Raw genomic sequence first — 72,089 nt, 5'->3', positions numbered from 1 at the left:
ACAATGGTGCACCATTTAAGAATGGTATATGTCCTCAAAAAATATGTATACAAAATATTTAGATGCAAAAAAGGAATACCGTCTAGGCAACAATGACATCTGGTTACAAAAGGGTTAAACCAGTATATAATATAATTGTACAGTGGCAAGCCTTATTGCTATAGAGATACCATGTCTTTGACTGATAACTCTGTTATAGGTGTACCTGAAGGAATCAGATGGAAATCAATCAATTTTATATATACCGAGGAGCTTTGAGAAGCAGTGGAGTCTAGTGAAAATGTACCTTCTGTGCAAGCAAAGCACCTGAGTGTACTTGCCCTTGGACTTTTGATATATCAGCTTAGCCCTAAATTGTTCCAGTTCCTCTTCTGGACTTTTTATTAAGATTGATCACTTGATCCCTTTTTACTGCCTGCTGCCTTTTCTCAGCACTTGTAATTATTTACTGACACATAAGACAAAGCAAAGTTTTGCTACGGTTTAAAACTAAGCAAATGGTACCATTTGTCTTCAGATGGTAAGATTTGTATTAGTCTAAATCTGTGGATTTATGGTGTGGATATGCCAACTCTCTACATATGCACAGTTACTTTATATAGTGAATTTCACTGCATTCATTTGAACTTGCTGTAAGCTTATTTTGGCACAGTAAAAAAAATTGTCAGCTATTTTTCCTTTAGTACTATATGCTTTATATTATTTTATAATATAACGTGAACTTGCAAATTGCCTTTGCCGAACAATGCAACAAGTTAATTTAAATGGCAGCACCACCATTATTCTTATATTTCTTTTGCTCCCCTACCATTCTGTTCTGCCACCAGGAAAAAAAAAAAAAAAAAACATTAAGCTACATGTTGAGGTTCAGCACTTTCACATTCTCACACTGCTCCCATGTAACAGTGCTGGGTACTTGAGAGGCTAATCACAAAGACCAAGCACTGTCACATGGGAGGAAGGGGACATAGGCATAGGTTCCCCATACCCAGAATTATCAGATATTTATTTTCACTCCAAAAAGAACTGTGGGGCAAGAAAGGGAAAGTGAGTAAAACTGCTGTTGGGGCTGTCATTTAAGTGATCCTGTCACCTTGCCCTTACATATTCAATTTATACAATCTGTAATCGTAATTTCCTGAAAATATTTTGTGATGCGATGATTAATTTTAATATATAATTTTAGGCATTTGTGCATGGATAGCTCTACGGTATATTGAGTAAAAGAGAAATTAGGATTTTGTTTAAACCTATTCATGGCATGCTGCAAACATTTTTCAGGACTTTGTATGACAGCTTGTAGAGAGGTAGGTTACTAAATACAGACATGCATTTGCTACAGGTGCTGAAATAAACGTTCTATTGCTCATGTCCTCTTCATAGATCATCTATACACATATAGGGATAATAAACTGCATAACAGGAATTGGGAAACTCAGCTTACATAAGATACCTGGCTTACAAAATACAAGGGATGGGGAAAATATCAGCAATTTATGTATGTACATATTTATTTATTTATTTATTTATTTATTTATTATTTCATTCTTCATGTATGTTCACAGGTAAAGATAAAATAAAATAAAATAAAACATACAACTATTGTATGTAGATTAGATGGTAGCATAATACTAAGCCAAACTGCAGGAAAAGCATTTCCAAATAAATATCAAAGTTGTTAAGCAATAGTAAATACTCCATTAGCTAATACTGTGGAAATTACATTTTCTAAGCCTGCAAACATTTATGCCAGCAAAAGAGCTAACATATACAGTGCCTTGTGAAAGTATTCGGCCCCCTTGAACTTTGCGACCTTTTGCCACATTTCAGGCTTCAAACATAAAGATATAAAACTGTAATTTTTTGTGAAGAATCAACAACAAGTGGGACACAATCATGAAGTGGAACGAAATTTATTGGATATTTCAAAATTTTTTAACAAATAAAAAACTGAAAAATTGGGCATGCAAAATTATTCAGCCCTCTTAAGTTAATACTTTGTAGCGCCACCTTTTGCTGCAATTACAGCTGTAAGTCGCTTGGGGTATGTCTCTATCCGTTTTGCACATCGAGAGACTGAAATGTTTACCCATTCCTCCTTGCAAAACAGCTCAAGCTCAGTGAGGTTGGATGGAGAGCGTTTGTGAACAGCAGTTTTCAGTTCTTTTCACAGATTCTCGATTGGATTCAGGTCTGGACTTTGAGTTGGCCATTCTAACACCTGGATATGTTTATTTGTGAACCATTCTATTGTAGATTTTGCTTTATGTTTTGGATCATTGTCTTGTTGGAAGACAAGACTCCGTCCCAGTCTCAGGTCTTTTGCAGACTCCATCAGGTTTTCTTCCAGAATGGTCCTGTATTTGGCTCCATCCATTTTCCCATCAATTTTAACCATCTTCCCCGTCCCTGCTCAAGAAAAGCAATTGTCTCTGTAACTAAACACGGCCATGAATTCTCAAATATCTCCTCATACAGTAAATGATGGATAGGAAATGTATACCTGTCCTGATGCAAACCATCAGAGCACTGGGATCTACCACAATATTTGCCAGATGATTACAGAGGCACCTTTGTTAAACTATTTTAGTAAAGCACTACTCATCTAATTATGAAAGATTGGGCCTATGCCTAGAGAGATTTTCTGACAAGTATGATAATCTTGCTGCGCAAGAAAGCACCGACAGTCTAACTGTCAAAGGCATTTGTTATCATCAGTTGGTGGTCATTGTTTATTTTTGGACATCAAAGAAGATCCCTTTATTAGCCAACCTGGCATTTCAAACTCTAGACAATTGAGACTTCCAATGAAATAATACCATTTTCTTTTTATGTACAGTGTTCTATCTTATGTTAAGGTCAGGAAATATAATGAGATTAATAGTTTCAGCAAGCTTTGCAGTACTATAATGAGGATAATGACCAATCTAACAACCCCCTCATTTGGCTCTGCTTCTGAACAATTACAGAGGCCCTTATGGAAAGTATGTTTGTGAAATCTCCTGAACAGAGGGAAAAAGGAATCTGCATCAACATTTGCTAAAAACCTAGCATTATACACTATATCAGATTCACAATTCTTTTTACAGTATTCACATATATAAAATAAATTAAGTCTAATGCATCATATAGTACAGCATAGTGATATACAGTGTTGGTCATGTCACTTAAAAAAGTAATTAGTTATAGTTACTAGTTACTTCTCACAAAAATAACTGAGTTAGTAACTTACTTACATCAGTAAAAAAAAAAATAACAAATTACCAGGGAAAGAAACTATTGAGTTACTTTAAAAAAAATAATCAAATATGTCAAATAACTTGTATGCCCCTTGTATGTGTGGTATTTACTGAGTGGTACCTGCGTGGTATTTGCTGAGTGGTACCTGTGTGATACACTGGTACGGTACCTGAGTGGTATTTGCTGAGTGGTGCCTGCTTGGTATTTGCTGAGTGGTACCGGCTGCATGGTACACTGGTACGGTACCTGCTTGGTATTTGCTGAGTGTTACCGGCTGCGTGGTACACTGGTGCGGTACCTGAGTTGTATTTTCTGAGTGGCACTGGTGGTACCTGAGTGGTATTTGCTGAGTGGTACTGACTGGCTGCGTGGTACTCTGGTACCTGAGTGGTATTTGCTGAGATGAGTGGTACCTGAGTGGTATTTGCTCAGTGTGGCACTGTGGTACCTGCGTGGTACACTGGCAGTGGGTACCTGAGTGGTATTTGCTGAGTGGTATACCTTAGTGGGTATTTGCTGAGGGGTACCAGCTGGCTGCTGGTGGTGGCTGGTGGTGGTGTGGCACACACACACTGGTGGTGGGGCTCTGAGTCCTGAGTCCTCCTGACTAGTCTGCACACACTGCTGTGATCATTAGGAACCACTTTTCAACTTTTCATAGACCCTGCCGCTTTAACATTTTCCTGGAGCCGAGATCATTAGGGACGCCACACATGCTGTTGAATGACGTGCGCCCGCAGGGAAGTCGCAGGGTTGGAGCCGAGATGATTTAATTTAGTGGCTGGGCATGCACAGTCGGACGCGCGGCAACAGCTGTTGAATGACGTGGTGTAACTTTAAAAAACATTACCCCGTGAAAATTCCCTACCCTCCGCAGCTGTGAGCATGCGCACTGGGAAGCGGCTCAGCTGATGAATGATGTACCCGCACCCGAAGTAACGAGGGTATGGAACTTTCACAGGGTAGGTTTTTTAACGTTACACCGGTGTTCTATCAGAAAACCCTACCCTGTCAGAAATACCTATCCTCTTCACTTCCGGGGCTATTTATATATAAAATCAGGAGAACAGCCCTCCATTTTTTAAATTATTCCATTTCTATTACATATATATATATATATATATATATATATATATATATATATATATATATATATATATATACATGGTTCGCCTGATCACATTTAAAATATAGTGGAAGTGACAAGGGTTGGGAATTTTTCTGAGAGGAGAGGAGGAATTACACTACTGCCATCTAGTGGCGGTAGATGTAATTGCGGTAACGCGGCCCAAGTAGTTGAGACGGCGTTACCAGGAGGGGAACAGTAATCAGTTGATTACTCGTTACCCTCTACCCTCTAAAGTAACTGCGTTAAGTAACGCCGTTTACTTTAACGCAGTTACTACCATCACTGGTGGTATATACCTCACAATAATAAAAAAAGTGATCCAAATAACAAAGTCTCAATGCAAACTTTATTAACCACTTCCAGCCCGCCCTATTACAAAATTACGGCGGGAATGTGGTTGAGTTATCCTGACCGGACGTCATATGACGTCGCAGGATAACACAGCTCTGGGCGCCCCCCGGGGGCGCAGAGCGGCGATCGGTGATGCGAGGTGTCAGTCTGACACCCTGCACCTCCGATCTCGGTAAAGAGACTACTGACGTAGCTCTTTACCATGTGATCAGCCGTGTCCAATCACGGCTGGTCACATCGTAAACAGGAACAGCCGTTGATCGGCTTCCCTTAGTTCGTAAGTAGTAAAGTAGTGTACAGCTTGTATAACAGTGTAAATTTGCTGTCCCCTCAAAAAAACTCAACACACAGCCATTAATGTCTAAACCACTGGCAACAAAAGTGAGTACACCCCTAAGTGGAAATGTCCAAGTTGGGTCCAAAGTGTCAACGTTTTGTGTGGCCACCATTATTTTCCAGCACTGTCTTTACCCTATTGGGCTTGGAGTTCACAAAGAGATTCAGAGACCTCTTCCACTCCTCCATGTGGTGGTGGTGATGGTGAGGATGATAAGGATGGGGATGACAGTGTTGGGAATGATAATAATGGATTTTGAGGACAGAGATGACAGAATCATGTATAATAATGGGGGAAGTGAGAAGATGGATGGTGAGGATGATAATGACAGTAAAGAAGATAATAATGATAAAGACAAGTGATAGAGATGATGATCATGGAAGGAGAATAAAAACCGTGATGGTACTGATAAGGATGATGGTGAGGATGGTGATGACAATTGAGAGGTTAATGAAGAGGATAATGGATATATATACAGTATCTCACAAAAGTGAGTACACCCCTCACATTTTTTGTAAATATTTTATGATATATTTTTATGTGACAACACTGAAGAAATGACACTTTGCTACAATGTAAAGTAGTGAGTGTACAGCTTGTACAACAGTGTAAATTTGCTGTCCCCTCAAAAAAACTCAACACACAGCCATTAATGTCTAAACCACTGGCAACAAATGTGAGTACACCCCTGAGTGGAAATGTCCAAGTTGGGCCCAAAGTGTCAACGTTTTGTGTGGCCACCATTATTTTACAGCACTGTCTTAACCCTCTTGGGCATGGAGTTCACCAGAGATTCAAAGGTTGCCACTGGAGACCTCTTCCACTCCTTCATGTGGTGGTGGTGATGGTGAGGATGATAAGGATGGGGATGACAGTGTTGGGGATGATAATAATAGATTTTGAGGACAGAGATGACAGGATCATGTATAGTAATGGGGGAAGTGAGAAGAGTGATGGTGAGGATGATAATGACAGTAAAAAAGATAATAATGATAAAGACAAGTGATGGAGATGATGATCATGGAAGGAGAATAAAAACCGTGATGGTACTGATAAGGATGATGGTGAGGATGGTGATGACAATTCAGAGGTTAATGAAGAGGATAATGATGAAAGGATGATGAGGACAAGATAATGATAATGTAAAGTAATGGTGATAGTGAAGGTGAGGATGATAATACAGAAAATGATAGGTTGTTAGTGTTGAGTAATTCTGATTATGTTCGTCCCTTGGATGACCAGTGAGGCCCTCTAGCGGTACCGGGAACACACAATGATGAAATCATTGGACACAGACAGACACGTAGGTTCAAAGTGTGTTCAATCTTTATAGTAGAGTTTGGGGGTTATATGCAAAAGGAAACATAGGGAATATGAGGATCCTCGACCAATCAGAATATTGCATACAATACCACCTTCCATAATAACCAATCAAAGCATGACAGATAACATCACCTCCCGTCATTACATACAGCATAAAATATCCAAAATTTGTGATAATCAAGGTTCAGCATGAATAGTCTGATCAGCATTAGAAATGTTAATTATTATCTTATCAATAAACAATTATCAGGAACCAGGGAGCAAGTTATCATGACTAGGGATGATAGAACGGTTCGGGTCGACCATCGTTTCGACCCGAACATTGACTGTTCGAGGTTCGGCCGAATTTAGAACTTTTTGCTGAAAAAGTTCAGAATTCGGCAACCAGAACCTACCAAAATGCAATGGGACAGGAAATGGGCTTTAAAAGCCCATGATTGGACCAGAACCATTAGCAAAAGCCAATTGAGGGGGCAGGAGAATGCTAGGAATGTGATTGGAGTGACTAGGGGGTCCATAGGCCAATCATTAGTGAATACGCCCCCCAGTATATAAGAGAGCCCCCGCCAAATTCCTAGCATTGTTATACAGGGACATGGAAGAGAGTGGAAGCAGTTCTGTGACTTCAGCTACAAAGTGTCATTTAGCATTTATTAGTGTGAGGAAAGGGATATCTAGTGTAGTTAGGGTGCTCTTTTACATTTTAGTTAGATGCAAAAATTTAGTTTCTGTAGGGAAAGTGTTAAGTGCCAGGGTGACCGTAGTGTAGTGTTGGGTGAACTGACACTGACTGCTATGGCAGGGTGACCAAACCCTTCCATATCAGGGTGACCGCTATAGAGAAAAGATAGTTTCTCTTAAGTCACATTCGCTGCAGTAATATGGCTTCGCCCCTGTCAGCTTGCTTTTTGGCTGCAGGCGTCTATAGGGATTTTTTGAGCACATGTTTGGAGTCAGGCATGACATCTGAACATGTGTATAGGGGGTATATATACACACTCATGTATGTATATATACACCTGCACATATATAGGTGTGAAAGGAGCAGAAAACACTACTTGCGCTAATGAAATAATTAACACCAATATAGTTACGCTCCTATCACACCTACATATGTGTATGTGTAAAATACATATAAGTGTGTGTGTGTGTATATACCCCTATACAGAAGTTCAGATGTTTTGCCTGCCTCCAAAGAACCCAAGAAAATGCCCAAAAAAACGCTAGCGTAAAAAAAAAAAAAAAAAAAACGCCCAGGTGTGTTGTTGCAGGCATTTTTTGGGGGTTTTTGGAGGCAGGCAAATATCTGAACTTGTGTATAGTGGTATATATACACACATACTTATATGTATTTTACACTTACACATATATAGGTGTTATAGGAGCGGAGTCATATTAGTGTAAATGATTTCATTAGCGCAAGCATATATTTCTGCTACTATCACACCTATATATGTCTAGGTGTATATATACATATAAGTATGTGTGTATATATATACCCGTATACAGAAGTTCAGATGTTTTGCCTGCCTCCAAAGAACCCAAAAAATGCCCAAAAAAACGCTAGCGCCAAAAAAAAAAACGCCCAGGTGTGTTGTTGCAGGCATTTTTTTGGTGTTTTTTGGAGGCAGGCAAAACATCTGAACTTGTGTATACGGGTATATATACACACATACTTATATGTATATATACACCTAGACATATATAGGTGTGATAGTAGCAGAAATATATGCTTGCGCTAATGAAATAATTAACACTAATATGGCTCCGCTCCTATAACACCTATATATGTGTAAGTGTAAAATACATATAAGTATGTGTGTATATATACCACTATACACAAGTTCAGATGTTTTGCCTGCCTCCAAAAACCCCCAAAAAATGCCTGCAACAACACACCTGGGCGTTTTTTTTTTGGCGCTAGAGTTTTTTTGGGCATTTTTTGGGGTTTTTTGGAGGCAGGCAAAACATCTGAACTTGTGTATAGTGGTATATATACACACATACTTATATGTATTTTAAACTTAGACATATACAGGTGTTATAGGATCGGAGCCATGTTAGTGTAAATGATTTCATTAGCGCAAGCATATATTTCTGCTACTATCACACCTATATATGTCTAGGTGTATATATACATATAAGTATGTGTGTATATATACCCGTATACACAAGTTCAGATGTTTTGCCTGCCTCAAAAGACCCCAAAAAATGCCCAAAAAAACGCTTGCTACTAAACCGCAAGGTGTGAAAAGAGAGAAGCCACTATCCTGTTCTATAAGTGACCTAATACAAACAATCTTTTTTTATGGTTCTGGACATGCTACAGAGCTGAAACTTCACAGGTACACTTTTTAGACCCCCCAGATACTAAATCCAAATAAATTATTATTTTTTTTTTTTTTCAATAATTGGCTCTCTATCAAAAATGACAATTTTTAAGAACTTTTTTTGTGTGATTTATAGTCCCTGGGGTATGACCCAGAACCCTAGGCACTTTTTAGGGGCATTTATTGGGTTTTAGGGCTTCAAAATTGTGTTTTTTGATTACCAAAGTTCGGGTCCCATTGATTTCAATGGGGTTCTGAAATCCGGGCTGAACTTCGGGAAGTTCGGATGTTCTGGCCGAACCGAACTTTTGAAAAGTTCGATCATCCCTAATCATGACCTGCGGCTTAAAACAAACACTAGCCAGTGTTGACTTTACAAGCTGTAGACTTGATGGATATTTGATTTTGTCTAATATTACAGAAAATATATTTAGTGGAACATTAAATAGTTTAACTCCTTAACTCCCACAGTTAGTATATTGAAGGTGAGGATAATGATGACAGTATAGAGGATATGATAAGGATGATGTGCATGATGGTGATAGTGGTGATGACATAAAAGAGGACTACAATGTGGATGACTATAACGATGCTAAAGAAAGTGATGACAGTATAGAAGATAAAATTGAATATGATAAAGGGGGATGATAATGATGATGGTGAGATTAATGGTAATCATGATGATGGCAGTATAGAAAGTAAATAATGATAAGGATGATAATAATAATAAGGGCAGTGAGATTGGTGATGACAGCAAGGAGGATTACGATGGACAATTAAGGAAAGTGATGGGGATGATGATACAGAGATGACAATGATAATCTAAAGTAGTGGGCGAATCAAGAGAAGGGATGATGAGGATGATAAGGATGATGACAATATTGATGATAATGATAGGGGTGATAATGATGAGAATGAGTATAATGATGCTGAGGAAAATGATGACCATATAGAGGAAACTAATAGGGATGATAAAGGGGGATGAGGATGATAATGGTGATGGATAAAGATGAGGATGATAAATAATGGTGAGGATGGTGATGATAAAGATGAGATGGTGAGGAGAGTGATGACAGTATAGAGGATAATAATAAGAATGATAAAGGAAAGTGAATGGGATAATGATCTATGGATGACAAAGACAGAGATGACAGGGATAATGTAACATGATGGGGAAAGTGAATAAATGGTGAGGATGATAACGACAATGGGGGTTGCAATGTGGTGCGAAGCAGGGTGGTGGGAAGATGTGTGTGTTTGTGCAACAAAATGCACCTTAACCTGCGTGAATAAAATCCTGGACAGAAAGGACGGTGGGGGGCGGCATTCGCTAGAGCGGATGGGATGTATTTTCCTCCTACAATTATCCTGTCACTATTACTGTGACTGTGAAAAGACTAATTTATATTATTATTATTATTATTACCATCCTATAGCTTTTTTATTTATTTATTGAAATTCTCTATCTGGGAAGGTGGTTGGGGAGTGCAGATGGAGAACTTCTCTCTCGGGTGGAGGGCCAATCTAAGTCTTTGAATGTCTGAGAAAAGAATGTTTAGCTTTGCTACTGGGACCTGGTACTGGCACAAATTGTGGTTCCAAATCACATAATGACATCTAGAAGATAGGAAGAAATTGGAAGGATATGCTAGTTAGAATTGAGTTTCAGGTCTTGGATATGAGCTCTGATAATGCTGTGGATATGAGCTGTGGTAATCTAGGTAATTTACAATGAGCTGAGCAGCATGACATGCCTTCGGGCATCAGGATTGCACTACATTAGTTTGCTGAATAACACCAGTTTATCTTTGCATAAACCAAATGAGCTCTGTCAGACCCATTCATCAATGGTATGTCTCCAGACGGACGTAGGTCATAGAAATGCTAAATGGCCTATTGCTCATGTGCAAGTGAATTACAGTTTACATGAAACCCCTACCAGTCTTGTTCTTTTTGGATATACATATAATACTGTAGGAATTAATTCTTCAGCAAAAGTATTTTTTTTTTTCCCATAGGTGCACAAATGTTTTATTTCCAGTGAGTTGAGACTTGCTTTGAAGTGTATATCTACCTTTGTTGAGCAGTAATCTTTCCTATCCTATATATTGTGCTAGAAACTAAATAAATGTCCTGGCTGAGTTCTACCTGGTGCTGTTTCCATTAAAACTCTTACTTAACTTCCGGTTCCGGCGCCGCATGAGGAGGAGATAAGTAGCCACAGCTCCTGCTGTCCACCTCCCATAAAGCCACTAGAAAAGCCTGCCTAGCCCCTGGGGGATAATCAACCACCTCCCACAACAACCGAAGACCCTCATGGACCGATTTGTGGAGCAGTCTCACAATCCTGCCACACCACCCGATCTGCAGCCCTCAGGAGACGCCGTGGCTGGCACAGGCATAATGGCGCCTGCCCCTGATGAGAGGGATGGCTCCACGGTCCCTCCTCAGCTACACAAAGTGGCCCCAGGATCTGCTTATTCTCCTGCAGACATTGCACAGGCGGTGGTTGCCTTGCTGACACCCACCCTGTCAGCTACAATCGATATTGCTATCCAGAGGGGCCTAGAACAGCTCCACATGGATTTAAAGGGGCAGAGTCAGAGAATCACACATGCAGAGGAAAGGATCTCCTCATTGGAGGATGATCACACAGCCAACCTAGCCACCCTGGCGTGCTTATCTAACTCCCATAGGGAGATATGGGAAAAGCTTGATGACCTTGAAACAATCTCTGTTTCATTGGACTCCCAGAATCGCTGTCAGCTACACAGCTTGCTGAAATATGCGCTATGACCATTCCCACGCAGCTAGGCCAGCGCTCCTCATGTGTGATTGAACCAGCACACCGTATCAGCCGCATAAAAGACCAGCAGACTGTCATAGTCAGGTATCTCAACTATGCGGATAAGAATGCAATATTACAGAAGTTCCACTGTTTCCGCTCTCTAACTGTGGACAGATGTGCCATCTTACTCTTTGCTGACTATTCCATTGAGGTGATGAAATGGCATAAGGCTTTCTCTGCAATATGCTCCACTCTCCACCACAAGAAAGTCAAATTTAACGTGGCCTACCCAGCGGTTCTACATATCCATTTGCCTAACAGAGAATACCGCACCTTTGCTTCACCAGAGGAGGCTGAGCACTATATCAGTGATGCTTCTGCAATGGACACAAACCAGCATAACCCTGCAGAGGATTAATTTACTGAAGCCAATACAACCTGTCATTCACCTGCTTAATTTCAACGCAGTCCTAACAAGTCACCACCCAAACTAGGCCGCTTCACCAACCTACCTAAATGCTCTGAAGTCTGCTAATCTCCACTGGTTGCCTGGTTTGCCAGGCCATGGATCCATTATGGTAAATGTACTCTGGCCGCTTTCTACTGTTATTGTATGTGTTACTAGCAATGCTGTCTTTAATTTGTTTCTCCTTACTAGATGACTAGTCTGGCCCTGATCGGGTTATATAGGCCTTCATTCCGTTCCAGCTCCTCTCCTGCTGGCTGGCTACTTCCCTGGTGCACTGTGCCGCATAGTACTTCCTGTCCCCCTGCCTCCCCCATAAGAGTCTCTTTTTCTATGCACCCTATTTCCCCCCAAGATTTTTTTTTTTTTTTGTGGGCAGAGTGCTGAGGGGAGTGTTTAGCCTGCGGGAGCCCTGCACAGGAGTCAGTCTTCATGCGGAAAAAAGTTTGTGATGATTTTATGGTGCTTCCAGCATCTAATTCACTATTTTCCATTTTACTGTTTTTTGTTCTTGTTCCTGTTATCTCCATGGTTTACCTGTTCCACTCTTATACCTTTAGCAGACCACCAACGTCTTGGTGATCCCCAGCTGGAAGAATCGATGCCTGTCGGGAGCTCCTATGGTTCGTACCAATTTCACTACTCATACCTACAACAGACATGGCTTCTTACAGTAAAGGGAATCTAAAGATCGTTTCCTGGAAGGTCAAAGGTCTCCACTCACCAAGAAGGTGTATGCCAATTCTTAGACACTTGAAGCGTCTCTGGGCAGATGGGGTATTTTTACAGGAGACTCATCTGTCTGCAGATGATCTGAAACGACTACAAAAACTATGGCTTGGATCAGTCAATGGCTCTCCCCGGCTTTGGGCCGTAAGGCTGGCGTAGCTATCCTTCTCCATAAAAACCCGAATCACACTGTCTGACACGTTCGGGCTGATAAAGTCGGCCGCAAAGTAACCATACAATTATCCCTCGCTTCCTGTGACTTCACCCTCACCAATATTTACGCACCTAACTCACCTGATGCCCCCTTTTTCCAGGACATGATTTCCTGGATATTGCAAACCCCAGATACCCTACATCTAGTTGGGGGAGAATTCAACTCTGTCATGCATCCTCTTGAGGATCGTGCCAGAGGCCTGTCTCCCCTCCCTAATGGCCACTCACCTGCGACCTCAAAAACCACCCTGCTAGCCCAACACATCTCCTCCGTGCAGTTCGTGGATGTATGGCGGGCCGCTCACCCAATTGACCGAGAGTTTATGTTTTTCTTTCCCCCTCATAACTCTTTCTCCCGCATTGACTACTTTTTTGCCTCACCTGCTCTTGCTCCTTTTACTAATAGACCCGACAATTACTGACATGGTGATCTCTGATCATAGCCCTATTGTTGTTATGCTCCCTAATATTAAATCTCCTTCACACCTGCCAAGTTGGCGCTTCCCTTCCTATTTGAAGGACAATGAGGATTTTTAACACATGGTTTTTACAGCATCGGAAGAATATACCTCTACAAATAAGGCACTCCTTGTGTCTGATCCAAACCTCTTCTGGGAAGCGAGTAAAGCTTTTCTAAGAGGAAAAATCATCTTATATACAGTCCAGTTTAAAAAACATACCCGTCAACAGTTTCAACAAGCCAGCGTAACCAGAGTTGTATAAAGTACTCGAAACCCATACTTGAGTAAAAGTACAAGTGCTCGATCAAAAAAATGACTTGAGTAGAAGTGGAAGTGCTCGATCAAAAAGTGACTTGAGTAGAAGTACTAAAGTATTCAACATTTTTTGTACTTAAGTATTGCAAGTAGTTTTTTTTTTTAATTTTGCTACTCAAGTACTGAAAGTAAAAGTACCAGTAGTTTTGAAAAAAAAAATTGCTACTCAAGTACTGAAAGTAAAAGTACAAGTACTGTGTTATGTAGTTATTAAAGAAAGAAGTCAAAAGTTTGAACATCATATTGTTCTTTATTATTTCAAATGAAGCTTTTATTTATACATACAGTAGCATTTATTTTCGTATGCGCTGATAATACACATGTTTTGAGCTTCATGAAACCTGCCATCTACTGTTCTGGCAGTGGTAATTTTTATAATAGTAACGAGTAACTATGCAGCACAAAAAAAAAAATATCAGAGTAGAAGTATTGAAATCATCGAAAAAATGTAGTGAAGTAAAAGTGGAAGTTGGAGAAAAAAATTCTACTCTAGGAAAGTACAGATACCGCCTGTCAGGGACTCAGACGCCGCTGTTCAGCCTACGATCCATCTAGGCGAGTGCGAATGCGTGTGCGTCATGTCACACATCGTACCAACCCAGCCTCCTCTTAAGGATCGCTCACCCTCTCATCCAGTGCTGGATTATCGTCAGCTTCCTGTTTCCTGTTTCCTGCTTCCTGCTTCCTGTTTCCTGTTGTGACCCCGGCCTGCTCCACGGACTTGTCTCTGCCTGTTTGCTTGTGTACCGACCCCGGCTTTCTCCACGGACTTGTCTCTGCCTGATAACCTGTGTACCGACCCCGGCTTGCTCCACGGATCTGCTTCTGCCTGATAACTTGTGTACTGACCCCGGCTTGCTGTTACTTGGACTGACCACACGTGTATGACCCCCGGCCTGGCATTTACCACTGCACTGCTTGCTTTCACTGGAGCTTCTCAGAAGGGACCCGGATATCCCTCTCAGCCATCCACCTGCACCACCACAAGCATCCAGTGCTACTTGGGTCGCATCACCTCCTGTCTCACTTCCAGGGGTGATTCGCACCGAGCTGCAAGGGAAGCCCTCTCAGCACATCGGCCTCCACCCAGTGATCTGACACCGCCTTTTGGTACTTAGTGAAGTAGTTCTACTTAGTTACTATACATCTCTGAGCGTAGCTCTACGCTTAGCACACAAAGGATTAACCTTGAGTCGTACCCCATTAACGATAAAAACATGACAATCAGCCACGTCATCCTTTGATCTGTGGGCAGAACAGCAGGAGGCGGTCAAATCATCATACTATACCTTCGCTATCATAAATATGGTCACAAAGCTGGTAAACTATTAGCTAAACTCTGCACGGGCACTAATTGCCCCAGTTACATTTCAGGCCTAAAGACCACTATGGGTTCCCTTGTCACATCCCCAGTGGAAATAAGCAAAATGCTAGTGAATTATTACACCACACTCTACTCTGAAGACCCCATTGACCAAACAGTAACGCAGTCACTCTTTGACAAGATTCATCTACAACAACTCTCGCAAGCGAACTTAAAAGCTCTGAACGCCCCCATTACTGTAGCAGAGATCAAAAATATCATCCTATCCATGTCATCAGCCAAAGCCCCTGGCCCTAATGGTTACGCAGCCGAATTTTACAAACTCACCAAAGACTTCATCCCTGACACCTTGAAACATACCTTTACATTCATGTGGGAAGGTTGGCCTTACCTCCCGACAGGCACACAAGCTCACATTAAACTTTTTTCCAAATAGGGCAAAGATCCCCTATATCCAGGTTCATATCGATCAATATCTCTAAATATCTATAAACGTGGATGTCAAAATCCTCTCTAAAATAATAGCAGCGCGCTTAGTCTCTTTACTCCCCACCATTCTTCATCCAGCACAGTCAGGTTTTGTAGCTGGTCGCTCGGCGACTTTAAACATTTGCAGGGTTCTGGTTTTATTAGCACTCGAACATGCCAAAAGGCACCACCAACAGGATGTAACCATCATCTCCCTAGACGCTGAAAAGGCTTTTGACAACATCAGGTTTTCTTGGCTCTTCAGAGTGATGGAGGCATTTCTGTTCTTGGGCCTGATAATTAAATTCCTGCCACAAATGTACAAATCCCCGACTGCTCGTTTTGCTACTCCTGATTTCATTTCAGATACCATCCCTTTAACAAAGGGAACGAGACAGGGATGCCCTCTCTTCCCCCTCCTCTTTAATATTGCAATCGTACCCCTTTCCAGGATCCTCAACTCCTCAGCAGCGTAAGTGGTATTACAGTTGGGAACCAAGTCCTCCAATCTGCTCTTTTTGCGGACGATTTTTTGCTATTTTCCCCCAACCCTGCGTCTGACTTTCTCCACTTTTTCAGTTGTTTGCTAGCTTTGCAATCACACCTATCCAAAGCATGGCGCATATCACCTCCATTTGCTATAGCTGCACAATATATTACTTACTTGGGCATACGCATAGGCCGAGATCCTTCCTCACTATATTATCTCAATTACCCACTTATTGTCTCTAAAATCACTAAGGAGTTGCAGGGCTACGCGGCCCTCCCTCTCTTGCTCTTTGGGAGATGCCACTTTTTTTAAATGGTTTCATTTGCAAGCCAACATAGAGTCAGTTTGGGTTACGTTGCAGTTTGCTAATCATGCAGTAACTCGTGTAGGTGTGATATATAGACCACCTGGTCAAGTTAAAGAACTAGATGATCTACTAGTTGAAGAAATAGCTAAAATGACAATGAAAGGAGAAGTTATCATTATGGGAGATTTCAATCTTCCAGATATAAACTGGAAAACCAAAATAGCAAGTTCTACCAGGAGTACAGATATTCTAAATTCCCTACTGGGGTTGTCTCTGCAACAAGTGGTTGAGGAGCCAACCCGGAGGGAGGCCATTTTGGATTTGGTATTCCCAAATGGGGATTCGGTATATGATGTCATTGTAGGCGAAACCTTGGGATCTAGTGATCACCAGTCAGTGTGGTTTAATATAACTGTGAAAGAGTCACACCACACAAAAACAAAAGTTTTAGATTTTAGAAAAACAGACTTTTCAAAAATGAAATTAGTCATAAATGAGTCCTTATCAGACTGGAACGGATTACATGCAGTCCAGGAGAAATGGGACTACTTAAAAGGTGCATTATTGAAGGCAACAGAAAATTGCATTAGACTTGTCAGTAAAAGCAAAAAAAGGAAGAGACCACTGTGGTACTCAGCAGAAGTGGCCCAAATCATTAAAAATAAAAAGCTAGCATTTTGTAATTATAAAAAAACCCAGAGCAATGAAGATAAGGAAATCTGCAAGATTAGGCAGAAAGAGGCCAAGCAAGTTATAAGAACTTCTAAAGCGCAGGCAGAAGAAAAACTAGCTCAGTCTATGAAAAAGGGGGATAAGACATTCTTCAGATATATAAATGAAAAAAGGAAATTAAAACAAGGAATAACTAAATTAAAAACAACGGACGGAAGGTATGTAGAAGAGAATAAAGGGCTAGCCGACTGCCTTAATGAATACTTCTGTTCAGTTTTTACAGAAGAAAAAGAAGGACCTCCACTTGAAAGGATGACTAATGAATCATTTGATGCATGTGTCTTTACAGAGGAAGACATTCTAAGATTGCTGTCTAAAGTGAAGACAAATAAGTCACAGGGTCCTGATGAGATACACCCAAGATTATTAAAAGAGCTTAGTGGTGAGCTGGCAAAACCATTAACAGATCTATTTAACCAATCATTAGTAACAGGAGTCGTCCCGGAAGATTGGAAATTGGCAAATGTTGTGCCCATTCACAAGAAAGGTAGTAGGGAGGAATCGAGCAACTATAGACCAGTGAGTCTGACATCAATAGTAGGCAAATTAATGGAAACCCTATTAAAGGATAGGATTGTGGAACATCTTAAATCCCATGGATTGCAAGATGAAAAACAACATGGGTTTACTTCAGGGAGATCATGTCAAACAAATCTTATAGATTTTTTTGACTGGGTGACTAAAATAATAGACGGTGGAGGTGCAGTAGACATTGCATATCTAGATTTTAGTAAGGCTTTTGACACTGTCCCACATAGAAGACTTATTAATAAACTGCAGTCATTGAGCATGGACTCCCATATTGTTGAGTGGATTAGGCAGTGGCTGAGTGACAGACAACAGAGGGTTGTAGTCAATGGAGAACATTCAGAACAAGGTCATGTTACCAGTGGGGTACCTCAGGGATCTGTACTGGGACCAATTTTGTTTAATATCTTCATAAGTGATATTGCAAAAGGCCTCGATGGTAAGGTTTGTCTTTTTGCTGATGACACAAAGATATGTAACAGGGTTGATGTTCCTGGAGGGAAACGCCAAATGGAAAAGGATTTAGGAAAACTAGAAGAATGGTCAGAAATCTGGCAACTGAAATTTAATGTGGATAAGTGCTAGATAATGCACCTGGGGCGTAAAAACCCAAGGGCAGAATATAGAATATTTGACACAGTCCTGACCTCAGTATCTGAGGAAAGGGATTTAGGAGTAATTATTTCAGAAGACTTAAAGGTGGGAAGACAATGTAATAGAGCAGCACGAAATGCCAGTAGAATGCTTGGATGTATAGAGAGAGGTATAAGCAGTAGGGACGATCGAACGGTTCGGGTCGACCATCGGTTCGACCCGAACATTGGCTGTTCGAGGTTCGGCCGAATTTAGAACTTTTTGCCCAAAAAGTTCGGAATTCGGCAACCAGAACCGACCAAAATGCAATGGGACAGGAAATGGGCTTTAAAAGCCCATGATTGGACCAGAACCATTAGCAAAAGCCAATTGAGGGGGCAGGAGAATGCTAGGAATGTGATTGGAGTGACTAGGGGGTCCATAGGCCAATCATTAGTGAATACGCCCCCCAGTATATAAGATAGCCCCCGCCAAATTCCTATCATTGTTATACAGGGACATGGAAGAGAGTGGAAGCAGTTCTGTGACTTCTGCTACGAAGTGTCATTTAGCATTTATTAGTGTGAGGAAAGGGATATCTAGTGTAGTTAGGGTGCTCTTTTATACTTTAGTTAGATGCAAAAATTTAGTTTCTGTAGGGAAAGTGTTAAGTGCCAGGGTCACCGTAGTGTAGTGTAGGGTGAACTGACACTGACTGCTATGGCAGGGTGACCGCTATAGAGAAAAGCTAGTTTCTCTGAAGTCACATTCGCTGCAGGAATATGGCTTCTCACCGGTCAGCTTGCTTTTTGGCTGCAGGCGTCTATAGGGATTTTTTGAGCACATGTTTGGAGTCAGGCATGACATCTGAACATGTGTATAGGGGGTATATATACACACCCATGTATGTATATATACACCTGTGAAAGGAGCAGAAAACACTACTTGCGCTAATGAAATAATTAACACCAATATAGTTACGCTCCTATCACACCTATATATGTGTATGTGTAAAATACATATAAGTGTGTGTGTAGATATATACCCCTATACAGAAGTTCAGATGTTTTGCCTGCCTCCAAAGAACCCAAGAAAATGCCCAAAAAAACGCTAGCGTCAAAAAAAAAAAAAAACCTGCAACAACACACCTGGGCGTTTTTTGGGTTCTTTGGAGACAGGCAAAACATCTGAACTTGTGTATAGTGGTATATATACACACATACTTATATGTATTTTACACTTACACATATATAGGTGTTATAGGAGCGGAGCCATATTAGTGTAAATGATTTCATTAGCGCAAGCATATATTTCTGCTACTATCACACCTATATATGTCTAGGTGTATATATACATATAAGTATGTGTGTATATATACCCGTATACAGATGTTCAGAAAAAAAAAAAAAAAATGCCTGCAACAACACACCTGGGCGTTTTTTTTTTGGCGCTAGCGTTTTTTTTTGGGCATTTTTTTGGGTTCTTTGGAGGCAGGAAAAACATCTGAGCTTGTGTATAGTGGTATATATACACACATACTTATATGTATTTTACACTTAGACATATATAGGTGTTATAGGAGCGGAGCCATATTAGTGTAAATGATTTCATTAGCGCAAGCATATATTTCTGCAACTATCACACCTATATATGTCTAGGTGTATATATACATATAAGTATGTGTGTATATATATATCCATGTACACAAGTTCAGATGTTTTGCCTGCCTCAAAAGACCCCAAAAAATGGCCAAAAAAACGCTTGCTACTAAACCGGCAAGGTGTGAAAAGAGAGAAGCCACTATCCTGTTCTATAAGTGACCTAATACAAACAATCTTTTTTTTATGGTTCTGGACATGCTACAGAGCTGAAACTTCACAGGTACACTTTTTAGACCCACCAGATACTAAATCCAAAGACATTTTTTTTTTTTAATTTTTTTTTTTCAATAATTGGCTCTCTATCAAAAATGACAATTTTTAAGAGCTTTTTTTTGTGTGATTAATAGTCCCTGGGGTATGACCCAGAACCCTAGGCACCTTTTAGGGGCATTTATTGGGTTTTAGGGCTTCAAAATTGTGTTTTTTGATTACCGAAGTTCGGGTCCCATTGATTTCAATGGGGTTCTGAAATCCGGGCCGAACTTTCGGGAAGTTCGGATGTTCTGGCCGAACCGAACTTTTGAAAAGTTCGATCATCCCTAATAAGCAGTAGAAAGAGAGAAGTGCTTATGCCGCTGTACAGAACACTGGTGAGACCTCACTTGGAGTATTGTGCGCAGTACTGGAGGCCATATCTCCAGAAGGATATAGATACTCTAGAGAGAGTTCAGAGAAGAGCTACTAAACTAGTACATGGATTGCAGGAAAAAACTTACCAGGAAAGGTTAAAGGACCTTAACATGTATAGCTTGGAAGAAAGAAGAGACAGAGGGGATATGATAGAAACTTTTAAATACATAAAGGGAATCAACTCGGTAAAGGAGGAGAGCATATTTAAAAGAAGAAAAACTACCACAAGAGGACACAGTTTTAAATTAGAGGGGCAAAGGTTTAAAAGTAATATGAGGAAGTATTACTTTACTGAGAGAGTAGTGGATGCATGGAATAACCTTCCTGCAGAAGTGGTAGCTGCAAACACAGTGAAGGAGTTTAAGCATGCATGGGATAGGCATAAGGCTATCCTTCATATAAGATAGGGCCAGGGACTATTCATAGGATTCAGATATATTGGGCAGACTAGATGGGCCAAATGGTTCTTATCTGCCGACACATTCTATGTTTCTATGTTTCTATGTTACTATACCCTTTACAAATGCTCCCATTTTGATGAAACACTCTGACGTTCATAAAATTCATAGAGCACTGACTGCTTTTTTGTGGTCTTCCAAGAAACCACGCATTGCTCATCAAAAACTCCATCTTCCAAAGTCTGAGGGTGGAGCGGGCCTGCCCAATATCCATCTTTATAATCTAGCATGTTTGCTTAGGCAGGGTTTGAACTGGCTTTCTGGAGCATCATGGAACTCTAATTACCTACTTGAGGGCACTCTAGTGTCTCCGTACTCCCTGCCCGCTATCTTACACTCCTCAATAAGAGCCCTACCGCCTCAACTCAAATCCAACATCATCATCAGAGATACGGTGGTGGCGGAGATTACTGGGGCTACCCTCAAGCAAATCAAGTCACCATACTATTCAGGGCAACCCTATGTTTCTCCCATTGACCCTATATAAAGCCTATGAACTATGGCGAACCCGTGGACTTACCAACGTAACCTCTTTATACCAGGAAAATGTGATTAAACAAACCTCCATCGCATTTCTTCCACTATCATCAACTTACCACTTACGTACGGACTTGTCATGGCCCACAAAATGACCCCTTCCAGAAGTCTTTCATTGATTAGTGCTCCAACGTAAAGACTATTCCATTTCTAACCTATATCCACACCTCATTTCCCACTAATCAGACAAGCATTACTTAACTCCATTTAAAAAATGGGCACTCATTTTAAAGACACCACTCTTCCGGAGAAACTCGTCAAAAGCTACCAATGTGTCCACAACATCATCGTCTCAGAAACATGGCGAGAGACTCATTTCAAAATAATGCACCGGGCATACCTTCCTTTCTGTAATAATCTGGCTGATCCGACACAGGCTCAATGCCCCTGGTGCAAGACATCATGACCGTCCCTAGTACATCGTCTATGGGACTGTCATACTATCAGCACCTACTGGGACGCTATTCTTGCATACATTTGGGCAGTCACTAAAATCTGCTTACCCAAAGACCCTCTCACATGCCTTTTTGCATGCAAGCCCTCATCCTCACCTGCCACTCCAAAAACAGGCAATGCACTTTCCCAATGGATTTAAATACCGGATGGCTTGCACCCGAGGGTTCTTAAAGAGCTTAGCCAGGTCATTGCCAGACCATTATTCTTGATCTTCAAGGATAGTCTACAGACGGGTATGGTGCCAGCTGATTGGAAAAAAACCAACATGGTACCAATATTTAAAAAAGGGCCGAGATATATCCCGAGTAACTATAGGCCGGTCAGCCTAACATCAGTAGTCTGCAAGATTTTGGAGGGTATGTTAAGGGACCACATACAAGACTTTAGTAATGAAAATGGTATTATTAGTAGTAATCAGCATGGATTCATGAAAAATCGTTCTTGCCAAACCAATCTATTAACCTTCTACGATGAAGTGAGCTGCCACCTAGATAAAGGTAAGCCTGTGGATGTGGTGTATCTGGACTTTGCGAAGGCCTTTGACACCGTTCCCCACAAACGCTTACTGTAAAAACTAAGGAACATAGGTATGGACCATAGGGTGAGTACCTGGATAGAAAACTGGCTCCAGGGGAGAGTCCAGAGGGTGGTGATTAATGGGGAGTACTCGGATTGGGCAGGTGTGGAAAGTGGGGTCCTCCAAGTTTCTGTCCTGGGACCAATCCTGTTTAATTTATTCATAAATGATCTAGAGGAGGGGATATCTAGCACAATCTCGGTATTTGTGAATGATACTAAACTAAGCATGCCAATATCTTCTATGCAGGATGTGGAAATCTTACAAGCGGACCCAAGCAAAATAATGGGGTGGGCAACTACATGACAGATGAGGTTTAATGTTGAAAAATGTAAAGTAATGCACTTGGGCGTCAGAAACACGAAAGCAAGCTACTCACTAGGGGGGAAACCTCTGGGTGAATCTAAGATGGAAAAGGACCTGGGGTATTAGTGGACAACAAGCTTGGCAGTGGCATGCAATGCCAAGCTGCTGCAAGCAAAGCCAACAGAATACTGGCATGTATAAAAAAGGGGATTCACTCCAGAAATAAAGAGATTATTCTCCCACTCTACAAGACTCTGGTCCGGCCACATCTAGAGTATGCTGTCCAGTTCTGGGCACCGGTCCTCAGGAAGGATGTGCTGGAACTGGAGAGAGTCCAGAGAAGGGCAACAAAAATATTTAGGGGAATGGAGGGCATCGGCTATGAGGAAAGACTACAAGCACTGAACTTATTCTCTCTGGAGAAGAGACGATTGAGGGGGGATATGATATCAATGTACAAATACTGTACTGGCGACCCTAACATAAGAAACAAACTTTTCAGAGAAAGGGAATACAATAAGACACGTGGCCACTCAATAAAACTAGAGGAAAAAAGGTCTAACCTTAAAATACATAAGGGATTCTTCACTGTCAGAGCAGTAAGGATGTGGAATTCACTTCCACAAGCAGTCGTATCAGCAGGGAGCATCAATAGTTTCAAAAAATGATTAGATGGGCACCTTAAAGACCACAACATACAGGGGTATACAATGTACAGTTAACAGCAAACACACACACACACCATAGGTTGAACTGGATGGACTGGTGTCTTTTTTCAACCTCACAAACTATGTAACTAAGTAACTATGTAACTATATTTGTCTACTAACTGCCCGCAGGTGTAACGGATCTTTGTACCCCAGCTGGGCACATCCGCCGAAACTGTGTCTCCTGTCTTCCAAACGCACCCACAGCCTGCAGAGAAGCCATATCCAGCCCGTAACCCCTCAATCACGAGACAATCCACACAGGTGTTGAGGGTTAGCCATGCAGAGCTTAAACTGTTTATTACATTCCAAGACACAGTTTTACATACAGTTAGGGAAACTCCCCTTAGCCTTTCCACAGAAGGGGGGGAAGGGAACCAACCAATGAGAACTGAACATTTGTACATTTGAAACAAGCAGTCTTAATACACACCCCCTGCGGAGAGATGTCTCCAACTCAGACCATTGTCTGCCATGAATCCACACACTTAGACACAGAAACAGGAGGGGGGGGGGGATGGGTTGTAACATTACATTACATTAACTCAATGCCATGAGTCAGTTGTTCAGAGGATGAATAAAGGGAAAATAAAATGCAATGTCCCAAACTCATAAGAAAATGACACAAAGGGGTTTACAATCCAGGAACAGGGTGATCCGTCACCCATAGTGACGGCTAGTACCGTCACATCTCTTCCCCCCCAAAGGTAGACTAATCCAGGTACTAGACCTCCAACTGGTCTGTGCCTGAATTAGTCGGGTAACAAATCCCAAAAAGAGTCAATGTCTGTTTGCCTGGATAATTCGTCGGCGTTGCTTCCCAGGCCAGTAGTGGATGGTAAAGTCAAAAGGCTGCAGCGCCAAACTCCAGTAGCTTCTGGCCCATAGTCTGTCGGTAGGAGGCTTGCGCACAGTCCCCTCCAAAACACACAGTGACAGTGGGTTCTGTCACATTTCTCCCCTTTTAAAAACAGACTAACGAGGTTCCTGACCCTCAAATGGTCTGGACCTGCATTAGTCACAAACTTCCACCCCAGGCAACCAGGAAAAGTAAAAGAACGACTCTGGCGCTGGGGAGCAACACCGCACATAGGGTCTCCCATGAATAAAAACAGCCGCTGCAGAGTGGGAACAGCTGTCTGCACTCCTCTGATCCAGGGCAGGGTTGCAGATATTGGGGGGAGCTGAATAATTCTCTGCCCTGATGCCAGCGCTTCCGCTGGTAGGGAATGTACGCTGGTAGGGCTATGCATTTGGGGAGAAAAAGGTACTTGCTTTTCTCCTGGTGTAGTTACGAGCCGCTGAGAAGGTATCTTGCAGGGACTGTCTCCCGGATTCTTCATCTCTGGTTCTGATGCTGGGCAGAGACCATCAGCGCTCTGTCCTGTAGCCAGCGCTTCTGCTGGGGGGATGAACATTGGGGTAGTGTCCAATTGCTGGGGAGGGAGAATTGCTTCCTCTACTCCCGGTGGGGATATCTGCTGTTGGGAAAACAGCTCACGCAGATCCTCTCTCAGACTCTCCGGATCCAACTCTTTTTCTGATGCTGGGCAGATGCCAGGGGCACTCTGCCCTGTAGCCAGCACTTCTGCTGGGGCGATAAACACTGGGGTAGTGTCCAAGTGCTGGGGAAACGGCTCACTGAGGTCACCCCTCGGACTCCCTGGATCTACCTCTGAGGGTGGGCAGAGGCCAGCGGCACTCTGCCCCGTAGCCAGTGCTTCTGCTGGGGGGATAACCACTGGGGTAGTGTCCAAGTGCTGGGGAAACGGCTCACTGAGGTCACCCCTCGGACTCCCTGGATCTACCTCTGAGGGTGGGCAGAGGCCAGCGGCACTCTGCCCCGTAGCCAGCGCTTCTGCTGGGGGGATAAACACTGGGGTAGTGTCCAATTGTTGGGGAGGGAGAATTGCTTCCTTTACTCCCGGTGGGGGTATCTGCTGTTGGGAAAACAGCTCACGCAGATCCTCTCTCAGACTCTCCGGATCCAACTCTTTTTCTGATGCTGGGCAGATGCCAGGGGCACTCTGCCCTGTAGCCAGCGCTTCTGCTGGGGCACCAGATGAGATACTCTGGACTTGCTGCTGATCACCATTTCCCAGCCTTCCAGCGCCTGTCTCAACTCCCCCTTCTGAGACCTTCATGCTATCAGCTTGTCTCGCTGCCTGGTGGACCTCCGGTGCGTTCCGGCATTCTAGCGCTCGCAGTGCCCTCTGTATCATCGCTGCTTCTTCCATTGCAGTTAGTACGGGAAAACGCAGGGTCACTCCTGGCCCCATTTGCTTCTCATCTTCATGACTGTCTGCTATTTCTCTCGGACAGTCCCAGGCAACGGGAGCCATGCCAGGCTGCTGATCACCGTCAAACAGCCGCTTGTAGGCAATCTCGAGCTCCCATTCCTGCTCAACCAGGAACTCCAATTCCTCCAGGTCACACGCCTCGTCGGGGAGGTCCAGCACCTCATCTCGGAAATCCAGAATGTGTTCCAGCCGCCACTCCTCATCGCTCCCAAAGTCTGGGTCTCCGTATATTTTTTGATGGAGCAGCCCCACGCCGCCATAGCCAACGCCTTCTGTTGGGCTGCCATCTGCTGTACCTGGCCACAGTTGAGCCGCGAACCACCGGAGGGCTCTGTAGCTGGCGTCCAGCCTCATTTCCTCCTGGACCAATCTTCCGAGCTCCGTCTTCCCTTCATCTCGCGGTCGTTCCCTCAGGAACACCTCTCGCGCACGGTACTGCTTCCGGTACATCTCTGTGGAGGAGGGAAGGATCTTCCCCTGATGGTGCCGCTCGTGGCTTAGCGCCTCATGCCAGAGTTGCCGGCGGATCACATCCTCCCAGCCGAGCCTGGTGTGCTCTGTCGCTGGTCCCCGATGTTGCTTCCGCATGCCTTGCAGCCTCCTCCCGAACTCCGCTCTCATGCTGGCTGGTCCCCGTATCACTCCTCGGCAGCTGCCCAGATCTTGAATCCTGGTGGTGGTTTGGATGTCCTGGACTGCAGGAGACATCCCACCGCTGCCAACCAATGTAACAGATCTTTGTACCCCAGCTGGGCACATCCGCCGAAACTGTGTCTCCTGTCTTCCAAATGCACCCACAGCCTGCAGAGAAGCCATATCCAGCCCGTAACCCCTCAATCACGAGACAATCCACACAGGTGTTGAGGGTTAGCCATGCAGAGCTTAAACTGTTTATTACATTCCAAGACACAGTTTTACATACAGTTAGGGAAACTCCCCTTAGCCTTTCCACAGAAGGGGGGGAAGGGAACCAACCAATGAGAACTGAACATTTGTACATTTGAAACAAGCAGTCTTAATACACACCCCCTGCGGAGAGATGTCTCCAACTCAGACCATTGTCTGCCATGAATCCACACACTTAGACACAGAAACAGGAGGGGGGGGGGATGGGTTGTAACATTACATTACATTAACTCAATGCCATGAGTCAGTTGTTCAGAGGATGAATAAAGGGAAAATAAAATGCAATGTCCCAAACTCATAAGAAAATGACACAAAGGGGTTTACAATCCAGGAACAGGGTGATCCGTCACCCATAGTGACGGCTAGTACCGTCACATCTCTTCCCCCCCAAAGGTAGACTAATCCAGGTACTAGACCTCCAACTGGTCTGTGCCTGAATTAGTCGGGTAACAAATCCCAAAAAGAGTCAATGTCTGTTTGCCTGGATAATTCGTCAGCGTTGCTTCCCAGGCCAGTAGTGGATGGTAAAGTCAAAAGGCTGCAGCGCCAAACTCCAGTAGCTTCTGGCCCATAGTCTGTCGGCAGGAGGCTTGCGCACAGTCCCCTCCAAAACACACAGTGACAGTGGGTTCTGTCACATTTCTCCCCTTTTAAAAACAGACTAACGAGGTTCCTGACCCTCAAATGGTCTGGACCTGCGTTAGTCACAAACTTCCACCCCAGGCAACCAGGAAAAGTAAAAGAACGACTCTGGCGCTGGGGAGCAACACCGCACATAGGGTCTCCCATGAATAAAAACAGCCGCTGCAGAGTGGGAACAGCTGTCTGCACTCCTCTGATCCAGGGCAGGGTTGCAGATATTGGGGGGAGCTGAATAATTCTCTGCCCTGATGCCAGCGCTTCCGCTGGTAGGGAATGTACGCTGGTAGGGCTATGCATTTGGGGAGAAAAAGGTACTTGCTTTTCTCCTGGTGTAGTTACGAGCCGCTGAGAAGGTATCTTGCAGGGACTGTCTCCCGGATTCTTCATCTCTGGTTCTGATGCTGGGCAGAGACCATCAGCGCTCTGTCCTGTAGCCAGCGCTTCTGCTGGGGGGATGAACATTGGGGTAGTGTCCAATTGCTGGGGAGGGAGAATTGCTTCCTCTACTCCCGGTGGGGATATCTGCTGTTGGGAAAACAGCTCACGCAGATCCTCTCTCAGACTCTCCGGATCCAACTCTTTTTCTGATGCTGGGCAGATGCCAGGGGCACTCTGCCCTGTAGCCAGCACTTCTGCTGGGGCGATAAACACTGGGGTAGTGTCCAAGTGCTGGGGAAACGGCTCACTGAGGTCACCCCTCTGACTCCCTGGATCTACCTCTGAGGGTGGGCAGAGGCCAGCGGCACTCTGCCCCGTAGCCAGCGCTTCTGCTGGGGGGATAACCACTGGGGTAGTGTCCAAGTGCTGGGGAAACGGCTCACTGAGGTCACCCCTCGGACTCCCTGGATCTACCTCTGAGGGTGGGCAGAGGCCAGCGGCACTCTGCCCCGTAGCCAGCGCTTCTGCTGGGGGGATAAACACTGGGGTAGTGTCCAATTGTTGGGGAGGGAGAATTGCTTCCTCTACTCCCGGTGGGGGTATCTGCTGTTGGGAAAACAGCTCACGCAGATCCTCTCTCAGACTCTCCGGATCCAACTCTTTTTCTGATGCTGGGCAGATGCCAGGGGCACTCTGCCCTGTAGCCAGCGCTTCTGCTGGGGCACCAGATGAGATACTCTGGACTTGCTGCTGATCACCATTTCCCAGCCTTCCAGCGCCTGTCTCAACTCCCCCTTCTGAGACCTTCATGCTATCAGCTTGTCTCGCTGCCTGGTGGACCTCCGGTGCGTTCCGGCATTCTAGCGCTCGCAGTGCCCTCTGTATCATCGCTGCTTCTTCCATTGCAGTTAGTACGGGAAAACGCAGGGTCACTCCTGGCCCCATTTGCTTCTCATCTTCATGACTGTCTGCTATTTCTCTCGGACAGTCCCAGGCAACGGGAGCCATGCCAGGCTGCTGATCACCGTCAAACAGCCGCTTGTAGGCAATCTCGAGCTCCCATTCCTGCTCAACCAGGAACTCCAATTCCTCCAGGTCACACGCCTCGTCGGGGAGGTCCAGCACCTCATCTCGGAAATCCAGAATGTGTTCCAGCCGCCACTCCTCATCGCTCCCAAAGTCTGGGTCTCCGTACATTTTTTGATGGAGCAGCCCCACGCCGCCATAGCCAACGCCTTCTGTTGGGCTGCCATCTGCTGTACCTGGCCACAGTTGAGCCGCGAACCACCGGAGGGCTCTGTAGCTGGCGTCCAGCCTCATTTCCTCCTGGACCAATCTTCAGAGCTCCGTCTTCCCTTCATCTTGCGGTCGTTCCCTCAGGAACACCTCTCGCGCACGGTACTGCTTCCGGTACATCTCTGTGGAGGAGGGAAGGATCTTCCCCTGATGGTGCCGCTCGTGGCTTAGCGCCTCATGCCAGAGTTGCCGGCGGATCACATCCTCCCAGCCGAGCCTGGTGTGCTCTGTCGCTGGTCCCCGATGTTGCTTCCGCATGCCTTGCAGCCTCCTCCCGAACTCCGCTCTCATGCTGGCTGGTCCCCGTATCACTCCTCGGCAGCTGCCCAGATCTTGAATCCTGGTGGTGGTTTGGATGTCCTGGACTGCAGGAGACATCCCACCGCTGCCAACCAATGTAACGGATCTTTGTACCCCAGCTGGGCACATCCGCCGAAACTGTGTCTCCTGTCTTCCAAACGCACCCACAGCCTGCAGAGAAGCCATATCCAGCCCGTAACCCCTCAATCACGAGACAATCCACACAGGTGTTGAGGGTTAGCCATGCAGAGCTTAAACTGTTTATTACATTCCAAGACACAGTTTTACATACAGTTAGGGAAACTCCCCTTAGCCTTTCCACAGAAGGGGGGGAAGGGAACCAACCAATGAGAACTGAACATTTGTACATTTGAAACAAGCAGTCTTAATACACACCCCCTGCGGAGAGATGTCTCCAACTCAGACCATTGTCTGCCATGAATCCACACACTTAGACACAGAAACAGGAGGGGGGGGGGGATGGGTTGTAACATTACATTACATTAACTCAATGCCATGAGTCAGTTGTTCAGAGGATGAATAAAGGGAAAATAAAATGCAATGTCCCAAACTCATAAGAAAATGACACAAAGGGGTTTACAATCCAGGAACAGGGTGATCCGTCACCCATAGTGACGGCTAGTACCGTCACATCTCTTCCCCCCCAAAGGTAGACTAATCCAGGTACTAGACCTCCAACTGGTCTGTGCCTGAATTAGTCGGGTAACAAATCCCAAAAAGAGTCAATGTCTGTTTGCCTGGATAATTCGTCGGCGTTGCTTCCCAGGCCAGTAGTGGATGGTAAAGTCAAAAGGCTGCAGCGCCAAACTCCAGTAGCTTCTGGCCCATAGTCTGTCGGTAGGAGGCTTGCGCACAGTCCCCTCCAAAACACACAGTGACAGTGGGTTCTGTCACAGCAGGATTATCTTGGCTAATTGGATAAAACCCCTTCTCCCTCATCTGGCGGTGGTGAAACAAGCACCCCTATCACTGTGCAACCTGAAAAGACTGGATGCCATACTGCTGAACTTTCGCTCCACGCAAAGATTCTTTTTAAGGTGGAGAAAGACCTGGAATCAATGGTCTGTCCCTTCAGATACACTGAATGGTACCTAAAACGTGATCTCACAAACTCACTAGGCAAACTCAAAATACAAAACTCAGACAAACCGGGTCAATCCTTTTGCCCTCAAGGCATCACCTGAGCAAGACCCTTCAGCGGACTTTCCTATAAAGTCAGGCTCCATTTTCTGTACTCTTGTTGATACTCTAATAGTTCTCTTCCTTTATTATCTTCAGATTCATTTGTATAAGGTGGCTTCTGCTCTAACTGGTTATTGTATTTTCATGACCAACCTTTCCTACCCCATATATTTCATATAGATAAACCACCCCCCCCTTTCCCCCCTTTCCCCCCTTTCCCCCCTTTTTATTACTATTATTATTATTTATGTATATTTTTGTCCTCCTAGCCCCCCCCCCCCCCCTCTTAATAGTCCAGTCTGCTGAGTATTATACCATGCTTGTTTACATGATTTGTGGCATTTTGTTATCTATTTCACTTTTTGGCCCATTTTGGCACTTGTATTTTGCAAATTGACTTGTTTAAACTGTTTATATTCCTTTTTGTTTTGTGTACACAAGGATTGAAATTTGGATGGTACAACAGGAACCAGACACATTTTGAACTGTGTGTAGGCCTCTCTGTTCAAAAGAAGCCCATCATTATGTAGCACTGCCCCCTTGAGGATTGCTGGATTGTTCACCTTAGGATCCCCCTGGGTGACCATTATCAAATGCAGCATGCTCAATTTAACTCTTTACTCTATGGCTTAGTCAATGAACAGTCTAGGGGATGTAGTTGTTTTGTGGTTTTATTTAAATTAGGGATGGGAGAAGGGAAGAGTGGGATACTCCAACTTGAACTATTCATGATAAGTGAGGACTCCTGTCTGAAGATGCAGACAGGCTGCTGATTCACCTTGCCACTTAGATGAATTTAGGATTACTTGTTAGGATGATTTATCTTTGGGATACACACCTAGTACCCCTTTTCACTCGACCTGCTGGCAGCCATCCTCTGACTATCCTACACTGAGGTGGCCCCCCTCAGGTGATCCCCTGTAATCACGATACTGTTTTTCAAGGGTCTCCGGTGTCTCTACCCCCTCAGTCAGCTCTCATGGACCTCTGGGTTGAGCTAGTTCCTTCCTGCTCCCCAGGCCGACTGCCTTTGACCATGTGCCACTGCTACGGAGGAGGAGGCAGCCGCCACCCTCCCTCCAGGACTCTGCTCACCAGCCAAAGACCCTGCAGCACATGTGCTCCTGGCTTTTATACCACACCCCACAATGCACAGAGACAATCAGGCTGTGCCAATCACTAGGGCTGTATCAAAGCCTGTGTACCCATTGGTCAGATTTCCTCCACTGTCCAATATGCCTATTGGACCAGTGTGGAACACTCCCTAGACCAGATGAATCACACACTGAGCACCATGAGCAGACCTAACTCACAGATCCTGTTCTCTAATAGGCAGAAAGCAATATAGATTTTCTTGCTGCTCCTCTGATAGGCAGACAGAGCCAAAAACGATACTCTCTCACTAGCACCTACCTAGAACGCTGCTACAATTAGATCAATCCTGTTGAATGGTTCTGCTGGAAAGCCAGCCTTCGATTAGCCATTGGAGCCCTGACCAGTGTTATCTGACAGTGGGGGAGTCCCAGCTGTCAGAATACACAGGCATAGTAGAGGAGATCCTTGCATCCACATCGCTTGTGTAGACGTAGGAGCATTTTTTTTTTCATTCCGGCTCTAAATGAACAGAAAAACCTACAGTATATACCCAGCTTTAAACTCCACCAACTTTCAACTTCCTTGAGTTACTTTCCACTTCCTTAGAGTCCTTTCACATGGTCTGCCTCCGTTGGCGGACTCCGTGCTGCTCAGCGGGGGATCTGTGTGCAGAGAGGGAGGTGTCAGAGCCCTGCTGCTCTCTATGGGGGAATCAGATGAGAATGGACTGCCTGTCCGCTCTCATCCGATCCCATCCAATCCGATCCCCTAGATGGATGGAAAATAGGGTTTCCATCCATCCGGATTTCACTGAAAGGATAGAAATCGGATAGCAGCGGGTGTCAGCGGACATGTCTGACATCCGCTGCCCAATAGGGATACATGGAGGATCCAATCAGATCCGCCTAAAAAACTGACAGTCGGATCTGATCGGATCGTTTGTGTGAAAGGGGCCTTAGTGAGACGTGAAAAGATCTACCTGCTAAATAACATGTGCTGACTTATTGTTTTACGAAGATACTAAGATATAACTGCTAGGAAAAGCAGTCAGTCAATCACGTGTAGGAATAACATTCCCAGTATCAATAAGAATCTAAATGCACCTCTGTCATCATGCTTACAAAGAATCTTTATTTTAACAAAGAATGTTTATTTTATTTATTTATTTATTTTAAATTATAGCTGAAAACAGATTGATATAGCAATTAAATACTTTACTCTATGTCAGTGGTTTTAATTAGGGTTGAGCGAACACGGACTGTATTATTCGGGTCCGTACCGGATAATTGGATTTTTGTTACCCGGACACGGACCCGAAAACTTTACTGTATATTTGGGTTTAAAATCCGTGTTCGGTAATTTTATTTCCTGTTTTGTATGTAATGGCGTGGTTTTAATGGCGCGGTTTCAACAGCCAATCAACAAGCGTTTAACTGGTGTGCCATAGAAGCCATCACAGCCATGCCTACTAATGGCATGGCTGTGATTGGCCAGCTGAAGCATGTGACCCAGGTCTTTATAAGCTAGAGACACAGCACAGTGCGCGTCAGTCTGTTCTAGTGTAGGGAGAGAGCACACACAACGGTGCTGGCTGCTGCTGATTAGGGACAGAGACAGGAAAAAAAAAACATTGTGGCTGTTAGAAAAGAATGTAGGGACAGGTCGGAGTGTAGGCAGGGAAAGATAGAAAAGCATTTTAGGGACAGGCTGGAGAGAGTAGGCAGGGAGAGATTAGGAGACACAGGACAGAACAATCGTCCGTTAGCGATCTACATCGATTTTGCTGTGTGGGGGTGGTGCAGTGAACATTCTTTTTGCCCTCACTTGAGCCCACTGAGGAAGAGGGAGAAAAAAAAATATTTTTTATCAGTCTGTTGTGTGCAGCATTCAGCTATATTTTACTACACAGTGCTGTTCTAATCTGCTATTTAAAAATTACAAATTTAAAGGGGAATTTTTTTTTTTTCCTTCATAGCCTGCTGCTGACCCTAACATAAAACATAAGACACTGCTGTGTTCACATCTGCTATTGAAAAATCACCAATTAAAGTGAAAAATAATTATTCATTTTTCTCATTCATACGTTACTGTGACATACAGCCTTTACACACAGTGCTTTTCTAATCTGCTATTTAAAAATTACAAATTTAAAGGGGAATTTTTTTTTTTTACATTTTTTTTTTACATTTTTTTCTAGCCTGCTGACCGTGAGATAAAACATAAGACACTGCCGTGTTCACATCTGCTATTCAAAAATCAAAAATTTAAGTGAAAAATAAAAAATATTTAATTCATACGTTCCTGTGAGATACACCCGTTGTATACTGTTGTTCTATTCCGCTATTTAATAAACACCCGTTTGGGGGTAAAAAAAATAAAATTGCGGCATAGTCTGTATCGGTACGTGTGAGATACACCTTTTAAATTTGTTTGGCGCATCTCCTTCCACCGCCGAGGATTGCAGGGCATTTCAGTTTGCCTCCTGTTCCGAACTCCTCCTACTCCTCTTCCTCATCCTCATCCTCCCTTTAGGGTACAAAAAATTGTAATCGGGGCCTAGTCTGTGTTTGTACATGTGAGATACACCATTTTACATACTTTTTTCTATTCCGCTATTCAATATACACCCTTTTGGGGTGAAAAAAATTAAATTGCGGCATAGTCTGTATCGGTACGTGTGAGATACACCTTTTAAATTTGTTTGGCGCATCTCCTTCCACCGCCGAGGATTGCAGGGCACTTCAGTTTGCCTCCTGTTCCGAACTCCTCCTACTCCTCTTCCTCATTCTCATCCTCCCTTTAGGGTACAAAAAATTGTAATCGGGGCCTAGTCTGCGTTTGTACGTGTGAGATACACCGTTTTATATACTTTTTTCTATTCCGCTATTCAATATACACCCTTTTGGGGTGAAAAAAATTAAATTGCGGAATACTTTGCATATTTGACTGTGAGATACACCTATTGTATTTGTATACTGTTTTTCTATTCCGCTATTTAATAAACACCCTTTTGGGGTAAAAAAAATTAAATTGCGGCATAGTTGACTGTGAGATACACCCGTGGGATACTGTTGTTGTTTTGTTCCGCTATTCAATAAACACCTTTCTAGGGCAAGATCATAAATTACAGAAATATGAGGAGAACGTCAAATAGGGGCCGTGGCCTGGGTTGTGGTGCTGCTGGTAGAGCTCCTGTTGCAAGGAGAGGACGTGGTTGATCTGTGCCAGCTACACGCACAAGTGAAACACCTTCCTCAAGTGTGAGTAGGCGCCTCTACAAGTGTTGAGCCAAGAACAAGTACAGGCGATAGTAGATTGGGTTGCTGACAGTGCCTCCAGTTCCTTCACATTGTCTCCCACCCAGTCTACTGCAGAAAGGTCAGAGTTGGCACATGCAGCTGATGTCCAACCGTCTTTCACCTCACCCCCTTGCAAATCAGGCAAGCAGTCTGAGCCCCAAGTCATGCAGCAGTCTCTTCTTCTTTTTGATGACTCTGTCAGCAGAGTTTCCCAGGGCCAGCCACCTAGCCCTGTCCCAGAAGTGGAAGAGATTGAGTGCAGCGATGCCCAACCACTTATTTCTCAAGATGAGTACATGGAAGGACCATCGCAGCACGTCTCTGATGATGACGAAACGCAGGTGTCAACTGCTGCGGCACTCAGAATTGTGGAGACCAACAAGGAGGGCAGGGGGTGAAGACTGGGTGGAAGATGATGTGGAGGACGATGAGGTCCTCGACCCCACATGGAATGAACGTCATGCAGGTGACCTGAGTAGTTTGGAGGAAGAGGCGGTGGTCGCACAGAGCCACCAGCACAGCAGAAGAGGGAGCAGGGTGCAGAAGCGGAGCGGCCGTGCCCTAGACACTACGCCTGCTACTGCCCAACGCAACCGAGCGCACCAAAGCCAGCTCAAAGGAGTTCTCTAGCGTGGAAGTTCTTCAGACAATGTGCTGATGACAGGACACGAGTGGTTTGCACCCTGTGCAATCAGAGCCTGAAGCGAGGCATAAACCTTCTCAACCTGAGCACAACCTGCATGATCAGGCATCTAAGTGCAAAGCACGAGCTGCATTGGAGTAGACACCTTCAAAACCAAGAAAGGTCTCTGGCTCCTCCTGCTTCCTCTTCTGCTGCAGTCTCGGCATCTTCATCCACCTCTGTAGTGATACTGGCACCTGCCACTGAGCAAACAGAGGATCTGTCAGCAACACCACCACCTGGGTCACCAACCATCTCCACAATGTCCCGTGGAAGCGTTCAGCTTTCCATCTCCCAAACACTTCAGAGGAAGAGGAAGTACCCCCCTACCCACCCGCGATCCCTGGCCCTGAATGCCAGCATTTTAAAATTCTTGGCCTTTGAAATGCTGTCATTCCATCTGGTGGAGACGCACAGTTTTAAAAGCCTTATGTTGGTGGCTGTCCCACAGTACGTCGTGCCCAGCCGCCACTACTTTTCCAGGCAAGCCATCCCTTCCCTGCACAACCAAGTGGGGGAAAAAATCAGGTGTGCACTGCGCAACGCCATCTGTGGCAAGGTCTACCTAACTACCGATACGTGGACCAGTAAGCACGGTCAGGGGCGTTATATCTCCCTAACGACACACTGGGTAAATGCAGTGGCGGCTGGGCCTGAGGCGGATAGCAATTTGGCGCATGTCCTTCCACCACCGAGGATTGCAGGGCGCTTCAGTTTGCCTCCTGTTCCTAACTCCTCCTACTCCGCTTCCTCATCCTCTACCGCCTCCTCATCCAGTCAGCGTAACACCTTCACCACCAACTTCAGCACAGCCAGGGGTAAACGACAGCAGGCAGTTTTAAAACTTGCCTGTTTGGGGGAAAAACCACACACCGCGCAGGAGATGTGGAGGAGCATGAAACAGCAGACCAATGAGTGGTTGCTGCCAGCGAGCCTCAAGCCCGGCCTGGTGGTGTGCGATAACGGGCAAAATCTCATAGCACCTCTGGGCCTACCCGGTTTGACGCAATTCCTTGCCTGGCGCATATGCTGAATTTGGTGGTGCAGAGATTCCTTAAAAATTACCCCGATATGTCAGAGCTGCTGCAGAAAGTGCGGGCCGTCTGTGCGCACTTTCGGCGTTCTCACCCTGCTGCTGCTCGCCTGTCAGCGCTGCAGCGTAACTTCGGCCTTCCCGCTCACTGCCTCATATGTGACGTGCCGTTTTGAGTACTCCACCAACATGGCCAGTGCCGATGACGCCGTTGTCAGCTTAACTATCCCACATCTATGCCTCCTTGAAAAAACGATTTGGGTGATGACGGAAGAGGATGTGGCACAGGAGGAGGAGGAGGAGGAGGAGGAGGAGGAAGAGGGATCATTTCCAAGGTTTTCAGGGCAGTCATTCACAAGTGGCTCCAAGGGTGGGTTCCTGCACCCACAAACGCCAGGTACACAATTGTCCAGCAGGGGCACAGTTCTGAAGGATGAGGAGGATGAGGAGGATGAGGAGGAGGAGATGGAGGAGGAGATGGAACCATGTTCACAGCAGGGTGGCACCCAAGCCAGCTCATAGCCATCACTAATGCGTGGCTGGGGGGATACAGAGGACACAGACGATACACCTCCCACAGAGGACAGCCTTTAGTTGCCTCTGGGCAGCCTGGCACACATGAGAGATTACATTCTGCAGTGTCTCCACAACGACCGCCGAGTTGCCCACATTCCAACTTGTGCTGATTACTGGGTGGCAACGCTGCTGGATCCCCGTTACAAGGACAACGTACCGTCCTTAATTCACTCACTGGAGCGTGATCGCAAGATGCACGAGTACAAGCGCACGCTGGTAGACGCGATGCTGCTGGCATTCCCACCTGACAGCGGGGCCACAGTGGAAGCACAAGGCCAAGGCAGAGGAGGAGGAGGAAGAGGTCGCCAACGCAACCAGGGCACCGCCAGCACCTCAGAAGGCAGGGTTAGCATGGCCGAAATGTGGAAAAGCTTTGTCAGCACGCCACAACAAACAGCAGCACCAGCAGCTCATATGGAACGTCTTAGCAGGAGGCAGCATTTCACCAACATGTTGGAGCAGTATGAGTGCACATGCCTACATGTAGTGAATGACGGGTCTGCCCCCTTCAACTTCTGGGTCTCCAAATTGGGCACATGGCCTGAGCTTGCCCTTTGCGCCTTGGAGGTGCTGGCGTGCCCTGCAGCCAGTGTATTATCTGAACGTGTATTTAGCACGGCTGGGGGTGTTATCACAGACAAGCGCAGCCGCCTGTCCAGAGACAATGTGGACAACCTCACATTCATTAAAATGAGCCAGGCATGAATCCCACAGGACTTTTCCGTACCTTTTGCAGAATAGAGATGGATACCGGCCTTACCCAGCCATTGTTATATTTTTGATCTTTCTCACTCTTTTGGGGTGTACCCTAATTTAAAATGACTAAAAAAAAGCAGTGTTGGCTACCTCGTCCCCCTCCACCGCCGCTTCCACCTACACCGCCACCTCAACCTCCCTCCTACTCCATATGGGCCTCATCCTTCACAGATGAAGAAAATTGTTTTATTTTTCTGTTTTTTTTGTTGTTTTAAGTTATTTCCCTATCCACATTTGTTTGCAGAGCACTTGCCATGCTCTTAACTACATTTTGCTGCCATTTGCAGCACTCTAGCCCTTTCCATTGGTTTTTTTAGAGCCATTTTAGTGCCTGAAAGTTCGGGTCCCCATTGACTTGAATGGGGTTCGGTGTCCGGGTCAAGTTCGGAAAAAGTCCGGGTCACGGACCCGGACTTTTTTTTCAAGTTCGGCCGGACCCACCGAACACGGACATTCAGGTGTCCGCTCAACTCTAGTTTTAATGAAAGTGTCTGTTTCTCCCTGGTTGGTTTTTTGCCTACAATTATCTATTCCTATTTCATGAAATTAGAATTATTTTCACATATGGTATCATGTGTCTTAGCAATGAAGATATCAGGAATAGTGTGAGCTAGAAACGTAATATTCTAGTTTTCTGCACCCACATATATTGTAAATTTGGTCCTGAATAAGATAATTGGATGCTTTTTTTTTTTTTTTTTTTTTTTTTTTTTTACTACAGCATAGATCTGTATTACACAGAGCTATTTTTTGTTTTGTAGAAAATTCAGTATGTACACAGATTTTAAAAAGCTACATATTATCATTCAGCTGTATACTTTATTCATTCTGCCTAAATCAATACTTTGCATTATTAAGCTTTTATCTCAAATTATTTTGTCAGGGCATATGATAATTGTAGAATTCCCAAACTTCAGTTACAGTATACAATAATAGCTCATTAAAATAAATGCACTGCCTAGAAAATAGACAGCAGGGATCATACATAGCAACCTAGTATGTTCCGGTGCAAAATGTGTAATTTAAGTGATTGTTTCCAAGATCTTCTGATCTCTGATGTGTGACATCAGTGCTATGTAATAATTATCACTCTCCCATGCTGTTTGCCTGTTTCATGTATGCTACAAAAGTTGTGTGAAAAGCACTGTTGTTTACTTATTACAATATACCTCATCACCTGCATTGAATTTCTTCCCTTGTAGAACAGAGGCGATTGAAACACAACTGAATTATACAAACTAGGTCAGTGGTATATTTTATGTTAATTTAAACTATTGCAGTGCGTTACCACATGTGTTAAAGTGCATCACATGACGGCCATTCTTTTTTTTTAACAAATTGAATTTTTATTAGAAAAAATGTTAACAATAACAAAGTTTCCATTACATCACAGATAATGTGGTGCAAATCTTGCCGTACATCATGCAATAAAATACAATAAAATCAAATCTTGATATCAAAAACCTTAAAGCGTATAATACATGCAAATTAGTGGTTCTTACTAGACCATCCATTATCAATCACAACCAGTCAAAATAACAAAAAACGAAACAGTTTATCATTGTATTACACCTAAAAGATAACAGTAGGAAACTACGTAGGAAAAAGAAAGAAGAGAGAGTATTAAACTACAAGGGCCTTCATTTTCAGTGAGCTAATAATATAGTATAATGGTCTTTTTTATGGAAATGCATCTGATTTTCTTTTAAAGCAACACACCACAGGGGAACAACGGTTCATTTCTCTCCATTGTAGTGCAATGGCAAAGGTACATTGGGGTGCTTTTGAAAATGAATGGCCTGCACCATATATCATGTGTTACGTTGCATCGTGGTAAAACATGCTTGCAACCAGGGTCGGAACAAGGGGTGAGCAGGAGGGGTGGCTGTCCTGGCTACTGTGGTATCATATGAGGTTTAGGGGCACCACAAGGAGATTGGGGGGAGGGAATTTGTGTAGGTAGTTGGAATTTGGGGGGCAGTGGCAGGAAGTAAGAATTGTTCTAGAAGGGGAAAATTAGGGGAGATAAGGGAAGAGGATTTGTACTAGGTTTGTGTAAAAAAGGGTAATATGGTGGTGGTAGGGGGCTTTGTAATAATTGTTATAGGAGGAGACATTTTTTTGAAAGGGATTTGTGCTAGTAGGGATTTTTTTGGGGGAGGGTTTTTTTTGTTGATACATAATTCTATTGGGAGTGAAATAACCCAATAGTGACTGTTCCACCATAAAAAATGTAAAAGATTCCTTAGAAGCCTTGCTGCCCTCTAGGACTGGGGTTGTCCTTAAAGCACTGAAAAAATGAATATAAGAATAAGGGCATATGAGGCGCATGTGTGGCAGCTTCCAGGATGGCCACGTAGACCGAGAGCTCTGCACTGCTCCGACTGAACGGCGCTCTCACCGGCTCACAGCACGGCCAAACACAAGCTGCTCCCCAAAGCTAGAGAGGGACGATAGGGTGAGGATTCCCCCCATGTCAGCGACACCCGCTTGCAGAGCCCTGGAGAGGCAGCTAACACAAGCAGGTACTTCGGCCTGAGATTCGAGGATGATGGCCATATCTATGCCTCGTGCACAGGAGGAACAAGGGAAGCTCAGACACGTCCCCTCACCGGACCCCCCTGCAGCTTAGCCCCCTCTCAGAGGTCAATTTGAGTATCCACAACATGCAGGTGGGCTCACCTGCATCCACCAAATCTCTGATCTTGGTCACACTAATGGAGGAACTCTTATTTTCACCCATGGAGGATGGCCCATCTCATTACAAGTCAAATGAGGCCCACTCAGACTTTCCTAAAGACCTACCCTATGATACTGCAACCATGTTTGCCAAATTTTCAGAAATGGTTTTGTTGTTATTTTGCTAAGTTACCGTTATGCAATGTTATAAGTTGTATGTATAAAAAAGGTTGAAGCAGTTCATATGTGCCTCCACCCGACATAGAGACACAGTCTTTCCGCCTCTCTGGGCCAGGGTCTCTTCTTCTCTGGTAGAAGTAGGATCTACAAATATGTTAAAGCGTCGGTAGGGACTAGGGTCCCCCCTCCCTCAGGAGAACATTTTACCTCTCCTTTTCCTCTCCTTTACTCTTTTTTCTTTGTCTCTTCCCTTTCCCTCTCTTCAGATGTCCTATCGAAAATGTTCATCTCACATCACCTCCTGCATGGAAAAGAGACCTGCCAGGTACTTATTTAACTGCTCCACCTAGGGAACTCAAGGTAGGTGGCTGTATTTTGCTTGAGTCCCGTCATTACATGCTCCATGGCTGACACTGAAAAATCTCCCCCCTTGCTGCGAATTGCCTCTCACAATACGCAGAGACTAAATTCCCAGATCAAAAGAAGGAAAAGAAGGAAAATTATTCCAATACTATTATAGCCAGAAGAGTGATCCTACTTCAGGAGACACACTTTCCAAGACGTACACCCTAAGTTCATGCACTCTAAATTTCTTAATTTTTTTACTAGCTAATGCTGAGGAAAAGACGAGGGGGGTAGCAATCCTCTTTTCACACAATTGAAAATTTGAACTTAAATCTGAACACAAGGATCCTGTGGCCAGATTCATTCTTATTAAGGGAGTGTTGAATGATCAACTGTACTCCTTTGTTTCCTACTATGCACCTAATCGGGGACAGGCAACATTTTGATACCATGCTCCAAAAACTAGGCCCATCACTCGAAGGCAAAATTGCATGATTGTTTTTGGAGGGGATTTCAATATAGCTTTTGATTCAGGGCTTGATAAAAAAACACCCCCCGGGGGCCCAAAAAACCCACCCCCCTAAACAGAGCCTCAGTATAGCCAGACTGATGTACCAGCAAGGGCTTATCGATATCTGGAGGGAATTAAATCCTTAATCTAAGGACTATACACATTTCTCCCACCCTTCATCAATCTTTCGTCAGAATCGACCACATCTTCCTATCTTCTTCCCAAACTGCTTTAGCCCACAAATCTTTCATCAGAGACTCAATCTGGTCAGACCATTCTATAGTTTTTCTTGTCTTGTCTTACTAACCATCACTTTGAGTGAAAGACAGATTAGTAATGGTTTGGATTGTTTCAATATTTGTCAGCAAAATCTACATATAGAAATATGAAGATTTAATACCACCTTACACAGTGTATTCCATGCTTGGCTGTGAGAGAGACACAAAGACTGTCATTCGCAGACTTCCCTATTGTTTGTGTATTGGGAGGGAATGTGCATTGTGTTAAAGTTTACCTGTCTGTTCCATTGTTAAATGTTAATGACTTCACATTGTTTTGTCCAGACGGCAAGATAATTAGTTTAGTTCCTGTATACACTTTCATCTGCATATGCTACTGTAATCAGCCAGAGGGGAGGGATTGTGTACACTGTATGGGAGTGTAAAACCCTGTTCCTATTGGATTGTGAATGTCACATCCAGTCTTCAACAAGGTCCACCTGGGCGGTAACCTTGTGGTTGAAAAGTTGGGGAAATATGCTACAAGGGATTGCTATGGTCTTCCATACTCCCTTAGATAATCACTAAGCTCTTGTAAGAGCCTGTGTAAGAGCTTGTTCTGCTGCACTCTCTGGGGAAAGAGAGGTTCACCCACGGGAACCTGGAGCCTTGTCGTAGGTCCAGGGTGGGTAGAAGACAGCAAGACCCTAACCAAGCTGCGACAGTTCATGGGGTCTGAAGTGGTTACGGTGTCTGGTGGAGTGCTTGGAGCCCTCGGGAAACACTAGGAGCATCTGTCAACAGAGGTACCCAGTCAGGGGTGTCCTGTCCTGTTACAGTTATTACATATAACCTCATAGAAAGATTAGTGTGAGATTTAGTCAGGTGCCAACATCCTAGTTTTTGTAGGAAATAAATAGAGGATGTGATTGGAGCAGGGGGCTTTCAGAGCACCATTAGAAGCATCAATTATTTATTCAGATTGTAATTTTTTTTTTTTTTATCTATTTATTTTTGTAACAAATTACTTTGTAACCTTCTATATGTATAAATTACTGTATGTAGAGTTTGGGATTAAAAGTACCATTTTACTCTCCATAGCAGGATTTTGGAAAGTGCAAACACACCCAAAATGAATAGATACCATCAACATAATCTAAACGCATTACACCTATGAACTTTTACTGACAAAAAATAGGAAGACTTACTTACAGTATGTGAAAGTACAGTATGGTCTCTATGGCCCAAATGGTTTGATAGTTATACTAAATGTCCTCTTCTATTTTTCTATTAATGTTCATAATTCTGATGTGTGTTTATTATAAGATGAGTAAAAAACTTACCAATATAAGAAGCGGACTAGATGGGAAGAGTTTGCTAGTTAACTTGTTGTATACATCACATGTATTGTTATGTTAAATGTTAAACAATATTTTTTAACCAGATTTGACAACTACAACTACAGTGAGCAATATTGTCTTTGCATTTGTATAAAAAACTAAAAAAAAAAAAATCTATTGAAAAAAAAAGTACCATATCATTGTTTGCAGATGACACTAAGCTATGTAGTTGAATAACACCTTTACAAGACCAAGTTACATGCCATTTTCAATGCACAATTTGTTTGGATATCTATATTATGTTGCAAATGAGGTTAAATGTTAATAAATGTATGTTATGCACTTGAGGGCTAAAAAACATAAATGCATCATGCATTTTAGGTGGAGAACAGCTGGGAGGAGTCAATGATTGAGAAGGATTTGGGTGTTCTAATAGATCATAAACCTAATAAGTGCCAAGCTGCATTTTCTAAAGTTAGCAAAATACTTGTATTAACCACGTCAAACTTTCAGCTTTCAGCGCTCTCACACTTTAAATGAAAATTACTCAGTCATGCAACACTGTACCCAAATTAAATTTTTATCAGTTTTTGAGACAGATAGAGCTTTCTTTTAGTATTATTAAATCGCCACTTTTTTTTTTTTTTATTTATTGCTATATGAGTAAAAAACTATCAAAAGTTTAAAAAAAGTTTTTTAGTTTCTGGTATAACATTTTGCAAATAAACAATCTTTAATAAATAAATGTCTTCTACATTTCTTTTGTAAAAAAAATAACCCAAATCCACATACAGTATAATATTTAGTCTGTGTGGAAGTTATAGTCTACAAACTATGGTACATATCTGAAAACTGATCAATCCTAATCTAATTGCTGCCTATCTCATTTCTTGAGGCCCTAAAATGCCAAAGCAGTACAAATACCCCCAAATGATAATTTTTTTTGGAAATTAGACAGTTCAAGGTTATTTGTAAAAGGCATGATGAGCTTTTTGAAGTTGTAATTTTTTTTGTCACATTTTTTTCGAAAAAGTAATAAATGAACAAATTTTTTAAAAGTTATTTCTCACACACAGTATAGGCATACTTGTATATACACCCCAAAACACATTGCACTATGTCTCCTGAGTATGGGGATACCACATGTGTGAGGCTTTTTCACAGTGTAGATACATATAGGGGTCCAAAATCCAAAAATCACGTTTGGGCTTTCAAGGAGCATAAATGATGCATCTAATTTCCCGAATACTTAACACATGTTTGAAGTCCCTGGAGTACCAGGACAGTAGAAACACTTACAAATCAACCCTATTTTGGAGAGCAAATGCTTCAATGTATTTTCTGAATGGCCTTCAAGGTCTTACCTTGCCCTTCTGTTGGCAGCCATCTTGGACATGTGCAGACTGCTGCCTCTTACAAATTCTGATTGCATCTTCACTTGCCTGCTGCCTGGGTGTCGCACAGTGATGATGCTGCACACTTGACTATATTTATCACATAATGGGTTGCAGTCCTTGTCTTTGCGTTTGTGCTCCAAGCTGCATCTCTGCTAGCGGTCTTCTGTTCTCCATGTTCCTCCGTGTATGACCTGGTGTAGCTGATGACTCTCCTGGCTCTTGAACCTGCTTCGGCAGACAACCCCCGCATTGGTAGACTACCCCTGCTTCTGGACTCGACCCTGGCTTGAATGACTACATTCTTCTGGACTTGACCCTGGCTTGTTCCTGCTCTCACTTCCTCACTTTTGCTGTGCGTTTATTGTTGTTTTCTCCAATAAGCTGCTTTATTTTACTTGCATACCCATGTGGTCTGGCTTCCTGGCACCCTGACAGTAAGCAAGGGCCATTAATCCTGACAATACAGGTGCTCCTACGCTCCCCATGCTGGTTACCAGGCTCCATCAACAAGATGACCTTTTGGGTCAGTTCGCTCAGTTGTTGTAGACGTTGCTTACACGTACAGCATACCTTGCTCCTGGTGCTGCTAGGGCGGTGGTTAATACTGTTGTTGGACCTGCTGCTGCTCCTTTCGCTACTCCTGCAGTTGCAGCTGGATTTTCTGTTACCAGAGGGATGACTGGTTCAGCCCCCCTTCCAAAGCGCTATGGGGGTGAATTGAGTCAGTGCTGTGGCTTACTAAACCAAGTGGGCATTTATTATGACATGGTTTCTCAGGCATTTCCTTCTGACAGGTCCAAAGTGGGCTTCCTAATCTTATTACTCTCGGAAAAGGCCTTGGCCTGGGCGCATCCCTTTTGGGACAACGATAATCCTGTGATACTCGATTACCTGAGTTTTGCTGCCTCCTTTCGTAAGGTATTACGACAAAGGGCAGCTTTTCTAACAGATGGAGGTGCTCCAGTAGGTTTCAAGTTGAGTAGAGCATATTTGAAAAAATTCTTTGCATTTGCGTAACACTCCCAGGGAGTAGTCAGTGAATATCAATAGCTTGTGGTCATCGACTTGAAGGGCACATTGTTGCTTGTAGCATTAAAGAATCATCTGTTTATCCACATAGTTCAGATAGCAGACTATGATCGGTCGAGGCGAGTTCCGATTTTCTGCAGGTGTTCCAAGCCTATGTGCATGTTCCATCGTGCAGTGTGCATTTATCCCTAAAGCTGCCGGAATTTTTGTGGAGCAGAGAGCTGTCAGCACATTAGCCTTAAAAGATACAGGAAGTCTGACAATCCACAGATTGTTTCATCTGGAACGATTTTCCAGATGTCTTGGAACATTTGAAAAACGGTGTCATAATTTTAAAGAGCGGTATTTGCTTGTTGCCAGTTCCTCTTCAATGGAGGAAATCCTGAGTTTGGTTTCCTGCAGCCTTTTAGACTGTGCCTCCATCTCCTTGCGCAGCTGTTTAATGCCCTGAGTGATAACCTTATCAACTGCCTCATTATTGGTGGGTTTAAGGAGAGCTGCTACAGCCTCCGCTATACGAAGGTAAGAGTTATCTTCCCCAGGGAGCCAACTTTTGAAGGGGAGAGCTGTCTTTTTCCCTGCTGCCAGGACATGTGGGGTCCACTATGCTAGTGCCAGAGTCCTGCTCCATGGCGCATGAGATTGAGAGCAGGAATGCTCAAGAAAGCAATCAATATGTTGCTAGATGCTGTCGGTAGCTGGATCGCTGGCTCTAAAGCTCCCATGTTGGCTTTTTATGCAGAATTTCTAAGGACTTAGCAGGAGCAGTGGAGACTCACCACCTTTCCATGCAGTGCCAAAAGCAGATGCTAAAAGTATATTTTAAATGTTTGCAGATGACACTAAGCTATGTAGTGGAATAATGTCCTTACAAGATGTCTTCAACTTACATGTAAGGGTCCCAACACTTAACCTTTGGATACACCACCAATAACTTTATATCATCCAGAGTATGCATAATTAATCACTACTCTTTGAATACAGTCGTTTAGCCAGTTTTCTATCCATTTCCAAACTGAATTTTTTAAGCCTTTAGACTTAGCTGTGTGGAACTGTGGCAAACGCTTTTGCAAAATCCAAGTGTACTATATCCATAGCCACTCCTTTGTCTAAGTTTTTGCTTACCTCCTCAAAAAAGAAATCAGATTTGTTTGATAGGTTGGTCTTTTATAGCCTAAAATTATTTTTTTAGCAAAAATTATTTTATGTGCTCTCTTACTGAACTCTCAAGTATTTTGCCAACTATAGAAGTTAAACGAACCTGTCTGTAGCTTAGTAAAGACTTTTATTCCATTTTAAACATAGGCACCATGTTGGCCAATCCAGTGGTGCTATGTCAATGGTTAAAGTGTTTCTGAAAATGAGATACAATGGATTAAAAATAACAGAGCTCAACTCTTTGAAGACCTGTGGGTGTAAGCCATTTAGTCAAGATGTTTTATTCACCTTTATTTAGACTAAGTCTTTCTGGAACATATAAATGTTGATTGTTGAGCAATTGTGGATCATTTGGGTCTATACACAGAGCTGAAGAAGGTATTTAATAAATTAACCTTCTCTTTGTCCCCAGTCATCAACTCAAAATTATCTTGTAAAGGGCCTGTGTGCTCAAACCTGACCGTCTATTTACTAATGATATATTTGAAGAATTTTTTTTTTTTTTTTTTGGGGGGGGGGGGTTTGTCCTATTCTCCTTTGCAACCTGTTGTTTGTTTTGAATCTTTACATCCTAGTTTTCCTTTTTACTTATTCTGTTATTTTCTTTGTGACTTTTAAATGATGATAGTGTGCCTTCATTTTTATATTTTTTAAATGCTCTTTTCTTACTATTAATAGCTTTTTTAACTTTGGACACATGCCCATAAGTTTAAATTTAAGCCTTTTAAACATATTGCCTGTGGGAATATATTTTACTGTGTGTTTACATACAGTCCAATTAAAGCATTCCTGTTTCTGTTCAGTGTTGCTTAACTAGTTGCAGACCACCCACCGCAGTTTTACTGTGGCAAGGTGGCTCGGCTGCGCAAACCGATGTAACTGTACGTCCATCGCTAGGGGGCGCGTCATCCTCGCGATGTGTTGATTCAGTTCAGAATCGATCAGCCATTAGGTCCATGCCAACGATTTTTGGCCTGGACCTAGTGATCGGTTCTGACCAATGGCAGAGCAACCTGTGCCTGTGCAATGTAAACACAGGCACAGGAAATTATGCAATCTTCTCTCCTGGAGCCCTTTTTGGTTCCAGCGTGAGAGAAGAGAACATCGGACAGTGAGTACACAAGCACTACACTGACACCAGTACACACAGGCACAGCCACCCCCTGATCACCTTACAGTTAACCCTTTTACTCCCTGTCACAGTGTCACTATATACAGTATACAGAAAATTGACTGATTACTGTATTAGTGTCACTTGTGACGCAAGTTAATTTGAGAGGCAGTTAGTGGTAGTTAGTGTCTGTCCCAGATAGGTTTTGGGTACTCGCCATACATCCCCTAATAAATATTTAACCCTCTGATCATCCCCCAGTTAACCCCTTCATTGCCCTGTCACACTGTCACTATTATAGTGTACAGATCTTTTTTTGGATCACTGTATTAGTGTCACAGGTGATATCAGTTAGCATTAACGTTAGTGAGCGTCAATTACAGGACAGCGGCAGATTGCCCGCCGCATATTTAATAATACATTTTAAGCCTTTGATTGCCAGTGACACACACACACACTAAACACCTCCATTACTAGTATAGTGTCCGAATGGATCCATATCTTTGATCATATCTGAACTATACTAGCATCTCCAATAGATTAGTATAGTGTTCCCAAAATGCAGCGTTAGCAGGATCAGCCCAGACACCTGCCAGCACCTGCACTTAGCCTCTCTGCCCAGCCCACAAGAAGTGCAGTATCAGCAGATTAGCCCATAGGTTGAACAAAAAAAAAGGACATTGCATGTATATCCATCATTAGAAATGGGTGGATGCTGGGAGGTCTAATGGTGGGCATGCTACACACTTTCTGGCAGAGATTTCTTCATCCACATTAATCGATTTCACATCTCACAGGCTGCATAAAAAAAATAACCTTACAAAATATGCCCAACAAGGACCAGTAACGTACTGGCTCCAATCATATCTATGGCCTAACATTCCGGAAGCTATGAGCAGTTCATGACTTCAGTTTGGCCAGATATAAACAGCGCCATTGGGAAATTGGGAAAGCATCTTATCACACCAATCTTGGGGTGGTCAGATGCATTAAGGGCAGAGGAGAGATATAGAGTTTAACAGACCTCAATTTTTTTTTTAAAAGAGTACCTGGCACTAATTATTACTATCATAAGAGATATTTAGCCACTTCAATACTGGGCCCTTTCTCCCCTTTCCTGCCCAGGCCAATTTTCAGCTTTCAGCGTTGTCACACTTTGAATGACGATTGCACGGTCACGCTGCACTGTACCCATATGAAATTTTTATCATTTTTTTCACACAAATAGAGCTGGGTTTTTTATTTATTACTATAAAAAAGAAAAAAGACAGAACATTTAAAAAAAAATGTTTTCTTATTTTCTGTCAGTAATTTTTTAAAAAAAGTAATTTTTCTCCTTCACTGATGTGCGCTGATGAGGCGGCACATATAGGCACTGATAGGCTGCACTGATGGGCACTGATGAGGTGGCACTTATGGGCACTGATGAAGAGGTACTAATATGCCGCACTGATGGGCTCTGATAGGTGGCGTTAATAGGTGGCACTGGTGTTCATTAATAGGCGGCACTGACGGGCACTGAAAGGCAGAACTGATGGGCACTGATAGGTGGCACTGATGGGCGGCACTGATGGGCACTGACGGGCAGCACTATGGGCACTAATTGTGGGCACTAACGGCCACTGACTGTGTGCACTGATGGGCATTGGTTGGGGTGACTTATGGGCACTGTTTTTTTTACTTTTCTGTATGATGATCAGTGACCTGATTACCTGTCCTAGACTCCCCTTTGAGGAGGAGCCACTGATCGGCTCCCCTCGCCACACACTCAGTGACAGTGTGAGGCGAGGAGAGCCGATAAATGGCACTTCCTCATTTACATGTGACTGGCTGTGATTGGACACAGCCGATCACATGGGTACCAGGATCGGGGTTGCGCCGTGTCCTAGCAACACAACGCGGCCACGATCGCCCTTACGCCCTTAGAAAGCCGAAATGCGGTGATTGATTTTCGGGGGCCTGTACTAGACTGCCAAAAAGTCTCACACATGTGGTATTCCCATACTCAAGAGAAACAGCAGAATATATTTTGGGGTGTCATTTCACATAAACCCATGGCATGTGTAAGCAATATATCATTTAAGTGACAACTTTGTGTAACCAAAAAAAATTAATATTTTTGTAATTTTCCCAAAACCTGTGACAAAATATTAAATATTCCATGGACTCAACATGCCTCCCAGCAAATAGCTTAGGGTGTCTACTCTCCGAAAAGGGGTCATTTGGGGGGGGGGGGTTGTGTTACCCTGGCATTTCATGGCCTCCGAAACTGTGATAGATAGTGAGGAGTGAAATCAACAATTTATGCCTTTAGAAAGCCTGAAGGCAGTGATTGGTTTTTGGGGTCCTGTATGCGGCTAGACTGCCAAAAAGTCTCACACATGGGGAACCCCCATACTCAGGAGAAGTAGCAAAATGTATTTTGGGGTGTAATTCCACATATACCCATGACATGCGTGAGCAATATATAATTTCTAAATAATTTTTATTGGGTTTTTTTGTTATACCAAAAACAACATAGAGTTAAAGAGGACCAGGAGAACTTAACACAAACATACACAATTGGACATAGTCAAGGTCCGAATTAAGAGTGGTTATATACTTAGAATACCTACTGAACAAGGATTATAGTTAAGCAAATTGTCGTGCAGCAGAAAAACTACTAAGTCACGCAAAAAGGAAATAAGAAAACAGCCATACAGTAGTGTGGTGTTGATAGCACTGTTGGGGGGAGAGAACAGGGAAGAATAGCAAAAGAGTAAGAAAAGAGTAAATATCGTATATTCAAACAGTCCAACGTTCCCACATTTTGGGAGAGGGTAGCTTGACAGATGGGGGGTTGCTACAAGGATGGGGATACAGTCCGGTGTTCTCATGGACTACAGCCGCAGCTCAGATTTTTTGGAATTCGTAAGGCACTTGTCAATGAAGAAGGACCATCTGAGCTCGTATCGCTTGGGGATAGTCCATTTTGTAGAGCAATATCCAGGTTTTCTCTGAGAAAAGGAGACTTAAGGTTGTTTATTATGTCTGCGATTGTGGGTGTAGTAGAAGAGATCCAGTGGTTAAGTAGCTGTCTATGAGCTATCAGGAGACAAAGTAAAATCCATTGATAGCCAGTTTGAAGGTTCAAACTTAGGCACCCGAATAGGAGAAGCAGGGAATCTTTGGGGAGCTGTTGATTCGTTATCCTGAAGCTGAAGGCGATGACGCGGGCCCAGTAGTCTGAGATGACGGGGCATGCCACAGGCGGTGAATTAGGTTGGGTCTTAGGGTCTTGCACCAAGGGCATATTCCTTTAAATTTAGGGTATTTTGTGGAAAAAGGGAAGTAATCTCTGTGAAGAATTTTGAATTAGGTTTCTCTCCAAATTTAATTAGGTATCAGGTTGAGGGTGATAGAGTATCCTTTCAAGATGTTATCCAGGATATTCTTTCCTGGAAGGTCCTTAGCTCAGGCCTTTACTGAAGTTTTGTGAAGGGTTTTCATGAAAAAAAGGGTTAAGGGGCTTATAGATGTCACTAATCAAATATTGTTTTTCTCTTAGGAGATTATCTATCAAAGATGAGCAAAATCTCTTGGGTTTAATCGACAAAGTTGGATAGCTGGAAAATATATTGGAAGTTATGTTTTGGCATAATAAAGTCCTCCTCTAAGGAGCCCAATGGTTTCAGGTTTCCTAAGCCGCAATCATATGAGGTTGCTAAATTGGTCAGACCCTTCGCCCCCCATTATGAAAATGCCTTATATTCCTTACCTTGGGGGAACATTGGGTTTCCTTGTATTGGCAGGTGGTTGGAGATGAAGGGAGAGAGATCACGTTTTTTCAGTGTTTCTCCCCATGCAATGACAGTGTCTCTAACCAGTAGGTTATGTCTGAGATGTAGGGGGACTGATTTCAGAGCGCAATATAGGAGTGCTGGAAGTTGATAAGGTTGGGCTATAGCTGCTTCAAGGCTATAATTTATGTAGCGTGAGTTTTGGAGTAGCAAGTCAAGTCCAACCCGTAATAGGCAAGAGGGATTGTACACTCTGATGTTAGGTGGATTTGACCCCCCCCCCCCCCCCCCGCTTGGGAGAGCTTGCTAAGTGCCATCCTGGGCTTTTTTTTTTTTTTTTTTGCGCCACAGGAAAATTGTTAATGCTCCATTTATTTTGTTGATGTCTTTATGTTTTAACAGTAGTGGTATAGATTGTTGGGGATACAACAGGCATGTGAAACATACCATTTTGAATAAAGCACATCTCCCAAAAAGTGATAGCAGCAGCTCCATCCATGTTTCTAGTTCACTAGTTCACTTTCTAGTTCTTGTTAAACAGAGGAGGAAAATTCAGACAGTAAAGGGAAGAAGGTTCTCTGCCTATCTTAATCACCAAATATGTGATGTGTTTATCATTAACTAGAAAGGGGGAGGATGGGGCCCATGCAGTAGAGGTTCTCCTATTGAGAGGCAGTATTTCACTTTTGCTATAATTCATTTTCAGGCCGGAGCCTAACCAAAAAGAATGGCGTAACTGTCTTAACTATCCTATATCTGATGAGGGCGAGGAGGAAAAGATTAGTATGTCATATGCAAAGAGAGCTAAGCGTAGATCTTCCTGTCCTATGGGGATGCCATGTAGGGGGGCCTTGTTAATGAGATAGTTGGAAAGAGGTTTTATTGCATGGTTAAAAAGTAAAGGGGCAAGGGGGCATCCTTGTCTCATGCCCTTGTGGAGTTTGATTGGATCAGATAGGATTCCTGACGTGACAATTCTGGCGGAGGGGGCTGAGTATATGCTATTAATGACAGAAGGGGCCGTAAAGCCAAATTTTTGTAGGATCAGAGAAAGCCAATGAAAACTCACATTATCAAAATATATAATTTCAATGACAACTTTATGTAAAAAAATATATATATTTTTTTTTCAAACACCTGTGACAATAAAAATAAATATTCAATGGGTTCAACATGCCTCTCAGGAAATTCCTTTTCCTTTGGGTGTCTACTTTCCAAAAAAAGGTATTTATTTTTTTTGGGGGGGGGGGTTGTACTGCTCTGCTATTTTAGCACTTCAAGCAATGAGATAGGCAGTCAAAAAGTAGATTTTCTTTAATCAAATACATGTAGCTAAATACATTTTTGCCTAAATGTATGACAAAAATTTAGTTTATTGGATATTTTTTACAAGATAAAGTAGGAAATTTCATTTTTTCTCAACATTTTCAGTCTCTTTTCGTTTATATTGTAAAAAATAAAAAACTCAGAGGTGATCAAATACCACCAAAAGAAATTTCTATTTGTGGGAAAAAAAGGACATAAATTTAGTTTGGGTACAGCATTGCATGACTTCGCAATTACCAGTTAAAGTCATGCAGTGCCAAGTTGCAAAAAATGGCCTGGTCATTAAGGGGGTGAAACCTTCCGGTCCAGAAGTGGTTAATAAAACCATTCACTCCAAGTCTAATTCTTGGAGACCAGCCCTCAGCCTTGGAAAATATGCTCCCTTAAAATTAGGTGTTTTTATCTTTGCAGTATGTGCTTGCTGTTTAAAGCTAACCTTAAAGAGTAACTCCACGTTTGTTGGGAAAAAAACATTCCTTTCTTGTTGATCTGTGTACATTGCAGGGATTCTAATAAACTTTATTGCATATGTGCCTACTTTTTTGTTATTCTGAAGAAATTGATGTTTGTTTGTCTGTGTCCATGTGCTATGTGGGTCTGTATGGGAGTGGTTATCTAATTATCAATTAGCTGCTGCACCTGCTGGGCTCTAATGAGGAAAGCTACTGGGTCTATATCCCTTTAGATTTAAATTCCCTTTTAGAGTATCACACCAAATTAGACATTTTTTTGCAGGGGTTGCTCAAAATCTGATTTGTATCTTAGTGCAGACTACTGGTAAAATAAGTAAGCCAATCAAACAAGCAGGAAATTACATTTCTGGGGCACATTCTGTAGACCATCTGTGTACAGAACAACTCCAGGCTGCAATATTGCAATGCATATAGCAGAAAATCACTGCACTGCAGATTGAAAAGGAAAGGTCATTTTTAATAACATTTATTTACAATATGACTTGTGTCGCAATTATATATGCTATATTATTTTTTTTTTAATGCCCACGAAAGCGGAGTTACCTTTTAAATAAAATCATGTTATGGTCACTGCTACCCAGATCTTCTATTTCATGAACATTAGTAATAAGCTTTGCAATGTTTAGGGTTAACAGGTCCAGCAGAGAATCTTTTCTAGTTAGGGCTTCTATTAACTGTATCGAATTTGTCTTGTAATAGGTTCCTACATTTCCATCCTTTTCCTGTTTCAGCATAGCCATTGCTCCAGTCAATTTCAGGGTAGTTAAAATCCCCTAGTCCTCAGCCCTTGCAGCCTTTTCTATATATGCTGTCTATCTTCACTTCCTTAATAACACTAGGTGGCTGTAACCATCTACAGTAATTAAATTTAATGCATGCACCCATATGCAGCTCTGCCCATAATGCTTCAGCATCATTACATGCTCCATCAACAAGGTGCTCTTTCACACTCACATTGAGATATCTTCTCACATAGAGACAGACACTTCCACCTTTTCATTTATCCTGTCACTCCAAAGGAGAACATAGCCAAAAATATTAATAGCCCAATCCTGTGAAGCATTAAGTTAAGATTCAGCAATACAAAATAAATCATAGTTCTCTTCATACATGCTTCCAACTCTCACATTTGCTTGGCAGACTTCTGGCATTGGTGAACAAACACTTTAACTCATTGTCACATTTTGCACTGTGTTTTGCACATCTTTTTTAGTAGTACAAATAATACAATAATTGCCAATGGTTATTTGTAATATTTGTAACCTTATCACCTGCTATAGCCCCCCTCCACCCTCCATCTTCCCCTCCACCTTCCACCATTTCACCTCCCCTTAATGTCTAACCTCTGGCTAACTTTTCCCACTATATGCTAATCCCCCCCCCAATCCTAGTTTAAATACTATTCCAGCCTACCCATACACCTCCCCCCAAGCATAGCAGATTTCCTTCCATTTAGGTACAAACCATCTTTAGCATACAGGTTGTATTCCAATGAAAAGTCAGCCCAGTGCTCTAGAAACCTATATCCCAGAGAATTTAACCTTGGAGGTCAACTTGCAACCTAGTTCTTTAAATTGATTCTTAAGGATCTTTCACTTTCCTTCTTTTCTGCCGTTGCTTCCAACATGGACAAAGACAGCTGGACCACCAGCTGAAAGGCTTAAATTGGGTACACACGAGCCGAATGTCAGGAGACATTTGCCGGTTCAAAAAAAAAAAAAAACAGCCGTCATTCGGCCCATGTGAATGTTGGTCTGTCCAACAGCTTCTGTCGGACGAGCATGCTGGAAAACCAGCAGACGATTGACTCCTGATCAGCACTCTCAGCCAATTGCAGAGAGCGCTGATTTGAGTGTTTTACGGGAGGCCACCCCCCTCTCAGAACACAACAACTCAGCAGGGGAGACCATAGTTGACAGGTTTTTTTTTTCGTTCAACCTGCTGGATTGAACAGAGAAAACTAATAGTGTGTACCAGGCTTTAGCCTCCTTACAGTACAGGAAGTCAGACACAGCTTATTGAAGAAAGCACACATTAAAAATAATTGGATCAAATGTAATGGAGTATTTTCCATGTCTCTCCTTCAGCAACAGCATGTCTACTTCACGCTCTTAATATAATAGGGACCAATATTCCTCATAAAACAAATAGGGGCATTTAGTGGTCTTCATATATAATAACATTTAATCAATTATTATATTATCACACTTATAGGAAATTAAAAGAAGGCATATCAATTATATGGAACAATATTCACATTTCCCCTTTCCTGCTTACCCTAATCTTCAGCTTCCAGCTCTGTCACACGTGACATTTGACAATTGCTCGGTCATACAACACTGTACCCATATGACATTTTTATCATTATTTTTTTCCAATAAATAGAGCTTTCTTTTGGTGGTATTTAATCACCATTTTTTATTATTATTGTTTGCTAAATAAACAATAGATGACCAAACATTTTGAAAAAAAAAACCCACATGTTTCTGTAACATTCTGCAAATAAAAACCGATCAATCTTGATTTACTGAGGGACTCATTTCTTTTTTGAAAGTAGACAGTCCAAGGTATTTAGTAAGAGGCATGGTGAGATTTTTGAAGTTGTAATTTGTTGTCAACATTTTTTGGAAAATGAAGAAATTTGAAAGTATTGTTTTTTTCCACATATTTTATTGTTTACATACTGTCACCAGTGTAGTACGGTGTCATTATTATTTTTTTTTTTCAATTTTTAAATATTTTTTCTTTTGTATACTATTTTTTTACTTATTTTACAATGTTTTTCTTTAAATACTGTGACCAGAGCAATGCAGTGTTACCATAGTAACATTGTACTACTCTGGGTGGATGAACATGATTTTTTTTTTTTTCACACACCATGATTGCTTATAACAGTGAATATCACTGTTAAAAACAACCATTTTTAATGAATGAAAGAGATTAGCTCTCTTCCTGTACAGCTTTGACTTGGAGAGACAACCTAAGAATCTGTGTGGATATTTGTATAGCAGATCAGCCTGGAGCTTGGGAGCAGGGGCAACTAAACACTAAAGAAGAAAACTGCCTGCTGTGTGATGGCAGCAACAGTCCAGTATTACGGTGGTATGGATGGTAAAGCATTACAAGAGACTGACCAGAGGCAGTAAGCTCTGTTTGAGCCACCTTAGTATACACTCAGGGGGGTCAACATCTTGCAGTGGCTGTGGGCCTGGGAGAGCATGTCGCAATAGGCAAGTGGACAAATCTTTTCTTCAGCTTTTTTTTGGACGTATAGCACTTTATGAATAGTATTTCCCTGGAATATGTTTACCGGGTAATGCAACTATTTTAATAACTGTTTTTATTTGAGGTAGGGCAGCTATTTTAAAGTTTATGATTTACTGGTTCATAATATTGTGATTAGCTGTGATTGGCCACAGCTAATCACATGGTACATATGGGCTGTGATTGGCTCTGTCTGTTCCATGTGATCACTATGGTCAATCACAGTGATCAACACATTAGAAGACAATGAATGGCATGTATCAAAGCCATTTATTGTGTACAATTGTCCTGTGATCTGCTGTGATTGGCCACAGGGATCACATGGTACCGGCTGCGGGCCAGTACACTGATCTGTCATCCACTGTGTCTAGTGGGTACAGCGGGTGAAAGATTGTACTGGAGCGTGCCCAGGGGGCACACGCAAGGTGTGATCCTGGGAGTACATCATATGATGTCCTCCCAGAATACCAGGGGTTAAACACTCACTTCCCTGTCTTCCTGACAGGTTTCTAAATAAGTCTAACCATTTCCACAATGATGTCACTTCCAGCCACCTGGAAACTGGGAAAGTCCTTTCATAGAACAACGGAACACATATTTAGTGTGAACATACTGTAGCTCCCAATCAGTGGCAAAGCTAGACATTCTTTCAACCGGGGCAAAGACTCATTTTGGCCCTCCACCAAACCTACCCCACCTGAGAGAGAAATTCTCCATCCACACAGCCTCCCTGCCCAGAGAGCGAAGTTCCAGTAATAAATAAATAAATAAGCCATAAAATGGTAGATATATAATATATAAAATATATACATATATACACAGTATATATATATATATATATATATATATATATATATATATATATATATATAGTGCCTTGCGAAAGTATTCGGCCCCCTTGAACTTTGCGACCTTTTGCCTTCAGGCTTCAAACATAAAGATATAAAACTGTAATTTTTTGTGAAGAATCAACAACAAGTGGGACACAATCATGAAGTGGAACAAAATTTATTGGATATTTCAAACTTTGTTAACAAATAAAAAACTAAATAAATTGGGCGTGCAAAATTATTCAGCCCCTTTACTTTCAGTGCAGCAAAGTAGATGATAAATATAATCCACCTGTGTGTAATCAAGTCTCCGTATAAATGCACCTGCACTGTTATAGTCTCAGAGGTCCGTTTAAAGCGCAGAGAGCAGCATGAAGAACAAGGAACACACCAGGCAGGTCCGAGATACTGTTGTGAAGAAGTTTAAAGCCGGATTTGGATACAAAAAAAGATTTTCCAAGCTTTAAATATCCCAGGGAGCACTGTGCAAGTGATAATATTGAAATGGAAGGAGTATCAGACCACTGCAAATCTACTAAGACCTGGCCGTCCCTCTAAACTTTCAGCTCATACAAGGAGAAGACTGATCAGAGATGCAGCCAACAGGCCCATGATCACTCTGGATGAACTGCAGAGATCTACAGCTGAGGTGGAAGATTCTGTCCATAGGACAACAATCAGTCGTATACTGCACAAATCTGGCCTTTATGGAAGAGTGGCAAGAAGAAAGCCATTTCTTAAAGATGTCCATAAAAAGTGTAATTTAAAGTTTGCCACAAGCCACCCGGGAGACACACCAAACATGTGGAAGAAGGTGCTCTGGTCAGATGAAACCAAAATCAAACTTTTTGGCAACAATGCAAAACGTTATGTTTGGTGTAAAAGCAACACAGCTCATCACCCTGAACACACCATCCCCACTGTAAAACATGGTGGTGGCAGCATCATGGTTTGGGCCTGCTGTTCTTCAGCAGGGACAGGGAAGATGGTTAAAATTGATGGGAAGAAGGATGGAGCCAAATACAGGACCATTCTGTAAGAAAACCTGATTGAGTCTGCAAAAGACCTGAGACTGGGACGGAGATTTGTCTTCCAACAAGACAATGATCCAAAACATAAAGCAAAATCTACAATGGAATGGTTCACAAATAAACATATCCAGGTGTTAGAATGGCCAAGCCAAAGTCCAGACCTGAATCCAATCGAGAATCTGTGGAAAGAACTGAAAATTGCTGTTCACAAACGCTCTCCATCCAACCTCACTGAGCTCGAGCTGTTTAGCAAGGAGGAATAGGCAAAAATTTCAGTCTCTCGATGTGCAAAACTGATAGAGACATACCCCAAGCGACTTACAGCTGTAATCGCAGCAAAAGGTGGCGCTACAAAGTATTAACTTAAGGGGGCTGAATAATTTTGCACGCCCAATTTTTCCGTTTTTTATTTGTTAATAAATTTCGTTCCACTTCATGATTGTGCACCACTTGTTGTTGATTCTTCACAAAAAATTACAGTTTTATATCTTTATGTTTGAAGCCTGAAATGTGGCAAAAGGTCGCAAAGTTCAAGGGGGCCAAATACTTTCGCAAGGCACTGTGTATATATATATATATATATATAGTGCATACATTAGTCAATTTAAAGTTTTCACAATTTTAAGCCTCATCTTATATATATATATATATATATATATATATATATATATATATATATATATATATATATATAAAAAGGGAGAGAGAGAGTATATATATATATATATTTATATATATATATATATATATAGTGCATCTATTAGTTATTTCAAAGTCTTCACAATTTTAAGCCTCATCTCTGGTGTGGATTAGGAGGAGCACCATTGTGCAAGAAGAAGCAGATTGTTAAAAATCTGCTTCTGGGCTCTCTTTTGTAGCAGTGGAGCCCCTCCTAATCCGCTGTAGAGGTGAGGGTTGAAATCATCTCAAAGCACCGCTGCTTTCATCTGATGTGGCCACTGGGCCAACTAAACACTTTAGCACCATGGTGAACAATCGGTGTAGCAAAATTGAATTAACAGTGGAACCTGGGCAGAACCTGTGCTTTTCCGTTGGCATTCACTAGAACCGATCGGCTGTATTTTTCTGCTGCAGCAGCTGAAATTCGGCCTTTTCCCCTCTCCCTCCTGCCAGCATTCAGTTCTTCAAAATACAACAGATCAGTTCTAATGAATGCCACCTCACTTGTCCACTGTCCACTATTTTTGTCTACACAAGCAAAGGTGCAATTTGTTGTCCCCCTCCCTTCCAGGGAGATTGTTTGAACTCATAAAGTAGACAATGCAGGATGGGGGGGAGAGGGATAGATTTACTAAAGGAGTGAACATGTTAACTTTTCAAGGGATTTTTACTTAGTATATAGAATGTGTTAAAATTTTCGAAAGAACACACAGCTTGCACATGATTTTAGATTTTAGATTATAAGCTCTAACACATTCTATGGAACAACAACAACATTCTTCCAGTTACCTCATCTTTCACGAAGTTGATTAAGGACAGCGTAGCAGTGTTTGGTATATTTGGAAAATATATAGGAACCTTTAGCAGTTCCAGGCTTGAGGAACTTTGATGCCACACATAAATACTGATGAGAATACATGGATATATTTTTCTTTAGAAGTACAAGTCTGGACTTGAAGCAATTGTCAAGGCCATCTCTAAATATATTTATTTCGCTATTTTAATCTATCTTTGTTTACAGCTATATTTGTCTAAATATTATTTAAAAAAAATTGGGGTATTGTGATACATGCCAGTCAAACTTTCAAGTCATGCCAGTCAAGTAAAAATGGCCTGGTAGTAAAGGATATATACATGCTCGTATGCAAGAGGTTAGGTCTAATTTGGAGTAGTTTTCCTGTTGGTTCCAAGCTGAAAAGTAAAGTGAGGTTGCAGTCTAGTGCTTTTAATAGAGCCCATGCTGATTAGTTAATTAGCTAAGGTCTGGTCATTTGTGAGTTAATTAGCTGCATTTGTTTATGGAAAAAATAACAAGTAACATAGCTAAGCTTGTAAATATGAGATTTTAAAGAATCACAATATTAATAAAGAACATTATGCATCATTTTGCAACTAAAAGGATTAAAGTAGTGCCTCAAAACATTAGGGAGACCAAAATGTTATAATTTTCCTTTTTTTTTTTTAATGAATGAAAATAAATATGTTGGATCTGAAGCACACAAATGCACATTCCTGTGACTCACCGGTGTGCATATCTTTGTTTTTGAGACACCTTGGTGGGCAGGATACATACGATAGTCAGTGCACAGGCATGCTCCCAGCGGCTAAGGATGTTTTGTTGAATGTTCTTTAAAAGCACTTGATCCTGCTATGCAAGTTAAAGATAAAATAATTGTCAGTGCTCCTCTTCCTACAATAGGCCAACTACAAATTTTTGCCCAAGGAACATTTTTAGATACCATGTTGGATCAAAATCCATCACCAGTTCAGACTGAGCAGAGAAGCTATTATGTACCTGTAAAGACTCTTGAGGGAAAAGCTCAGATGTACAAGTACAACAGGATGGCATACCAAATATCTTGGGTGTCATTGACTGCATGCATGTGGCTTTGTTGGCACCCTGAAGAGAGAAGCCTGTTTCAGGAACAGCAGGCAGTATAACTTCCTCAATATGCCACTAGTCTGTGATGCCACATAGAGAATAGTGAGTGTGTTTAGGTTTCTCAGGGTCATATCATGATGCCTACATCCTTCACCGCACAATTTTTTTTAAGAAACTTTAAAAAGGACAAATGCCCTATGGCTGACTTGTTAGTATTTATTATTTATTTATTTTGGGGATTTGTTTAAAAATGATAAAAAGAAGATTTATCTAAAAAATATTTATGATGTCAAAATATTTTCATTTTAATTACAAGGAAAAGGAGATTTAAGGCCCGTACACACGTACCGATCGTCGTCATACAAACGTCGGCGGACGAAAGATCTGCCGATTGTACGCTTGTTAGTATGGTGCCTCCGACAGCTGTCTGCGCACATTCTGCGGACAAGAGTCTTTCTTGCAAACATAAAAATTTTTGTATGCCGACACCAGAACGGACGATTGTTCGCCTGTCAGTACAGAAATCAGCCGACAGACCGCAGATTTGCAAGACTGGGCATGCTCAGAAAAGAAAAAACACAGGGAAAGTTAACCATTACATGACATCACTTCTGCAGTCAGCTGAAGTCGGCGGACAAAATTCTTGTGCTGTCTTTGCACTTTTCAACAGACATCGACATCCCGGGGAGAAAACACGAACGTTTGTATGACGACGATCGGTACGTGTGTACGGGGCTTAACTGGTAACCTAATATACTAAATGCTAATTTTTCTTAATAACTAAATTGAAGCAGTTTTTATTATGACTAAACCTGCTGACACAAAATAACATTCAGTTTGAGACATGTCCTGTAAATATAAAGGTATTTGGAAAATAAGGGGTACGAAATATCTCCTAGGACATTATTTAGAGGTAAAACAGATTATCAGAGTAACACTAGACAATATCATTATTTTCTAAAAATTGAACAGAAGAAGAAATATCTCCCATGGCACGTTGCAGCGAAAAAGATAAAAACTCTGGTTTCTATACATGCAGAAGTATGCACCCTCACAAAATGGGCATATGAAACATTAATACACATCAAGCAAAATTCTAATCAGCCACAAGCTCCCAACATGTTTCAACTATCAAATAAACTTCACCAGGGGATAGTAGGGAAGATGTCTAAACAAACAAACAAAAAAATATAGAAAGTATAGAAAAAAGACATATTGCCAATTTTATACAACAAAATATTTTTTCATGGCCAAAGATGTGTATAACTTACATGAATTTAATACTCTGCGATACGGAGGACCCCCACATCCATAATAGCTTGGCCCTGAAAACCCATAAAGACCTGGGATGGATCAGCACAGTAGGCCACAATGAGCCAACATCCACAACATAATCTAATAAAGAGTATTTACATGATAAGTTCAGGAAATCTGTAAAGGTCTTGCAAAAACCAGCAATAAAAAGGGGGGGGGGCGCACCATAGAAATTCTAGTGGTGGATGTTAGAACCCAAATGGTAAAAGGGACAACAGAAACAAATCAATCTGTGAATTGTTAAAAAATAAATAAAAAACAAAAATCGCTTTTCATAAAAAAAAAACACCTGGAATTATGGCCTGGTCTTTAGGACCCAGTTCAGGACCTATGAAGAACAGGCTATAATTGCAGGTGATTTTTTTTACAAATGTGATTGTTTTTTCTTTTTTTGATCTTTCACAGATTGATTTTTTCTATTGTTCCTTTTACCATCTAGGTTCTAAAACCTACAGCTAGAATTCTTATGGTGGCTGCAATTTTGGCAAAACCTTTAAAGACTTGATTAGATATACATTCCTAGCTGACTCTGTTAAGTGTAGATTGATTATATTGCTTACTGGGATCCTGAACTTATCATGTAAATACTCTTGTTATGTAGATTATGTCATGGATGTTGGCTCATTGTGGCCTACTGTGACATAGGCTATAGCAGATAGTTATAATGATAGGATGATAGGGGGCAGCTCTGCTGACTGACCCCCTGAAATAAGAAGGTTGCTGAGATTTTTCAAACACAGCATTTTTCCTCTACTATATTAAATCAGATCCAATATACCTTTTTAACAATGCACTCCTTGTGTGGTTAATATTGCATCCTAATGGAAGTTAAAGTATAACTAAAGGCAACATTTTTTTTTTATTTTGGACACAGTGGAAAGGGAATAGAACCCTGTCAGGATTTTATTGCTGTTTGTTCTCCCATAAGAGAGATTCACCCTCTCTATTTGTCTATTTTACCATTATTATTGAAAGTAAGATTAAAAAAAAAAAAAAAATCTCACATTTTGGTTTTCCCCAGAACAACAAGAGTTGGTAAATCTTCCAACGGGGACACTAGATCTGGTGACCCTGGTGACAATCAGGGATTCTCTTACTTTGAAAGGATTTCCTCCCACTTGCTGTGGTTACTGGAGAGTAAGTGAAGGGAAATCTTCCCAATAGAACACAATTGGCAAAAACAAACCTGGCAATGAATATAACCCTCCATTAATCTATCCAAAATGAAAAAAAAAAAAGTTTTTCTTTAGGTCTACTTTAATCAGAAACAGAAACAGAAAAATTGAAGCAGATAATCTACACATCATTATGTTAAATACAACAGAAATATATAATGGCCATAATTAAAAGTCACAAACAACTTTAATATAAATATTACATTGATAAATTAAAATAAGCAATTGCAAGAATATACTACACTTTCTCTTTAACCACATCCCTACCGGCGTATAGTAAAATGACACCGGCAGGGTGGCTTTTTAGATCCGGGCGGGCGTCATATGACGTCCGCCTGGTCTCGCCGCTACTGCGCGCCCCCGGGGGCGCGCAGCACGGCAATCTGGGGTGAGGCTCGTCCCTCGGACTGAGCCCAACCCCGATCACGGTAAACAGCCATGATCACATGAGCGGCTCCAGCGCGAGTCGCTCGTTCCTTCCTCAATGCGCGCCCCTCAGACAGAGCCCACCCCCCGATCTTGGTAAAGAGCCAATGAAATTGGCTTTTTACCACGTGACCGGCTGTGTCCAATCACAGCCGGTCACAAATGTCAACAGAGAACACGGTAACTAGCTGTCACCGTGTTCTCCTCCTCACACATTGATCCTGTGTGAGGAGGAGATTGTGGTAACAGCTAGTTACCAATTACAGTGCACCCCAAACACACTGATTGCCCCCCCCCAATAAAGAGTACCTGTCACTAGCCCATCAAAGTACCCGAGTACCTGTCACTAGCCCATCAAAGTACCAGAGCACCTGTCACCAGCCCATCAGGTACTCTGATGACAGGTACTCGGGTACTCTGATGGGCTGGTGACAGGTACTCGGGTACTCTGATGGGTATGTGACAGGTACTCGGGTACTCTGATGGGCATGTGACAGGTACTCGGGTACTCTGATGACGAGTACTCGGGTACTCTGATGACAGGTACTCGGGTACTCTGAGGACAGGTACTCGGGTACTCTGAGGACAGGTACTCGGGTACTCTGAGGACGGGTACTCGGGTACTCTGAGGACGGGTACTCGGGTACTCTGAGGATGGGTACTCGGGTACTCCGGTGATGGGTACTCGGGTACTCCAATGACAGGTACTCGGGTACTCTGATGACAGGTACTCGGGTACTCTGATGACGGGTACTCGGGTACTCTGATGACGGGTACTCGGTTACTCTGATGACAGGTACTCGGGTACTTTGAGTACATGTCACTGGAGTACCCGAGTACCCATAATCAGAGTACCCGTCATCGGAGAACCCGAGTACCTGTCACCTATCCATCAGAGTACCCGAGTACCTTCCATCTGCTCATCAGAGTACCTGACGCCTGATGTACCCTAGTACTTTCCGCCTGCTCATCAGTGCTCATCAGTACTCATCAGTACTCATCAGTCCCCATCAGTCCCATCATTACCTATCAGGATCAGTACTGATCATCAGTACCCATCAGTACAGTATCAGTATCACCTATCAGTATCAGTACTACTCATCAGTACCTATCACCTGCCTGTCACCTGCCCATCAGAGTACCCGAGTACCTGTCACCTGCCTATCGGAGGACCGAGTACCTGCCACCTGCTCATCAGTACCAGAGTACCTGTCACCTGCCTGTCACCTGCTCAGCAAAGTACCCGAGTACCTGTAACCCTTCATACAGCCACCATGTCCAAGTCCAAAAAGGTTTATATACGTCCTCCGTTTAAACCTAAATACCGGTGTTATGGCAGCAGATAGCTGCCATAACCCTGGTATTTTTTTAAACGGTGGACGGTTGGCTTTCCGATAAGGGTGGTCCCAGCGGGGAATTCGCCGCGGGATACCCTTCCCGGGATGGCGGAAGAGGTGCCCCCCCCTCCCGCCGCAGGTCCAGTCCTTTACCCCGCTTACCGGACCCGCCGGCAGCGGGGAAAACAATCCGGTCCCGGATCCTCACAGACAGGATGTCGAGTGAGGGCAAGCTTGCCCTCACTCGACTCTATGGTCTTGGAGGACCGGAGCTACGGCCAACGTCGTTGCCTAGCAACCGGTTTAAAGGTCCCTTTTTTTTTTTTTCATTTTATTTTATTAAGATCTGAGGACTTTTTGACCCCAGATCTCACAAAAAAGAGGTCCTGTTGCGCCTTTTTCTATTACAAGGAATGTTTACATTCCTTGTAATAGAAATAAAAATGATAATTTTTTTTTTAAACAGTGTAAAAATAAAAAATAAAAAAAAAGTAAGTAGTAAAAAAAAAATTTAAAGCGCCCTGTCCCCGTGAGCTCGCGCGCAGAAGCGAACGCATACGGAAACCCTGCCCACATATGTAAACAGTGTTCAAACCACACATGTGAGGTATCGCCGCGATCGTTAGAGCAAGAGCAATAATTTGAGCCCTAGACCTCCTCTGTAACTCTAAGAGGGCAACTTGTAGAAATTTTTAAAATGTCGCCTATGGGGATTTTTAAGTACCAAAGTTTGTCGCCATTCCATGAGCCTGCGCAATTTTGAAGCATGACATGTTGGGTATCTATTTACTCGGCGTAACATTATCTTTCACATTATGGAAAAAATTGGGCTAACTTTACTGGTTTCTTATTTTTTTATTGAAAAAAGTGATTTTTTTCCCCCAAAAAATTGCGTTTGAAAGACCACTGCGCAAATATGGTGTAATAAAAAATATTGCAATAATCTCCATTTTATTCTCTAGGGTCTCTGCTAAAAAAAATATATATAATGTTTGGGGGTTCTAAGTAGTTTTCTAGCAAAAACAACTGATATTAGCTTGTAAACACCAAATGTCAAACATAGGCCTAGGCAAGTGGCTAGGATGCATGATGGTGCTTCTTGGATGTTGGGTCCCTCTATATGGCTAGACTGTGAAAAAGTCTCACACATGTGGTATTGCCATACTCAGGAGGAGTGGCAGAATATATTTTGGGGTGTCATTTTTGCTGTGTACATGCTATGTGTTAGGAATATCCTATAAATTGACAACTTTGTGTAAAAAAAAAAAGTTTTCATTTTTTCCCCACATTTTCCAAAAACTTGTGGAAAAAAATGACACGTTCAAAAGACCCATAATGCCTCATAGAATATACGTTGGAGTGTTTGCTTTCCAAAATGGGGTAATTTTGTGGACTTTTCCATTGTATTGGTGCTATAGGGCCTTCAAAAGTGTGATAGGTAGTAAGAAAGTTTTATGTGTATTTATGCTCCTAGAACGCCTGAAGGTGCTTCTTGGATGTGGAGTCTCTTTTTGTGGCCAGGCTGTGTAAAAGTCTCACACATGTGGTATCACCATACTCAGAAGGAGTAGCAGAATGTATTTTGGGGTGTCATTTTTGCTGTGTACGTGCTGTGTGTTAGAAATAGCTTATAAATTGACAACTTTGTGGGATTTTTTTCTTCATTTTCCCAAGAATTGTGGGAAAAATTTATAACTTCAAAAAACTTACCATGCCTCTTACTAAATACCTTGGACTGTCTAATTTACAAAAAGGGGTCATTTGGGGGGTATTTGTACTGTCCTGACATTTCAGGGCCTCAAGAAGGAGATAGGCGATAGGGGATAGGGAGTCAGTACATCTGGTGTGATCAATTTTCAGTAATTGGTACCATAGCTTCTAGACTCAATAACTTTCACACAGACTAAATAATATACACTAATTTGGGTTAATTTTACGAGAGATATGTAGCAGTATAAATTTTGGCCCAAATGTATGAAGAAAAAATATTTTTTTTGCAAAATGTTATAATAGAAACTAAAAAAAGTGTTTTTTTTTTCAAAATTTGTGCGCTTTTTTTGCTTATATCATAAAAAAAACCCAGTTGTGATCAAATACCACCAAAAGAAAGCTCTATTTGTGTGAAAAAAAAGATAAAAATTTTGTTTGGTTACAGTGTAGCATGACTGAGCAATTGTAATTCAAAGTGTGAGAGTGCTGAAAGCTGAAAATTGGTCTGGGCAGGAAGGGGGTCTAACTGCTCTGTGTGGAAGTGGTTAAAGAGCATTTTGCAGACTAAGGCATTGTTTGTATTTCTAACAATTGTGAATATGACCTTTTTAAGATATTCAATGTCAATGTATTTGAATATACTGTATAGGAAGGATGGTGAAAAATAAATTTCTCATAAAATGCCAAATATTTTCATGTCCCCATTCAATAAGTTCGGGTTACATCTATAGTGGCAGAGAATCTTTGTTTAAGGTGAGCAAGGTGAATAGTTTCATGCACATTAAAGAATGTTAATAAGTGTAAGATTTCAAAATGTCTTTCTTACAGTTTTCAGGTGACTTCTTCTGAAAAGAGTTAAGAGTAAAGGTCATAGAAATGCAAATGACTTGACTCTCTGAGATGAGCTTGCTATACATTACATATTCAATACAGAGGATGAGGTGTTAGAAGGGTCATATAAATTCTTCCAAAACCAATTTTGCTATGTGCAGGTTGTGATCTAGGGACAAATCAAGCCCAATAAGATGCAAAGTACTTCAAATGATATAATCAATCATGGGAAAGGCAGATAAAATAGGACATTTTATGGGCTGTGAATTTTTGTGGAAATTTCTGGAAAGTTTTATTTCTTTTGAAGTGAGTGCTAATATAAAGTAACACGACTGTCTAAAAATAGTGAAAAGAAGTTTGTTTAAGTAACAGCTGTTAATAAATCAATGGGGGTTCATGCGCATAATGTTTAAATTGAACCTGTATTCCATTTCATATTTTTTAAAGTAAAAGTCCTGCCTACAAGCAGCATACAAGATGCCTGCTATTATGTGACTTTGACTCAGGTACATGTCCAGAAAACACTCCTCTGTGAGCCTTAATTAATCAATGTCATTTTTTTTTAACTTGTCCCTGACCTTTGCTGACATCATAGTTAAACTCCAACGACTTCTATCTGCCTGTCCAGTGCGAGTACCTTCACTGGTCATTAGGGCAGTTAAATCAGACATACAAATGCCCTGACCTTATGTATGAATTCAGGAAAAGTCCCTATAATGACGTGAAACTAAATCAGGAAGGGACACAGAAAAGTGTCTAATAAAGAAAACAGGAAGTGTTCTGTCATATTTTCTTTTTAGTCAGTCTTTTATGTTCAATAATGTAAAAGGGAGTATGGTAGAACTGTGCCTAACCAGTGAAATTTTAAAAAGATAAAAATACTTTATTTACCCTGATAACATCACCGATCTTTTTTGTGTGCTCTTCATTGAGTCGTATGTTCCATAGATATCACATTCATTTTCTGGCTCTATAAAATTAGTCTGGCACAGCCATACTGGTTGGCATTCCTCAGCCCTCTTTCAAGAACAGAATCCAGCTGTTTGAAGTGAATTCCTGTATATGTGCACAATAAGCAAGAGGCTCTTAAGTCCCTGCAAATATCACAAGACACTCAAAAGATTATTTAGGTCCCATGCATCAGTTCCTCCTTATTCTGCCACAGCGCTGAGGCCAAAAAAGAGGAATGCATTCAGCTACATAGGTCTGACAAATTAAAAGGGGGGAAACGAATGCGCCACCAATGGAGTAAATGAGAAAAAGATCTAAAAAATGGGGCGAGAGTGTAATAGAAGTGGGGTGTATATGAAGCGAAATACACAGCCACACAATGATGGTGAAGAATAAAGCCGCCAATACAAGTAGTGTCACCACATACAATGCAAAGATAGGTATTAAGTGGATAAATAAATAGATATATAAAATCCAGCGTATAAGTGAATAAACATTATACAAAAAAATATATATGAGAAATACATGAAAATATAACTAAAGTGTAGAATATAAAATAGTATATTTAGTACATCAATAAATGAAGTTGTGCAAAGTGAATCAACTGCAAAAATGTGCAAATAATCAATAAAGTGCTGATTGTGCAAAATAAAGTGGTCTGCGGACATATGGTTACCAAAATATACTATATCCCTAAAGTGCTGGTGAAAAAATTGGTGAAATTAGATCGATAATAAAGCACAATTATAATCCAAACATAAAATGAATATAAATATATCTGTAAAGTGCTGGCGTGAATGTTCATATAAAGCAATCACAAAATGTTCATAATAAAGTTCATGTGCAAATAGTGCCAATGCAGCAATAAATAATAGTGATCTGAATAGATGTGATGTGTGATAAATCCCAAACGTGTCACCGATGTGAGCAATTTCCGCAGTGAATCCGACACTGAGTGAAATGACCGCTCACCTCTAAAATGATGGTAGTAAGCGTAGTAAGGAGACACTGTCTCCAATGTGGCTCCAATGCAAAATAGCAGGAAGGTAGATGGATGGTGGCTCCTATTACATCAGGGGTCCGCCTGTTGCTCTCCCTCTAAGATGATGGTATTAAGTATGGTATAGAGACACTGTCTCTAATGTGGCTCCAATCCAAGTGGTAGGAAAATGGCTCCTAATCATTCAGTGGTCCGCCTGTCACTCTCCCTCATGAAGATATAAGAAGGGGCCTCATAGTGTCATTTCAATACAAGGGTAATGAGAAAGTCCCGCTTGGTTGTGACGCAACGCGTCGGGAGGAGCCGGGTGACGTCACTTCCGGTCTATGGCCGTGACCGAAGTACTTCTTTTATCTGCCACCGCGACTTTGTGGAGCTGAACTGTCTACGTTTAAAGTGTAAGTTATTTAAATAAAATGTTGTACTAATAATACATTATTATGTATTACGGATATACTTATATTCATTTTATGTTTGGATTATAATTGTGATTTATTATCGATCTAATTTCACCAGTTTTTTCACCAGCACTTTATGGATATAGCATATCCAATTTGGTATCCAATTAGTCCACAGACCCCTTTATTTTGCACAATCAGCACTTTATTGATTATTTGCACATTTTTGCAGTTGATTCACTTTGCACAACTTCATTTATTGATGTACTATATATATGATTTTATATTCTGCACTTTAGATATATTTGTGTGTATTTCTCATATATATTTTTTTGAATAATTTTTATTCACTTATACGCTGGATTTTATATAGCTATGTATTTATGCACTTTGAATAGAGCGCCAATTCTATTTATAATACCTATTCAGCTACATAGGACATGCTAAATGAATGGTAGACCTTTGCTTAGAATTACCATAGAAACTATTTTAAGTGATATTAAACCCTCACTATTTTAGGCAATTCAGCTGCTGCCTGATACATACTTGGTATGCCTTATATTCTTAAAAAAATCGACTCATACTGACTATTTAAAATTCACATGTAATAAAATTATTTTTTTTGTTTTTTTGTTTTTTTGCTTTAGTTCCGGACTATTCCTTTAGCTATTTATCTATACTGAGGTATGTACCTTCAGTTACGGGACTGGAGGAAGTATCAGTGAACAATACCACACTTGTGCCCCATTAAAAACTACAAGTCCCTCTGCCACAGTGACAGAAAAAAAACTTGTAGTGCTTTTATTTACAGATTTCTCTGAATGAATGACACAGCTGTGTGGATAGACCCAAGGCAAGCTGTGCCAAAATCAGATATTGACTTGAGGCACTGGGGAAAAGAACCACCAGATTCTAAATAAAGGGGTCCAGTTCAGAGTGGAAGGCTGATGACAGTGACCATGTTTTGTGTTACACCCCATTAAAAATTGTTGTAACATGAAAAATGACCATCAAGAGAGACTTCTCTTGAAAGACAAACCTTGCCTTTCCTCCTGTTTTATCATGCTCCCTTATTACGCCCCCCTTTCAGTTTTAGGGCATTGACACTGGCTACTGAGGCAGGGATACAATATTTTTGACATAGTGGCAATAGGAGGAAGCTGGATCATCTAGAAAAACAGAAGGAAAACTTTAAACACTATGCAGCTCATGTCCCTAATTAGATTGCAACCCAGAACCCCACTATGCTGCCCTACAAAAGTATAATTGGGCATACAAATGTTTGCATTTCATTTATACTTAAATACCAACCAATGTAAAACAAAGGGATTTATCCCTTACTGTACATTTTCTTACCTAAAACTATTGTGTTTGGGTTTCATGAAACTGTTAATAAATGATGTACACTTTTATAAATGTGTGGTGTAGTGGCATATTTACAACCTAGGTGAGGCCCTCACAGCTTAAAGTATAACTAAAGGCAAATTTTTTTAACCACTTGCCGACCGGTCATGTTGACCGTACTGTGGCAAAGTGGCTCGATATCGTCCAGCGATGTAGACCTACGTCGCTGGACTCCTCCCCTTGTGGGCGGTGCGCGCGCACCACCAGAGACTCGCTCCTGATGTTTTCAGTCACAGCGGGAGTCGGGCCAGGGTAAGAGAGGTGGTGATCACCGCCGCTCTTCCCCGATCGTCGGATATCGAGTGTGGAAATCCGCCCGCTTGTGTAAACAAAGCGGGCGGATCTCCTAAGTGACAGGCAGGGATAGATTGCAGGATTCAGCATAGCTGAACCTGCGATCTGTGCCT

The sequence above is a fragment of the Pelophylax lessonae genome (assembly GCF_965119305.1).
Source record: "Pelophylax lessonae genome assembly, chromosome: 3".
Taxonomy (NCBI): Eukaryota; Metazoa; Chordata; class Amphibia; order Anura; family Ranidae; genus Pelophylax; species Pelophylax lessonae.
Note: the sequence above shows the minus strand (reverse complement) of the source record.